Here is a 72,089-nt window from a genome sequence, read left to right as displayed (position 1 = left end):
ATTTCGATACTACAGTACTTATCAGTGCACTCAAGCACTCCCTAAGCAGTTTACAAAGTGTAAGCTAATTGCCCCCATAATCTGGGTACTCTTTTTAGCAACTTCAGAAGGATGCAAGCCTGAGTTGAGCCTGAGCCCCAGCTGGTACTGAACTCGCAACCTTAGGGTTTGTGAGTGACTGGCTGCAGTACAGGCATTTAACCACTGCGCCACCAGTCCCCCTTTTCTTTGGGTAACAACACACATACCTGTAGTGTGACCAGTTTGGAACACTGAAAGTTAAATTAGAACATAGTGATCTGTATGGGAGGAGAAAAGTCCCATGAATATGGAATACAGATAGTGGACTTTTTCAACTTACATGGTTTTAGGCACAATTAACTTCACTTTAGGTCCAAAGCAGAGCTCCCTTTTGGAAAACCCAGAGCTTTGTATGTTGACTGTCACTGGAACATTGGCAAATAGCTATAATTTTTAGCAGAAACAGATGACATTTTCGCAAATAGTAGCATACTCTGTGGGGAATAAGATTTAGCAAAGTATCAGACTAATAGGTTTGGGAGGGAATTGTGCTAGATGTATTTAAATATGGGCTGGATTGTTTTAATGGCATACCTAGAATCTTTTAGTTTAATTGTTTTATATAGTTGGAGAAAATCTGCAGACAGAAACTTAAAGCCTACAGTTTTTATGCTTAGGTACAGGGAGTTCCATGCAAGGGCAATCTTTTAAATTTGGTGGTGGTGGGTTTGGAAGGGATTTATTTCTTCGCCCAGTGGTTTTGTGTTCAATACCCATGAAAACAGCTATTACAAGTTATGAATATTAGACTTTGATACATAAGGCAAGGAATTGTCTGTTGCCAGAGTCTTCACACATTGGAGGAAGATATATTGGAAGGTAGGACAAGGCAGCCTGGATCCCTGTCCAAGCCTCAATTCTAACATTCAAACTGGAATTTCTTTTCCTCCTGTTGACAAGGAAATGGTTTCATCAGTTGTGCTCAGGAGAGCAATCAGTGCTTAACTAGTCTGTTTACCACCACTGCCAAACTGGCTCAGACTGGTACAACCCCCATTGTAAAGTACAGTGTGCTTGCACCATGCATGGGCTTACCATACACAGATTTAAGCTTACTCATACAGCAAGCCACAAAGGACAAAATGGCATGTGTGCCGCAGGCACCCATGTGGCGCCGCACACAGGAATGCACTGCCATAGCATATAAAGGGATTTCACTTTATGCGGTTTTTCCCATATGCGTGTGTGTGTGTGGGGGGGGGAAGTCTGGAACAGATCCCCAGCATATAGGAAGGGGCCACTGTACTGTGCAATTCCCTGAGAGTTTGGGCAAACCTAATCTGGATTTGAAAGAGAGTAAATATCAGGACTTACTTGACTTTGTTTCACTTATGCAACCCCACAGTTTTCAGCTCCCAGACCATCTAAGAGTCATTATTAGTGCCCAGAGGGAACATTCACATCTGCCTTTTTTCTCATGAGATACAGACTTTGCACTCATCAATTTAAGCATGTTTCTATTTAATTTTTTTGAACCCATCATAGAACAACACCGAGGTCATGTTTAGCATCCACTTCACTTCAGGTGACAGCCCACACAAGTTAGCCCAAAAAAACCCACAAAAATCTATGGATGCCGGCCATGAAAGCCTTCGACCTCAAATTCTCTATGATTTTGTTTCCTGACCTCTGGCTTCTTAGACTATTCTCATCAGTGACCCACTGCTTGGCTTTGGACACTTCCTGGATTATTTTTGTGCTCAGACTGTAGTTGGTATTGACCATCTCTGTGTTTAGTTTTGTTCTGGCTTGGTTTTGCCAGTGGTTCCTCTCTCCAATCAGAGGTGTATTCTCCAGGGCACTGCCATCGTGAAACAGGAGTGTGGGAAACAATAATTCCTGCCTGAAATCCTGGAGAGCCACCAATAGTTAGAATGTATAGTTATTAGATTAGATGGACCAATAATTCAATTCAGTATATGGCAAATCCCTATATTCCTGCTGCTGGCTCAGGCATATAGTCAGAAAAAGCAGTAAAAACACAAAAGAATTCAGGAAAATCCCATCACTCCCCAAAGCACTGTAATTGGGAGTAGGGGACAACTCTAGTGACAAAAGGAGAACTCTTCCTTTTCCTCTCCCTGCCTAGCATTTCCCTGAACTTCTGGATTTAGCTGAACTGGATGGTACGCCTAGTAGGCAGCATTTTCTCCATTTCTCCATTTTTAAAAGCATCTTGGAATACAGCCAGACACATTTGTTTCTCTGTGTCAATGAAAAGCACATCACTCTCCAGTGTCATATATAGAGCATTTTCTTTTTTCACTTTGGATCTCTCTGACATAAATTGAAGAATCAGCTTGAATTCCTGTGCCTTCTCCTAATTCACCATGAGAAAGAAGTCTGTAATAACTGCTCATGCTTGTTTTATTTATGATGGTAACTGTTTTCCAGTGACAACGACATTCCTCACTTTCGAAGTTTCTGGCAGCCATGTGTTGAACACATGGGAGCATTACAAATCTTAAATGATAGTAAGTGGCATGGCAGAAACATTGGCAATTACAGCTGACAGAACTTTGAAGATCTTTCACAGTGAGCACTATCTAACGTTTTAGCTTTCAGGTCATGAGAAGAAATAGGAGGGCGAAGGGTGGTTCCAATCTTGAAAGATTGGGGTCACTAAAATCATTTTTCCACCACAAAGAGAATAATTGCTTTCTACAGAAACATGGACATTTTACTGCAGTGTTATTTCCTCATCCTCTTTCTCCATTCCAAGAAAAATAAGGGTGGGAGTCAGTGGCACAGCTTTCCATGTACAACGAAAGCAGGATTTATTGGTTAAAGCTGAAAGCATGAAGAAGGAAAGTATCTTGTTTTTATTCTTACCACAAAGTCAATATGATTATCCTATCCTTCTGTCTTCATTACAGAGACTCTTCCTCCTTTCAAATGAACTAATAAATTGTAAGCAGATGCTACTCTGGAGCTTGACATCTCTCTGTTAAATCTTCTGCCCTTCCACTAATGCTGTAAACAGGTAACTGAACTTGGCTCCTTTAAAGTTGAGTTTAGGAGACTTGGCTAAGATAAATCAACGTCAGTCTACAGACTTTCTGCATAGCTACTTATCTAAGTGCTGCAATTAGGTATGCAATGCCACCTACAGTTTACAATAGTTCTCTAAAAGGTAGCAATACCTTGGCTCCTTGTATGAACTCTGTTGTTACCCACCTCAATCCTCAAAGCGGAAGAGGCGGGATATAAAAATTATTATTATTATTATTATTATTATTATTATTATTATTATTATTACAGCTCTGTCATCTCCAGCAACCTAGTCTCCAAGTGTCTTATTCTACCCATTCTCTTTTACTGTACTGCTAACAAGAACCTCCATCTCAGCACTTTCACAGGACTCTCTCCCAGACATCTGGACACAATGAGCACAGCATTCACTTAGGGACATGTTGTAAGTAAGGGCAATTAACACATGTATATGTTTTTTGGACAGGATGCAGTCCTTTGTGCCTTGTCCAAAATCTCTCCCTCTGGGAAGAGCTATTGCTGATCCATGGGGAAAAGGGGACAATTCAGATGCAACTGTTCTAGGCTTGGAGGGGAAGAAAAAAGAGGGTTCATTCCATCTGTGAGTACTGACTCAGTTTTACACCCCCTTTGGTCTGAGACCAGCTGCTTTTTCATCATCTGAATTGCCTTCCCACTCCTTCCTTCCCCAACCAGTAAGCAGCAGCATTGGGGTGCCCTCCTGGGACTTCACAGCTGCAACCAGGTGGAGCTGTACAGCCATGCGGAGGACACAGAACTACACTGACTAGTGCTATATTCTTCCTTCTCAGTGTAGGACTTCAGTCATTTTATGTGGTAGGATCATTTAAAAGGAAAAGAAAGGGTTTTTTTGTGCACATGGAAATTTGGGCTTTAATTGGCAACAAGGTTTTTTATTGAAACCGATTACTTGACGGCTTCAGTGGGTGAAGATATGTCTAACTGCTTTGGATCCAATTGTGTTGCTGCAGACAGGGTCAACTACATTCAGCATTCCTTTAGTAACATGACTACAAGATTCAGTGGAACTGAAAAAGTGCAGATTTTCATCACCAGATTTTGTAATGACTTTCACCACTGCATAAACTTTGTTGGTTTTCATTTAGTCCACAGTGGCATCACATATCAGGAGCCAAGGCAATATATCTTCAGTCAGTATGTCAGTGAGGCTATATGTCACTTTTCTATGTGCTGAATGGCCATGCAAAATAACATGTGGTGCTGAGAAGAACAAGAAGAAACATATCTGGATTCTTGTGCAGTAGAAAAAGCAGCTCTGTATAAACCTGGCCTTCTCTATCTCTTCCTTCACATGCCACCATTAAACCCAGATATTTTATAAACCTTTTTTATTTGTTGTTGTTATTCGTTGTCAAGCCTGCTTCAGCTTATGATGACACTATAATTAAGAGGCCTCCAAGATCCTGGGTTATCAACTATGCTGCTCAGGTCTTGCAAACTGAGGGTTGTGGCTTCCTTCATTGATTCTATCCTCCTGTGCTGCTGTCTCCGACTTTTCCTCCTGTCTTCCACTTTACGAAGATTAATTTTCCAGTGAGTCATGTTGTCATATATGTCCAAAGTACAACAGCTTCAATTTAATCATCTTGGGCTCTAGTAAATGTTCAGCTTTGATTTGCTCTAGGACACATTTGTGTGCCTTTTTGCCAATCTGTAGACCTCCAGCACTCCATTTCAAGTGAGATGATTTTCTTTCCGTAAGCTTTCTTCACTGTCCAGCTTTCACAATCATACATAAACATCAAAAATAGGATGGAACATGGAACAAGGTGTTTCTACATGCCTCCCTCCTCTTCTTTCCCTCTTCAGTGCCATTGCCCATTTGTTTCCCTTTCATTCTGGGCCCAATATGTGTTACCTTTCTGTAAGAGGGGACACATTCTCCAGATGTTGCTACTCCTTCACCTTACTGCTCTCACCATTCACTCACTTAGAGAAGAGAGATACGTCACTGACTCCTAATACATCAGCCACATTCTCTCACTACGTGTAGGAATGCATGATTCCTTTTGAATTACCCAAACCTGTGACGGTCTATTGTTGTCACCAACTCCTAAAGCGAACAGCCATGTTCCCTCATTACGTGTAGGAATGCATGATTTCTTTTGAATTTTCTAAACCTGTGATGGTCTGTTGTTGTGTCCATCCTTGAAAGAATGGAGATACGTCACCGACTCCTAATACATCCAGCCACATTCCCACACTACGTGTAGGAATGCATGATGCCTTTTGAATTTCCCAAACTTGTGATGGTCTACTGCTGTCACCAACTCCTAATGCATCCAGCCATGTTCCATCACTACGTGTAGGAATGCACAATTTCCTTTGAATCTCCCAAACCTGTTGTTGTGTCCGTCCTTGAAATAATTATTTAAGAAACACTTTTTTATTTTGGGCCAAAGATCTCCTCACCAAAGGTTCTGGGGATTAAAAAAGATTTCTAATATAGTTCTGACTTTTTTTCTGTAGCTACAATAGCTGTGAAATGCCCATTACCCTGGAATGAATGGAGAAGTATGGAATTATACAATGGCTGATAAGTCAGTTCAATGTAACTATACTACAGATTTGTAGTAGTTACAGTGGGCCTGTTGTATCAGTGGGCTTGTGATCTATGATGTTGACCACAGGGCATTGCCACCCTCCCCATATTATTTGATGGTGGCAACATGAATGCACACGCACATAGAATCATAAAGTTGGAAGAGACCACAAGGGCCATCCAATACAACCCCCTGTCATGCAGAAACTCAAAGCACCCCAATAGATGGCCATTCAGCCTCTGTTTAAAAATCTCTGAAGAAGACGACTCCACCACTCTTCAAGAGAGTGTGTTCCACTATCAAACAGGTTTTACTGTCAGGAAGTTCTTATTAATGTTGAGGTGGAATCTCTTTTCCTGTAGTTTGCATCCATTGCCTCGGGCCCTGTTATTTGGAGCAGCAGAAAAGAAGCTTGTTCCATCCTCAGTATGACACCCTTCAAATATTAAAATAGGGCTATCACATCACCTTTTAACCTTCTCTTCTCCAGGTACCCTAAGTCTTTCCCTATAGAGCATGGTTTCCAGAGCCTTCACTGCTTTGGTCATCCTCCTCTGGACATGCTTATTGAAACCTACACATTCAAATCACCAGACCTAAGGGCTTCAGCTGTGCTAAAGGAAGAAGTGAAATGGTTGCTGCTCCTATGCCGGTATTATACTATTTTATTTTTAGTGTAGGACTACAGTGTGAAAGGGATTGGTGTGATAAAAGCCCTGAGTAAAATGGGACACAATCAACTGCATTTTTTCACATTTGCAGGGAGACCTGGCACAGAAACCCCACCAATACTGAGGGCCCACTGTATATTTGATTTTGATCATTAATACTTTGGGAAAGCTGCAAACAAACTGTTCAGTAATATATGAGTATGTGTATAATAAAAAAATAAAAAAATAAAAATTGTATTTATATTGCCCCACCTCTCCCTACGGATCAAGGTGGGGTTACAACCTGATAAAACAAAACAACAAAAGGGTTCTGGCAAAAACTATAAGGGAATAACAGCACCCTGGAGCAAAAAAACAAAAACAAAACAACAATGTAATGTCTAAAAGGATAAAATTTCCCCACTGGAAGATCTAAAAATGCTAAGGGTGAATAGAATATTAAAAATACAAAACCAGAGAAACTAAACCCTGGTGAAAAGCCAATAAAACCACAGAAAGGGTGAAGAAAAGCCCCCTCTATTTTTTTCTCTTGGCAGTTATAAACAATAATAATAATAAAAACCAAAAGGCCAGACGCGTTTTGACCTACGTCTTCTTCAGTGGCCTGTCAATGTTTAAAATATAAAAAGTGTAATAACTCCTTAGCATACAAAGTGACTTTGCTGAATTCAAAAGCTGCAGTGAGCTTGACTGGCTCTCAGAGTGTCTTACATAACCAGCTCTGCTGGTAATGAGCTTAATCCTGCTAAAACTCAAGGAAAAATCATAGGGAAAAGCATAGGGTGTGGAGTAACAATAAGAATCTGAAAATCACCATCACACATGAGGTCAACATGGATTAAAATTAATGGTTGTGTATCGGATATCCCATCTGAAACCTAAACTGTAAAGGAAATACTTCTACTGTACCATCAGCCCTTACAAATCCAATATAGGGAACCATCATGTCACAAGACAAAGAAAATAGGACACAGATATAAAAATATTCAAACTAACCAATTCACATTTTCATTTAAACCCCCCAGGGATTCAGAATTCAAACGATGGATCCATTTGAGTTCTAATACTTGTAATTGTTTTATGTTTTTCATATTAGATATCCCATACAGTGCAATGTATACAGATAGACAGATTGGACTTGTTCTTGATAAATGTTAATTGACAATTAAACTCACTTTCTGATGTGACTGGAAGCAATCTCACACCACATCACATTCAGGAAATTGACGTCAAATGCAGACAACTGTTATGATCTGGAAGAAGTTTGTGCCATTGCAGAGGCTAGTGGGGCAAGCCACCACATTTCTGTGTTGAGTTGGGAGTCAGGACACTTTGTGTCAGCACCAATAGCATTTTGCTGATTTTAAAAGAAGTTACCAGATGTAACTATTTTAGTCACTTCTGAATTATGAAAAAGAGCTACATTTAAAAATGTCTACTATAGCAATAATCAATTACATTTGGGTCTGTAAAGGAATTACTTTTTACAAGTATCTTTCCAAGCTCTTTGTAACCAAGGAGCTACAAAACCCTCCTCCACCTTACTCTATCTTCTTGCCTCCCCCACCTTACACAAAAACCTCCTTCACCTTACACCATCCTCTTGTCTGGAACAGAATATCAAAACTGAGAACATGTCTCGCCAAACAATTTAGAATGAGACAGATTTTCTTTTGTTAATGCCCTTATTCCAAAATGACTTTGAACAAAACATCTTGCCATACTCCGAAACATGAGAGATCTGTTCATTTTAGAGTGTAAGAAAAATTCCATGCTGGATCAGATTAAAAGCATACCAGTCCAACATTCTGGCCACAAGTGGTCAATCAATTGTCTGTGGGAAGCCCACCAGCAAGACATGAGCTCACCTGCACCCTTTGTTTTCATATTCTCAGCAACACCCATAGACTGGAGGTAATAAAGCGTCCTGCATAGTAGCCATTGATAGACCATCTGCCATGAATACATCTACCCCTCCCCCCTTAAAGCCATACAAATCAGTAGCCATAATTACATCTTGTGGAAGTAAATTTCACAGTACAACTGTGTATTGTATGAAGCAGAAATTCCCGTGTGAAGTTGAAGGCTTTCATGGCTAACATCCATAGTTTTTTGTGGGGTTTTTTTGGACTATGTGGTCATGTACTAGAACAGTTTATTCCTGAAGTTTTGGTGGCCTCTGTGGCTGGCATCTTTAGAGAAACTGCCACCTTTCAGTTCCAATCCGGATCTCTCATTTTTCAGCTTTAACAGAGAACCTGTCTTTGAGTGTTATGAGAGGAGGAAAGCTTCTCCCTACCAACTTTCTTCAAGCTGTCCGTAATTTTATATGCTTTTACTTCACCTTTTTTCCAAAGCCAAACAACTTTTCCTTGTAGATAGGTTGTGTCATACCTTTGATAATTTCAGTTGCCCTTTTCTGTACCCAAATTACTGTTGCCAGGTTTTCAAATTAGCAATAATGAGCAATGAAAATTGCTGACATGCAGGTTAAGAAACAACAAGTTTGTGCTCTACCAAAATACCATATGAAAGTATTCAATTCTGTTAACCTAGCCATGTATTTCTCTGTAAGATTAACATATTGTCCACATCAATAAATTACAAGATGCCCATAGTTCAGTCTTTATGATAGACTCACATCCCGAAATACATGATTCCATTTAACTACACCTTGTTCAGAAAAAAGGTTTTTTTCTAATGTTAGGTGGAATTTTTTTTCTTGTACTTTGAATCCCTTGGTTTGTATTCTTGTCCAGGAGCAGCAGAAAACAAGCTTGCTCCATCTTCTACATGCCATCCCTTCAGATTATTTAAAGATAGCTATCATGCCCTCTTTCAGTCTTCTCTTCTCCAAGCTAGGCATACATAGCTCCCTAAGGCCCCATACAGACTGTCAAAATAAAGCTGCTTTGGGTCATTTTGGAGGTATGCTGTTTAAATGATGCATGCGTCCTAAGAGTCCAGAAGCCGCGGCAAAGCCACGATCCAGTCCTAAGGACTGGAGTGCAGCTTCGGCGCAGGTTCTGGCCTCTTAAGATGTGTGTATGTCATTTAAGCAGCATACCTCCAAAGTGACCCGAAGCAGCTTTATTTTGACAGTCTGTATGGGGCCTAAGTTGATCCTCATAAGGCTTGGTTTCCAGACCTTTGATAAACTTGGTCACTCTTTTCTGGACACATCTCAGCTTATTGGCTCTTGTTCAATCTGTGTATGAGAGGAAAAGCTTTGCGGATCTTAAATAGATCACATCCTTTATAATTAGGGAACCTGTCAGCCCAGTAATGGGCATACTTTGAACAACTACAGACTGTCTCTTCTCTTGCTAGTTGTAAAGACTTTCTGGTTATCTATAGCATTTGGAACTGTATTTTAATATTGCTTTATAATTTTATATTTGATTATATGTATTAGCTGTTTTTACACTTTGTATTTTACCTGCATAATTTGCTTAATTTTGTATAATTGTACACCATTGGCAGGTTATATGCTGTTTTGATGATGCCTGTAAAGTACCATGCAAAATAATAATAATAATAATAATAATAATAATAATAATAATAATAATAATATTTTCTGGACTTCCCATAAATGATACCTGGTGACCCTATACACCTTGTAGAACAGAACCATTTGCTGTTTAAGCTCTTCAGTCATGCCTACCATGGGGCTGAGGAAAAGAGGAGAGAAACAGACAGAAAGAAATAGACAGCACTGTGCTGGGGGGAAAATCAGCTATTATTCTTATTAAACTTTCAAATGGCTGGTGAACAAGATGTAAGAAAGGTAAGAATGGGTTCAGCTGAAATGAGAGCCATTTCCAATTACTGGAGAGCCTTTAGGCAGTTTGAGCTTCTCTTCCCTTCTATGTCCCTAGGACAGATTATAGGGAATTGGTTCTCAGGCCAGTTCTAACTGTGCCACACTTCAGATAACTCAGTGGGATCTTGGAGCACACCTACTAGTGGGGCACTCAGGCCAGAGCCTGGAAAAGATATAGTTTTGGTGGCTCTCCCAGATAACTAAAATTAAAAATATAAAGATAAGAGAACAGCAATTAAAGTTAATTAGCAAATGGTCTAAAAACCCACATCAGATAGCAATGATACGTAAAAAACATTCTCCAAATTGGATGTGGTAAAAAAGGAACATATTTCATATGTGGTGGGAGTGCCCCTATGTACAAAATTTTTGGTTAGATGTTATACCAGAGCTAAACAGGATGATGGGGAGAAACTTTCAATTTGATAAGGAGAATTGTTTAACTCTGAATTTGAAAAACACTTCAGATTGAATAAAACAGAAGCGTACATAGTAAAAAACCTGTTAAGGACCACACATGCTGTAATAGCATTGGGATGGGAAAATAAACAATGTTGGGGGGGGAGGGTCACACTATATTGCAGAATATCTTTTATTTGAATATTTAAGGGAAAGAAAAGGAAATACATTGGTCAAATAAATGAAATGGTTTGGTGGAAAAATGAGGTTGTTGGATTGAGAAAGTTAAAGCTGAAAGGGGGTACAACAAAGTTAGAGAAATTATTAATAAGATATCCCACATTATGGATACTGGGTACTAATTTACTTGGTCATAGCCATCAGAGGGGGAGGAGGGAGGGGAGGGGTGTGTGAAAAGTATGTGATCTAATAATGATAATATTTTGTAAGGTTTTATTATATATGTTGTATTATGGACCATGAAAATTATAAATAATTTTTGAGAAAAGATATATAGTTTTGGCCTACAACTCCTGTCATCTTCCAAGCTGGCTGAGAGATCCTGAAAATTGTAGCCCAAAGAGTAACTTTGCTTGAATTCTGACTCAAGAATATTTCTATGTCAGCAGTGCTATTTAGTTTCTTGTGGGAATTTTTTCTGGGGTTTTCAGGCTATGTGGTATCTACTTCTGGAAGAGTTTACGTTTCACCAGCATCTGTGGCTGGCATCTTCTCTGAAGACCCCAGAAAAAAACCCTATGGATTCCAGCCATGAAAGCCTTCGACTTCACAGTGCTATCTAGTCTTTTCAGGACAGCTATCTTACATCAAGCATGAGTGACTTCTTCCTAATGGTGGAACATGATGTTCAACACTAAAATAATTCATCTTAGTGGCTGCTCCCACCATCTTGAATACACTTCCACGGGAATCTAAACTGACAGCCTCCTTGCTTTCCTTTCGTGAGCAAGCAAAAACTGTTTTATTCAGGCAGGGGGTGGATTTTATATGGGAGATGTGTTATATGGGATGTGTGTTGTAGTTATGGGGTTTTTTGTGTGTGTTTTAACATATGTAATTTTATATTGTTTTTATTTTGATGTTTTTGATTGTTTTAAAGCTATTACAAAATTTTAAAAATGCCTTTATTTGTGATTTGCCTTGGATCCCTTTCTGGGTGAAAGGTGGCATAAAAATAAATAAACAAACAAATAAATATCAACATGTTTGCTTAGTTTACAGCCCATGATTTTCAAAAGCTGTTTAAAATTGCAAAGGCTTCGGCATGTGATTTCTCCTGTATTCCCATATTTGGGGTGCTAATTTGTTCATAAAACCTCATTTACCATGCTATGAATTTCTAGTTTTGTGTGTATGTAGGTACACATGATGTTGTTCATATTATTCTGTTGCTATTCCAATCAATTACATCAACTGGTCTTTTTATAAAAGCTAACAAACAATTCAACTATTTGTGGAAAGGAAAATATCATTATCCTTCTTGGCTTTAAGCAGTTCAATTTTACAAAATGGGAAGAACCTTTCCTGATCTGGATGTGGTTAGGGAATAAAATACAAGAACCGGAGAATACTAATTTTATTTAAAGATATTATAATAGAGGAAGAGTTCAAGACCAAAACTTGTTAAAGTAGGACAGAGCAGGAGACGAATGTAGGTTGTTGTTTGGGGGGGGGGGGGGTTTGACAGAAAAGTATATGAAGAAAACCAGAACATTTGGAAATAGAAAGACAAAAGATTTGGCCACAATCTTGTGGTACCACTTCCCAGAAATTAAAATGCTCCTGGCAGTTTCTTGAAGATGAGGGAGAGATTTGTCATAAATACAACTGAAAGGTAGTGATTGTGTTTATTTTTGTAATTCACATTTCTGTATTAACTCTACAAGCACTCACTTACAGTTCAAATCTTTGTTATAAATAGTTACCTTGAAAGTTGAACCTCTGCAAAATTAATATGGTTTTCTGCAAAAGTATATTAAAGGCATGAAATATGTTACTGGGCTTTCTATTACTTGTATCTTCAACTAGACTTGCATAGACTGAGGTATTTTAAAGGATATTGATTCATATATCCCAGTTTATCTTAACAGGTAAGCACAGGTTGAGTCTCCCTTATCCAAAATGCTTGGGACCAGAAGTGTTTTGGGTTTCAGAGGTTTTTTTTTTTTTTTTTTGGATTTTGGAATAACTGTATTTGCCTATTTGTACATAAAGAGATGGGACCTAAAAATAAAATTCATTTATGTTTCGTATAGACCTTATACATATAGCATGAAGATAATTTTATACAATATTTTAAAAACATTTTTGTGCATGAAACAAAGTTTGCATACATTAACCATCATCAGAAAGCAAGGCTTTGACTATTTCAGCCACCCATGAGAAAAGGTTTTATTTTTGGAATATTTTGAATTTCAAAATTCTGAGTCAGGGAAACTCAACTTGTATACAGTATTCTTTATAAAGATACTAAATCCTCAGTGCAGTTAATAGCTAAATTGGGATCCAAATTATATTTGGTAGCTCAATAGCACCAAAGAAAATGTGTACTCACTGGCTGTTTGGCATCCAGTCTTATTCAAGACTTCTGCCTATTCAAACTAGTTTATATTAAAACACATTAAAATTGAGAGATTTCATACTTTAGATTTTCCACATTCCAGAATGTACTACTTTGCCTCTTGTATGTGTGTTTGTGTGTATTTTGCACTAAATGTCAAGATAAATCTATCTTCCTTCATAAAATGAACGCTAGAAAAAGCTGAGGTAATTTAAATCCCAATTTTATATAGAGACAGAAATATTGCTTACTATGTGCATTAGGTCAATGTAATTTTAAATGGATATATAAAATAGGAGAAAGGGCCTTGCCTTTCTCACACCGCTGCCTCGGAAGCCACATCAACGCAAGTCCTTCTCTATGCCATGACAACTATTTCTCTCTATAAGAACAGTGTGGAAGCTGGACAATGAGAACATGCGTCCTTCCTTTGTCACCTGTGACATATGAGCTTCTTTAATTTGGAGAATGTTAATACCTCTTTGAATTGTTAAAGTTTTGAATGGAGGTTTACAAGTCAAATCAGAGATGGACAAGTTTACCTGCATGATGGTCAATTTCACTCCTTTCTGCTGGGTATACCTCTCCTGAAGAATGTTCATATTTTTCTGGGGTTTTTAAAAATAAGAATGGGGGGGAGAGAAGATGGGGTTAAGTTGTCATCACTGTTGAAATAGGGTTCAATAGCTATTATTTCCCTATTTGGTCCACAGAATAGGGGTGGTGCCATCTTGTCCTTTGCCTCAGACAGTGGAATGCTTTAGTCTACCACTGCCCTACATGAAGGATAACAACAAAAAGAGACAAATTCCAGATTAGTCCAGCTTCTCAGTCTTTTGATGGCACACTCAGTCACCTTCTTCAAGGCAAAGTATTTTCTGTCTAGGAAGGATGATTTGTTTTGAATCCTGAGTCAACCAACACAGGCAAGCTCCCTTTCCACTACTGCTTGATCCTGAAATGGAGGTGCTGTTTGGAAACGTCCTCCGAATGTATACACTCGATTATCCCTATATTTAAAAAAGTAATAACCATTATGGACCCTATTTCCTCTATTTTGGAATGGAAAGAAACATTCTCAGATGTACTGCTATCTTTTATGAAGTTGCCTATCTTAGATGTCAGCAAAGGAAGAGGAAACATGATCAACAGAATATATCAAAAATAGGTGGAATAAATGAAATGTGAAGGGGTCAGCAAAAGTGATGATCAATAAAATTGGGAAGGCTTCCTTAGCACTTCTTAGCCAAGATTCTAAATGCCCTGATTTGTGTGGTATTAAATCTCTTCATGCAAAGTTACACATTAATTGCGTTGTGCTGAATGGAAACTTTGTGCAACTGAACTAAGACACCAAAAGTGGAACCAAATGGACAATTGTGCAAAGCATCTTCAACTCCTCTTCTGCAAACTTAAACTGAACAAAAATGTCCAACCACTTTCACTGGAGAACTGCACCCCATATGTTTTATACTACAAAACACCTACCTTTCCCAATCATAAGGATTGCTAAAAGCAGGGTGACAGAGGCAGGGAAGCAAAACATATCAGTATTTTAATATGAGCGCTGACTTCTAACAAATAGAGCTTTTGCATAAAAACAGAAATGGCAAATTTATTGTCATACACACATCTCCAGATTAGCTGAAAACACTGTTAAGTCCCTGAGTCCAACATAGGTTGGGGCTACAAGTGTAGATGCATTTCAACCATTTTTATCTAAGAGTGCAGAGAAAGCTAAAACAGGAGGAATCAAAACCACATGTGAATGTTTGCCACAATATCATTGTCCAACATTGTAAAATCTTCAGTAGAAAAAGGATGCCCAAAGTTTGGACTTCTCTTGATCAGAGGTAGAACAGGCTTCTTGTATTTGGAATCTTTACAAAACAACATTAGAACCCCAAGATCTACCAGCTGGCGCCTGATACAAAAGACACAGAGCTTAGAAATAAAGGTTTTCAGGTCCAGCAATTTGTTTTCATTATTCCACTACTGACAGATCTTAGTCCTTCCAAGCAGGTGTCCCTTCCTTGTTCTTCCTCTTCCCTCCAACCCCAGTATAAATCCTGCAGTTTCCAAGCTTTTACTTTATGTAGATCACTACAGTGAAAGTTTGGGGGGGATCACTACTTCAGTTTTAAACATTTCTAACATAACCAATGCCCAAGAGGAGTCAAAAATGTTTATTAAGGGGTATTTCAGTAGACCCCACCAAATGTGCCTGGTGCCCAGGGTTGTGGCTATGAGGGAGGGGTGCAAAATGAGGGCTGTTGTTGTTGTATACCTTCATGTTGTTTCCAGCTTCCAAAATAAGAATTCTGCCCCATCCCATGAAATTGTTCCTCAGTCGCCAAATCTCTATTATTGCAGAGTGAGACGTTGAAAATTACTCACACCTAGAATTCATGCATTCACTGTTTGCATTCCCTTGGTAACACTGCCTACTCTTTTCCTTTGGGTGCCTAATTTAAAACTGAAGTTTTAAGTACTGCAATATTAGAATCTGGAAGACTGAAGAATTTTTTTATTGGAGGTGCAGAATTCTTATGGGGCCACAATGGTCACATTTTGGCACACTTGATAGCTGCACACCTGTGGATGGCATTTGGCATTTAATACCTGTAATACCTCGCAGAAAAGAAAGTGAAGGGCTCCATCACTATGGATGATCTCATCTTTCTGCAATTGCTCCATCTCTTCCACACATCCCACATATGGCTTCCTTGTACTCTTTCACAGACATCCTGCAGTACCACAAGAAACCACAAATGGCCCACAGATCACCAGGCAGCAACTACTGAAATGTTGACTATTTTATTTTGACTATTGTTAAACAATTGAGAGTCATCTATTCTTTGTCAGTTTGCTACAAATTACCCAGTGGATCTCCTCTCTTTGCAGTGTTGTTCAAGGAACAACGACTTTACTCATTGTTAGAATCAGCTGCAATACTTTTTCCTTTATGCTGCCAACTATATCACTGAAGGTTTTTGGGAACCACAATTTCAGCAAAGTATATTAAAGATTTCTACCATATCCAATGGGTGACAGGAATCATATTAAAGCTGGATGTGTTTGGAATATGTCACAAAAATAGATGATCAATCTGCTTTAACGTCCAAGTTCATATATGAACAAATTTAATGAGTGGCTTGTGCAGACAAATATATGAAAGTATAAAAGGGAAACAAATAAGTCCAAAACACACTGCAGAAATAATCAGTTTGAGACCAATTTAACTGCCTTGGTTCAATGCTAGGGAATTCTGGGAACTGTAGTTTTGTGAGACATTTAGCCTTCTCTGTCAAAGACTTCTGGTGCCACAATAAACTGCAATTCCCAGGATTCCCTAGTACTGAGTCAAGGCAATTAAAGTGGTCTCATACTGGATTATTTCTGCATTGTGTTTTGGACCATAATTGTGGGGCTGAACCAGTATAACAATAAGCAGTAGCAAAGCTTTTGGGAATTTCAAGAGCAGAGCTTCAAAATTTTGCTTCTTCAGGACAAATACCAGAATGCAGATTCCTGGGAGTTATAGTCATTCCTGGGCACCCGAGTGCCTGTCTACATTATAAAAAACAAACTAGATTAATCCTGATTCCCTCTCTTTTGAAGACACCTTGGGAACTGGACTAGAGCTCTTTGGCCAACAATTCTGAGTCCCTCCTCAAACTAATCCCTAGGTTGGACTCATGGCAGTTAAAGGGGCATGGAAAAGACAGGGCTGTGTGGGGCACAATTCCCCCAGAGCCCTCCATTGTTATTCCTGTGAGCTTTGATGAATGAGGCAGAGAATGAGGCAATAAAAATGTCCCCTGACTCCAAAGGAAGCATCTCTGGCATTGCAACTTGAGAGGGATGGGAGCCTGCACACTCCTTTCATGGAGGGCATGCAGCCATAGTCTCGCTCTCTCTTCTTTCTGGCATAGCAATGATCCAGATATATATATATATATATATATATATATATATATATACACACACACACACACACATCTGCGCTTTGCAACAGAGTGTAGCAATGCTCCAGATTTTCTTTTGATAATATTTAATCCCTATATATATATATATATATATATATATATATATATATTTAATATTTATATTTAATCCCTATTTATCAATATTATATTTAAGTTATATTATGTTGTATGTATCTAATAAATATATATGGCATTTAATATTTATATTTAATCCCTATTTATCAATATTATATCATTTACTGTCTATCAGTAAAATCATCCCCCCTTTGGCTGGCTCCTTCTTTGTGGGCAGCCCGGAAGCCTCTCCCCCCCCCCCTTGAGGCTGGGCCTAAGGGCAGTTCCCAGGCCGCTCTGGCTCTGGCTCCACATTTACTTCGTGTGTTGAATGACTCTCTGCGAGGCCATTAAACCAGAGGAATGGAACCAGGGAGAGGCAGTGAGGTGGAGTGGTCTGAGCACTGGGCGACGGGGGAAACCCACTGGCTGGCCTTGGGCAGGTCACACTCTCTCAGCCTCAGGGCAAAAGGAAGCCTCTGAAGGAACCCCTTAGGACAGGTTCACCAAAGGCTGAATGCGCACTGCAGGCATAACCCGCTTTGGCACCGCTTGGACTCTTTGCCTGGGCCCACCACAAACTCCCACTCCCAGAATTCCATAGCCGCGAGTCCAAGCGGTGCCAAACCGGGTTATCCTTGCCGTGCGGCTGGAGGCACAGGGTCCCGCTGAGCCTGGGGTGGGAGGGAGGCAGCGGGGCGGGCGCGGGCTGGAGGCGGGGCGGGCGTCGGAAGGAAGGGGCTGGAGGCCAGGGTTTAAACGGGGCCCCGTCGAGGCTCCCGTCCGTCGGAGGGCAGGAGGGAGCTGGAGAGGGCGCCATGGGCTCCGCTTACTGAGGCGCCCGGAGGGACGGCAGAGGCTCCTTCCCAGGTGAGCTGCCCCGGGAGGCAGGGGGGGGTCCCAGGGCTGGGCTCCGGGGAAAGAGGGAGGCCGCCCGCGGGAGCCACGGCAGCAGCAGCAGCCTCTCCAGTCCCACCTGGAGCGGGAGAGCCCTGGGGCCAAGGAGGGCTGGCCCCGGGGGAAGGAAGGGAGCCGGCGGGCCACGCTGCTGCTGCTGCTGCTGCTGCTGGGTCTTCCTGAGGAGGAGCCTCCTGCTGCTGGCATCTCCCCTTCGGATCCCTGGGTCCGCTGAGGGTCATCTCCTCCTCATCCCTCCATCCGTCTCTGGGCTCCTCCTGGGATCGCGAGATCCTGGTCCGACCTCCTTGTCCGACCTCCTCCTGGGACCACTAGACCCAGATCTCGCCTCCTTCTTCTGGGCTCACTAGATCCCTGTCTGACTCTCCTCTTGGGATCACTAGCCTGGTGTCCAATTTCCTCCTGGGATCACTAGATCCATGTCCGATCTCCTCCTGGGATCACTAGTTCCGTCTCTGGTCTCCTGGGATCACTAGATCCGGGTCCAATTTCCTCTTGGGATCGCTAGATCCTGGTGAGATCTCCGTGTCCGATCTTTTCCTGGGGCCATTAGACTCGTGGCGGACCTCCTCTTCCTGGGATCACTAGATCCTGGTCCGATCTCCGTGTCCGATCTCTCGGGACCACTGGATCCGGATCTGCCCCCGTCCTCCTGGGCTCACTAGATCCGTGTCTGAGAAGCCCTCCGCACCGGAGAGGAAGAATCTAGTTTGACACCACTTTCAGCCGCTCTGGGCCCCACAACAAACTCCAACTCCCAGAATTCCATAGCCTTAAGCCAGACAAAGAGTTAAAGCGCCGCCAAACCGGGTTATTTCTGCAGTGTGGATTCATGGCAGAAAATGGGTTTGGACTGAATGGCCCTTGAGCCGGTCTCTCCCAACTCTGGGATCTTGTGCCTCTCTGGCTGCATTCTTCTTCCTTCTCTTCCAAAGGTCCTGAGCGGGAATTTCCCAGCCAGGATGCAATGCTGACAGAAGGGTTTCTCAGACTGGGGCTCATTTCGGCATTAAAGAGAGATTAAAGCACCCTTAAAGCATCCCGCAAACAAAGCGGAAATGGCGAGGAATTGCACGAATGATTACCACACAAATGAAGGGATATCAGAAGTGCATTGTCACTGAAATCCCAGAAGTACAAAGATGCGCCTTAATGCTTTTTTGTGACCGCTTTAATGGTGGGTTTTGGTGCAACGTCTTCTGAAATCGTTTCACGTAATTAATTACATGAATATCTGGGATATTCACAGGATAAACTCCTGTGATAAAACTCCAGAGTGTTTTGAATTTGAAGGCATGTGTGTGTTTCAAGGTGGTGCAAAGCTACAAATATACATCACTATTCTAGCCATTTTCCCCAACCATCACCATAAAATAAATAAATACAAATCGAGTCTTACTTTTCTGGGATTTCAAAACCGAAAAATATCCCCAAATACAAAACTGTCCAGGCGGGTGGTTGAGGTAATGATACCTTTATTTTCTGAGGGTTCAATGTACACAAACTTTGTGACAGGCACAAAATTATTTAAAAAGGATTGTGTATAAAATGATCTTCAGGCTCTGTGCACAAGGTGTATCCAAACTTAAATTCATTTCATGTTCAGATGTGGGTCTCATCTCCAAGATGTCTTTGGTGTATATGCAAATATTCCCAGATCCAAAACACTTCGGGTCCCTAGCATTTTGGAGAAGGGAGACTCAGCCTGGGCCTGAATTAAAAAGAAAATGCTCTAGAACCTTTTGCAAACCTTAGAGAAAACGATTCAAAGAACTGACTTAGGATTGCAAGTATTTTCAGATATTTTTTATTCTTGGTTCACATTAAGGCATAGAAATGGGTGGAAATCCCGCACTTCGCTGATTAAGTTGGAGGTGTCCTTTTCTTTCTACTGAGTGGCCAAAAGCCATTTTGACATACAACTATTACTTTAAAAATACTTTTAAAATTGGAGTTTAGATCTTTTAACTTCTTCTGCAGCCGGTAGTGAAAGGGAAAGCCCAGATAGCCATGTGGTTGTTGTTCGGTAACCTTCAGATGGTTCCTTGATAAAAGGAAAAGTTGCTGACAGGTATTCCTTTTGGATAGTTCACAAGAAATGCCAAAGCACCTTTCTCCTCTGAGATGTAACTTTCAAAGGGGGAAAATAGATGAGGAGGAGTTTTACACAGCCCTTAAAATTTAATAGATTTATTTGGATGTGGGTTTCCATGGATTATAATCAATTTCCTCACCTGAATTGATGGAATAAATTATTCAGCTCTTAGGTTTATACGGTGGATCCTTGGTATCCACTGGGGTTTTGTTCCTGGAAGGGACAACCCTGCTCCCCATGGATACCAAAATCCATAGATCCTGAAGTCCCATTAAATACAATGGTGTAGTGAAATGGTGTCTCTTATACCAAATGGCAAAATCAAGATTTGCTTTTTTGGAATTTATATACTTTTTGGAATATTTCCAAGCCATGGATACTTGAATCTGTGGATGAAAAAATTCATTGGCCGACAAGTGGGAGTTAGCCTTAGTGGGATCAATGTGATGTGGGATGGAAAAAAATGACAACTGTATTATGAACGTAAGTCATAATTCCTTTGGCACTTTGCTTTGTAATTTGTGACTGCTCCCACTGAGGAGAATACAGCATTAAAACCCTGTTTCCTTCCCCAGTAGAGGGCTCCTAGAAAAATTATAATACAGTACTGGCCTGACTTGTCAGCCCTTTTTTAATTGGAAACACCCTTATTCTGTCTGGCTGTCTCAAAGAAATTTTATTCTAACACTTTGTCTCATCATATCTCAGAACACAACTTGGTTTTCCACATGAAATGGAATAATGGCTGCCTTCAAACTTTTTGGTGCTCCAATTTGTGGTTGCCCAGATGATGCATTGCAACTCTTTTCATCCCTCACCCTTGCTTATGCTGGCTGGGGCTAATGGGATTTGCTGTCTATCTAACAACATTTGGATGGCATTGGCAATGCATTACCCAGCTGCAATAGAATAGAAGTGCACTAGAACATACATTTGCCGGTAGGTGTCCAACATGGGTTTCACCTTAGTACGCCTTGACTACTAACTCAGCTGAATATTGTGACAGCATCCTTAAAATCTATAAAAGCTTATTCCATGATGGATCTGCCTGTGCTCCCTCCACCAAATAGACAGATATAGCTTTTCTTTGGGAGACTCTGTTTTGTAAATGGCCACAGAATCTTGCCATGGGACACTCACACTCACACACTGCATTTTAGATCAATGTCTGATCCAGCCCCTATCTCATCCTTGAATTGCAGCTCAAATGTTTATTTTAAAAATCCTGCTCCTATCCCTAAACAAAAAACAAACAAACAAAAAAAAAAACTTACAAAAATTAAATGTGAGTAATCCCTACCTGAAAAGCATGTCTGTGATAGTTATACTTGGACTACAGTTCTGGTCTCTCCATTTCTAAACATTATCATTCATTTCTAAATTCATAGAATCATAGAATCGTAGAGTTGGAATAGACTGCAAGGGCCATCCAGTCCAACCCCATTCTGTCATGCAGGAAATCTCAATCAAAGCATCCCCGACAGATGGCCATCCAGCCTCTATTTAAAGACCTCCAAAGAAGGAGACTCCACTACACTCCGAGGGAGTGTGTTCCACTGTTGAACAGCCCTTACTGTCAGGAAGTTCCTCCTAATGTTGAGTTGGAATCTCTTTTCCTGGAGCTTGTATCCATTGTTCCGGGTCCTGTTCTTTGCAACAGTAGAAAACAAGCTTGCTCCCTCCTCAATATGACATCCCTTCAAATATTTAAACAGGGCTATTATATCACTCTTAGCCTTCTCTTTTCAAATTATTGTTGTCAAGATTAGGAGATACAGAAAGAACCCATTAAAATTTAGCATCTCTTATTAAAGCTCTTTCTTTTTTGGCATGGGAGACAAGTAAAGGGTAAGCATACAAAGCAGAGGTCAAGAAAATGGCACATAGCTTGAAGAAAGTGCTTTTTCAAAACACTTGCATTTTGGGGTAACCAAGAAGGGTAGTACTTTGCCCCCATTTTCTGCCTCTCCAGCCATTTCTGGAACTCTTCAGTCTGCTCAAATTCCCTCCTATGAGGCATATTCTTTAAACATATTCAGGGGTAGCTGTGTTAGCAATTCAGCAAACTATGACAAAATCTGAAATCCACAAAAGAGCAATAATTTCATTTGCCAGTCAAAATGCACAAAATACTTTGCACAGGCTTTTGAACTTCACTGGATATTTCACCAGGCCAAGATGTTAAAAACATACAGGGCAAGAACATGTATTATGTTAGAACAGGCCTACATTTCATCTTACATGTTTTTCTGTTGTCACTTCTTGGCCTTGTGGGGACTGGGGACAGTAAAAGATAAGTACTGTAATAAAATTTCAACTGAATTAGCAATGGAAACGTAATCCAGGTTGCTCATGTCCTGTAAGCTAACTGCTCTTTTGTTATGCAGAAAATATTGAATTTCTGAAAGGATTAACATTCCCTTAATGATGTCATTTTGAGTTCAGTTTTACTAGGGCTCTACCCTATAAACCAATAGCCCATGTTTCTTGCAGATCCTGGTGGATTGTATTATCTGAACTGGGCTAGTGAGGTAGTTTTGAATTCTTTATGTCCATATGAGGCAAAACTGACCTGTAATTTGTGCTTCTTCATCCCTGGTTTTGTTTGTTCCTAAATGGTACTGTCTTCTAAGGAATTTACAATCTAAACTATTCATCTACAGATTGTGCAAAAATTGTCAAACAGAGCTGAACTTTGTTGAGTTTACATACTGGCCCTATTGAGAAAATGCAGAAGACTAAATTCCTGACAAATGGGAAGATGAGCTCATTGAAGCAATTGCTGGAGAAACATGGGCCAAAAGCGGCATGGTGCTGCCGATACTAGGGTTCGGGAGCGCCTAGCAACCACACGCTCCTGAACCCTAGTACAGACGGATGGATGCCGGCATCATGGTGGCTTCCTATTCATACAGGGACCACCATGATGCTGCCACCATACAGCGACCAGACATCGCTAGCAGGAAATGACATTATGGTGGTGCCCCTTCCTGCTTCCGGCATTGCAAAAAAGCTCTAGGCGACTCATTTTTTGTGGTGCGTCTGTGCTGCAGCATGGGGATGCTGCAGCACAGATCCATCTGTACTGCCCACTGTTTGTTTTGTGTTTGGATTAAGGTCTTTAAAGCAATGGAAAAGGTAGTAAGAAATGGCATGGTCGTGATACGTAAAATAGTAAAACACTCAGTGACATAGACTTCAGTTGATTTATTTGGACTCAAGCTGAACTCAAGTCACTTCAGTGACTTGGCTTCGCAATAAATGACGTGCTGACTCGACTTGTGACTTGGATATTTTTAGCGACCGACTTGCTGGCATCATTCACTTAGAGCAGCCAGGCAAGACCTACCCACAGAGTCTAGGATGTGTTTCTTGGAAAATAACAGCGAATGCATTAGGCAGCTGGCTTGAGGAAGAAGGATCCTTCTAAAGTTTTTCAAAAGTTTTAGAAGGTTCCTTCAATGTTCAGATGAGTTATGCTGCTGAATAGACCGCAACCACTGGCTCAAGCCCATTGCTTAATGCACTTGCTGTTCTCTGAGAAACATGCCATGCCTCCTCTGTTTTTCTGTTAAAATTGGCTCCCAGACTTAAGACTTACTTGAAAGTATCTTGCAAGGACTTGAGATTCGAAGATAGAAACCTGTTACTTGACTTGAGACTTGGAGTAAAATACTTGAATACATCACTGTCTGATACTGGGCAGTGTAATCCATCTTGATTTCACTGACTAATTTCATCATGATATAAATCCTACTGTTCCAACTACACTTGTCCCACAGATTTTTCTGTGTGTTGATTTACCTTTCATTCGATTCAGCAGGTCTACTCAAATTAAGAATATTTAACAGGGCTAAAGCCTATGCCAGTTTAAGTTTTAAAAATAATAACTTTTATAGTCTTTTCAGACAGTATTCAGATCAGGTGTTCTCATTTACAGCAGGAGTAGGCTATCATCCTCCAGATGCTGTTGGACTGCTGCTCCCAGCATCCTTCACTTATGCTGGGTATAGCTGATGTGGACTGCAGTTTAGTAACATTTGGAGGGTGAAGTTACTCATCACTTACCTGCAGTGATTCTGCAATTATGATGTTCAGTGCGTGAGGCTGGAATGTTGAAAACATGTGCTGCAGTTTAATGATGTCATATACATTGAAACTTGTAATAATAATTTATTCCATACCTGCCTCTCCCATTGGATTGAAGTGGGGAACAGTAACTTAAAATACAACTGGACACATAACATAGTTAAGAACATGAATACCAGTTAAAAATACATAACCAGTTAAAAGAACACAACATCAATTTTAAAAACATACATATTAAAAACAATAAAATCATAATTTAAAACATACGCTCAGGGGAAACATAATTATTGACAAGAAGTCCAATTGCTCAGTTTTCACATGTGTAACTTTTTCTGACCATTGTCTGAACTAAATTTGTTTTGTATAATAAACCATTTTTACCGTCACCTTACAAGCTAGTTATGGGACTGCGCCTCTGCAGATTTAAACATCCTGGTGTTCATTGATTTCAGTTCAGGTCCTTTAAGCCAGTCCTCTTCAACAATGGACTCAAGCAGATGAGTTACTGTTCAGAAATTACAGTATTGTAAATCTGAATTAGAGCATTGAAAATTACACTAATTTACTTAGAATTATAGAACCATAGAATCATAGAGTTGGAAGACACCACAAGGGCCATCCAGTCCAATCCCCTGCTATGCAGGAACTCACAATCAAAGCACCCTGACAGATGGCCATTCAGCCTCTGTTTAAAGAACTCCAAAGAAAGAGATGCCACCACTCTCTGAGGGAGTGTTTTCCACTGTCGAACAGCTCTTATTGTCAAAACGTTCCTCCTACTCTTGAGATGGAATCTCTTTTCCTGTAGCTTGCATTCATTGTTCCGGGTCCTATTCCCTGGAATAGCAGAAAACAAGTTTGCTCCATCTTCAATATGACACCCTTCAAATACTTAAACAGGGCTATCATATCACCTCTTAACCTTCTCTTCCCCTGGCTAAATTTACCAAGCTCCCTAAGTCTCTCCTCATAGGGCATGGTTTCCAGACCCTTCATAATTTTAGTCGCACTCCTCTGGACACACTCCGGTTTGTCAACATCGTTTTTGAATTATGGTGCCCAGAACTAGACACAGTACCCCAGGTGAGGCCTGACCAAAACAGAACAGAGTGATACTAGTACTTCACTTGATCTAGATATTATACTTCTACTGATGCAGCCTAGAATTGCATGGGCCATTTTAGCTGCCGCATCACACTGTTGATACATGTTCAACTTTTAGTCTACTTGGACTCCTAGGCCCGGAACAGATGGGCCTTTGTGGCGCCCTTGTCACGTGTGAAGGTTGCCTGGTGGGCAGAGTGCCCACATGCCTGGCAACTCGCGCACGTCATGGCCGCGCAAATGTGGCGCCCCCACCAACGGGGCACATTACGGTGATGTCACAGGTGCACCACTTCCAAACGGGGGGTGGCGCAGCTGTGCCGTCACTGTGCTGGCTCTGGCGCTTTGTGGCATCGCAGCAGCACCACAAAAAGGAGCCACTTCTGGGCGCTCCGTTTTTGCTCTGCAACAGCGCCGCACAATTTGGTTGTTGCAGTGCTCCTGTGGAGCAAAGAGCGGTGCCGCGGAGGTGCCTCTTTTTGGCACTCGGTACCGTGCCCTAGATCCCTTTCACATTTAATCTTGTTAAACCAGGGTCCCCCATTCTGTGCATTTCATTTTTTTTTCTACCAGAGGGGCTGTACACACAGCCTGTAAGGGGCAGCTCTATGCTGACCCTCGAAGCACTGGGTTGGGGACATGGCAACCGCATGCCATGCCACAACCCAGTACCAAAGGGAGTCACAAAATGCGGCTACTATCTGCGCTGCTACAGGGGCAGCATAAGCGTCACAATGTGGCCTTATGACGCCCCTTGTGCACAGTGTTGTTTGGGCGTTGCACATGAGCAACATCATGGTGCATGCTATCAGGTCAGGTGTGCACCAAGATGGTGCCCGGGAGCCAGCATAAATGGGTCCAGGTCGGCACAAAGTGCTGGTCTGTCTACCCTCACAGTGCAGTACCTTACATTTCTCCCTGTTAAAATTCATTTTGTTAGTTTTGCCCCAGCTTTTTAATCTATTGAGTTCATTTTGAATTTTGATCCTCTCCTCTGGGGTGTTAGCTATGCCTCCTATTTTGATATCATCTGCAAATTTGATAAGCATGTCCCCTATTCTTTCATCCAAGGCATTGATAAGATATGCTGAATAGCACTAGGCCCAGGAGAGGACTCTGTGGTTGAATCAATGAGATTTATTTAAGTGTTGGCTCATCTTTCAGCAATTTGATTGCTGAAACTAGCAATTGGATGTAGCCCATAAAGTTTAGCTTGTGACTAAATTCCTATGAAATTAATCCATCGTTGTATTCTACTGATGTTTCATTAGGCAGATCTCAGTCATGTTGTTTCACTGAAATAAAGAAAGTAAAATCTGTTTGAGTAACCTTCATAATGGTTTTGAAATTAATTATTGAAGTAATTACTGTCAAACTAAATTGCATTTTGTTGTTTGTTCTTATATTGATTGCACAATATAAGGACTAAACCACCTCTGCTGGCGAGTCTTCTTTATTCAGTGACTTCCCTCTCTAAAATACTCTAATACTGATGTAAACCTACACTTCAAACAGTGCTTCCCAACTACACTGTATATCTATCCACCCAAGAGACCTTCTCTGGTCAACTTTGATCTCTGTTGATCTTCTGTGAAAATAAGCAGTGCTTTGAAATGGGTCTAAAACAGACAAAACACGGAAATTAAATGTTAAAAGAAACATGTTTAACTAATTTGAAGGTTGTAGGCTAAACTGACCAGCCAAGAAATGAAAAGTTGATGACACTTGAACTAGTTTTCAGTGTTGTTCTTTCATCTGAATTTTTTTTGACACATATTTTGGTTTGAACCTGAAATTTAAAATACAGAGTCTTAATTGTTTTGGAGGTTGTTGTTGTTGTTGTTGTTGTTGTTGTTGTTACAGATGTCCTTGAATGGTTTTCACTAGCTATTGACCTGATGTTAACAATTACTTTATATCAGTTGTGCTCATGTGCAACTCATCTACTCAAGCCAGTAGACTTGAAAGGAATGCAGTACTTGTTTTGTGTGCATATTTTTTTAAGCTGTAAAGTCCAGATATGTAGTTTAGGCTTTCTGGTAGTTAAAGTAATGATCTCTCATTAATCAACCAATGATTTAATGCTATGCTCATCACTGATTTTTGTTAGAGACACATGATATATAGTTTGGCTTCATGTTTCACTGGGCATGGGCCAAGTGATGCTAGGTGTGCACTTTGGTTACATAGCTTCCTTGGGACATAGATGGATATCTTTACCTACATGACTTGGAAGTAGTGAGTTACAGGTAGAGTTATCTGCAACTAGTTAATTTTTATTTAGTGAGGATCTAACAAAGGCGTGTTACACACACGCCTAAAGTGCGTATTAGGGTTAGGAAGGGGCTTGTTAGGGTTACAAAGGGGCGTCACTTCCTGACACCCCTCAACCCTAGTACGGACTGAGTCCGTACAAAATGGCGGCGCCTGTCCACACGGGGGGCGCCATTTTGATGTCGCAGATGCATAGCGTCCGGACGCTGCGTGGCAAAAGTGATGCCGCAAGTGCACGACTAGCGCCTAGCGGCGCCACTTCCAGGGTGCAAAAAGAAGTGCCATTTTGGATCTTCTTTTTTGCTGCGCCCGGCAACCGCGCAGTTTGGCCACTGCGGTTCCTGGACCCAGCAACCGGTGGTGGCGGCAGACCGCCGCTTTTAAGCGGTCTGTAACGCCCCAAAGTTAGATTATAAATGCAGTAGAAGAAGTAAAAGCAAGCTTATTTTATTAATAGAATGAGTAACAATGTATAGTTATTTTTAGAAGTTACTTTAGGGGCATTTTGGCTGTATGTTTTCAAATTTTATGCCATTCTATTATTAGTCCTAAGTTTTCCACCTCCTCAAAAATGTAAATAAAATAGTGGAAAAGTTAATCTGCAGTGAAACATAAGTTAATCCTTTTCATCATTATAATAAGTAATAAAATGAATTATTATATAACTTATAATAATTTAACTTAGAAACATAACTTTCTAAACTTTGCTCACTTTCTAGTTGGAACATCTCCAAAAGACAGTGGCTGAAATGGTGAAGGGTCTGGAAACCATTTTAGGGAGCTGGGTATGTTTAGCCTGGGAAGAGAAGATTAAGAGGTGATATCATAGCCCTGTTTAAATACTTGAAGGGATGTCATACTGAAGATGGAGCAAGCTTGTTTTCTGCTGCTCTGGAGACTAGGACATGGAGGATGCTTTGATTGTGTCTTCCTGCATGGCAGGGGTTAGACTTGATGGCCTTTGAGGCCTCTTCCAACTCTATGATTCTGTGATTCTACTTGAACCCTGTTCAGTTGAGCTATAATTACATCAAGGTAAACCTGTCATATTAACCAAGGGTAAGGCCTATTGGGTCCATTGAGAGACAATAGTACCCCGCAGCAACTATAGTAGTCTGCAATTGGTTGTCTCTACACCTTCCAGAATGCTCTGGGGTGTCACTAGGGTATTCTGGCCCCAAATTCACCCCTTATCTGTTTCGCAGTGACAACACTGGCTTCACTTGTGCAGTCCCGAGCTGTCCTTACTTCTGCGGGAACATCATTCTGAGGTCAGAACAAGGTGACCAATGTCATTACTGGTTGCCTTGTTCTGACCTCAGAAGAACGTAGCCACAGTGATGGTGGTAGCAGGTGGCTTAGGACCATGCAAGTGACCATGCCATCATTGTCACGAAGAGACCAGAAACCCCCCAGCAAAAGGTGAGTTAAGTAAATGTGGGTTAAGGGGTAGAAACAGCAAGTTGGGTCTGGGTGTCATGAAGATAGTCCAGACCTGATTTAGGGTTTTGAGCCTGCATCATGTAAACAGAATGTGGTGAGCCCAGTGAGAGCTTGGGGTATTTAGTCAATGTAGACAAATCCTGACTCCTAATCTATACATGCAGTAGAATCAGGTAGTTGAATGGAAGGTACAATTTAAGGCTGCAATAGGGAAAGTCATTTCATAATGGTCTTCCACATAAAAACACCACTATCTTATCTTTTTGCAAATGGAGGACTAACAGAACAAGCAGCAGCTTTGACTAATACATCTGATGCAATACCTTTTTTATTTTTCTTGTTGAGTTTTCAATTAATGAGGAATATTAAAAATGGAATTTCTCTTGCTTTTCAAGTGCTGAAATCCACGCTACTGTTTTGGTACTTTTCCATCTCATTCTGTTGCATGGTTTCAATAGCAATAGCAAGTACATTTCTATACCACTTATCACTGAACTAGCACTCAGTTTACAAAGTGTAAGCTAATTGCCCCCAACAAGCTGGGTACTCATTTTACCAACCTATGAAAGGATGGAAGGCTGAGTGGACCTTGGAGCCCTCTCTAGGATCACACTTACAAGATTGTGGCTGCAATACCAGCATTTAACCACTGCACCACCAGGGCTCCTTCAATCTAGGTTCTAGGTATTGTGTGAGGCACAATGAAGAAGAAGTTACTGTTTTATGTTTTAGGACTGACCTTTTATCTCATAGCAAGTGAAACTGACAGTATTTCCTTTCCTGCTTCTAGGATGGCTCGCAGTGTTTCTGCTGTTGGTGTTCTTCTTCTGCTTGGGCTTCTACTCCCCACCACAGAGAGTAAGAGGAACCGTGGGTCCCAAGGCTCCATTCCTCCTCCTGACAAAGACCAGCCTAATGATTCTGAACAGACACAGCAGCAGCAGCCACAGCCACAGCCATCACAGCGAGGCTCCAGACCCCGAGGCAAGGAGAAAGTCAAAGCTCCATCAGCTGAAGAGGTGCTAGAGTCAAGCCAAGAAGCCTTGCATGTCACAGAGAGGAAATACCTGAAACGGGACTGGTGTAAAACACAGCCACTCAAGCAAACCATCCACGAGGATGGCTGCGACAGCCATACCATTATCAACAGGTTTTGTTATGGCCAGTGCAATTCCTTCTACATCCCAAGGCATGTCCGTAAGGAAGAAGGTTCCTTCCAGTCCTGTTCCTTCTGCAAGCCAAAGAAAGTCACCACCATGTTAGTTACCCTGAAGTGTCCAGAGCTTCAGCCTCCCAGGAAACAAAAAAGAATCACACGAGTTAAAGAATGCCGCTGTATATCTATAGACTTGGACTAGAAGTTAGTCATATATCCTCTGTGGCATCTGCCATTATTGCCTCCTCAAGTACAGGTGCCTAAATTTGCTTATATATGTCTAGGTGGGACAGATCAAAGAGAATTGCAGCAAACAGTGTACACTTTTTAGGTGGAAGTGTGGACCTCTACTATGAAAACATGCATATGGAATCACACTGCTGCTTGGAGTGCAAGTTGTCACTATAACTGTAATCCTTTTCAGTATGTCACTAGTTCATTCACCTGTGTGCTGGCCTTCCTGCACTGTGATTTCCTTCTTTCATCATAATCTATGCCATGGACTCTCATCACTACTTATTGTACGTGTGTTTTAGACTGAGGGCTCAACCAGACTGCCTTAAAGTATTGTTTCCAGTTCTTTTTGTTTTGATTGCATATTCAGAGGTTTGCATCCAGTACTCTCTCTTGAAATATGCTAGGCTTCTCCCGCCCCCCTCTTTTTCTGATTACATCACCACCGCTCTCATTCAACATTTCAGAAATTAATTTTCATTAATTTACACTAAGCTTTTTTTTTATTCAGGAATTATAGTCAAAGTACAAAAGAGATTTAACAATATTATACTAGTTAAGCATTAGTATCATTTGGTTTTAGTGCTAACATTCCTCTTTCCCTAGAAAGGGCCTTGGAAACAATAATTGTGTTTATCTAGCAGCCATATTTCCTGGGTCAGAAAGAGTAGAAACACATGGCAAGTAAGTATTCTTTGTGGAAATTACTAGGTTAATTTAAACTGACCTGGAAAATGATAATAAAAACTCATTGGCTTAGAGGTCCCAGTAAATATTTTGGGATGAGGAAAATGTTATATGGATCTCCAAAATAAAATTTGTTAGTACAGGAACAAAACCTGCCATTGGGAAGCATCCTGAGAGTTGTGCCCCAAAGGACACTTTAAAAGGGATGCACTAATAGGGTGTAACAGAAACACTATGTGCAGATACTCCTTAATTAAGTGGTCTGCTTGTGCTTGTGAAGAAAGTTAAATGGGCCCACCTTTATTCAGAGGGAAAAGACTGCCAAAACAGATTCAAATAAGGTTAAAGTTAAAGGGAAAAAATATTATGTTTTTTTAAAAGAAAGCACATAGGAGTGGACACATGAGGAAGAAAAAGAAATAAGATAAAAAGAAGGCAAACTACCCACTGATTTTGCAAATGCTTTGAATGTATTTTAAAAACCATTCTTGAAGCTGCAGCAGGCATCCTGGGATGCTATATTGTTTGAATTTACTATAGTTCTTAATTCTACAATGCTTTTGACAGTGGCAGTGCCCTACATCTGTAATATTTCTCTGTAGTTGTGAATCCATACACATGTACAGTGACCCATAATATACAACTAATCCAATTAACAAGCATAAAGTTTGAACAATAATTGGTGAGTCCAAAAAGCGAACAGTGTCCAGCTGGGAGCAAGGGGAAGGTACATCACCTTGCCAACACTCCTTTACTTTCCTTCCTCTCTTATTACCAATTGGCAGTAAATTAGAATAACAGGTTTTTTTTGGGGGGGGCAAGGTAAAGGGGTGTTTAAATAAACCTACTTACATTTTAGTGTCAGGGGATACTTCACACTGGTATTTTCATATCACCCTTATGCTGATGCCCTGGCCATATTCCCTGATATTTAGACATCTTGCATTAATGGACAATAGGGACAGGTAACATGCAGCTCTCCAGATGGTTTCAGATTGCAGCTCCCCTAATCTCTGACCCCTGTTGCCACTGGTGAGAGATGGTGGAAGTTGCAATCCAACAATTTTTAGTCAGTTATAGACTGCTCTCAAAAGAGTCTATTCAAGTAAGATCCATTCAAGAAAGGTGTGTGGAAATTCTTAGGAAAGACAAGTGGCTTCCAGGAGCAATGCTCCCATATCCATCCTGTACAGTAGTGTTGTCCTAGCCTTTTCTCTTACATAGTTTAAAGATCAGAGCACCCATGGGGGAATGAGGAATGTTAGAAGCCATTGTCTGTCAAGATTTGAAAAGGAGCATGATGTAGCACCCTGCTGTAGTCTTAACTCCCATCAGCCTCAGCTCGCATAGCCACTCCTTAGTGATGATGGGAGCTGGTGCACAGCAACATGTGGAAGGCCACATGGGCTCTGTCTGCCTGATTAATATATTTATAAAGGTTGAGTCTCTCTTATCCAAAATGCTTGGGACCAGAAATGTTTCAAACTTTGGATTTTTTTTGGGGGGGGGGGGATATTTTGGAATACCTGTATTTGCATATGCATACATAATGAGGTTTCTTGGAGGTGGGACCCAAGCCTAAACACAAAATAAATATACACCTTATACACATAGCCTGAAGAAAATTTTATACAATATTTTTTAATAATTTTGTGCATGAAACAAAGTCTGTGTACACTGAACCATCAAAAGCAAAGATGTCCCTATCCCAGCCACCCATGAAAAAGTTTTGTTTTTTTGAAGTATTTTGGAGTTTGGAATTTCAGATAAAGGAGACTCAACCTGTATAAAAAGGAAGTATATTTTAATGCCTTAATCCAACAGATTATTTACCAGTAGAAAGAGGAAGATAGCTCTACATATTTCACATGTAGGATTCATACTAACTGATATACTGTCTCATACTTTGACACTGTTGATAGCTTCCTCATGTTTTACAAACATAGCTACACACACCCGCCTCCATGCTTCTTTTTTTCCATCTCTTCTGGAACCAAGATTTGGAACAGGCAACTACTTATGGCCTTGTTGGCTGTAAACCCTGGCATCATGTTGGCTAGACTTTGGAACAACTCTGACAGTTATATAACTTCATAGTAGTTGTGCTCTGTTATATTGTTGAAGTCCACAAACAGTTGCCTGTTCATATATTTATATGTAATGTACCCAAGAGACAGTCTTTCTGTATACCATAGACCATTTCTGGTTCATTTTACAAGATTACAGATTATTTGTACTGAGAATAATGAAACTATTAAAGAACATAAAAAGGAGGAAGCAAGGGGTGGAGGGGAAGGAATGTGGCATCACCTTTTAAGACTAATTGCTTTTTATTTTAGCATGAACTTTCATGGACATAAACATGGTTTATAAAGCTTTCTCTTTCCCAGAATGGAAGTGAGAACCGGCTCCTCTCCTACAAGTAATAAAACATAGCAGAGATGGTAGTCCTTTGGAACTTGGATCATATAGTGTATGCGAAATATGTGTTTTAGCCATCTAAAAGCCAATAGCATTTAGCAATAGCATTTTCATTTCTATACTGCACTCTCTAAGCATTTTACAATCTGTAAACCAATTGTCTCCAAAACGCTGGGTAATCATTTTACTGACCAGGGAAAGATGAAAGACTGAGTCAACCTTGGAGCCCAGGGATCAAACTCACAATGTTGTGGCTGCAAAACTGCATTTAACCACTGCGCCACCAGCCAAGATAACTTAACTGAGACTGTTATACATCTTTGGCCATATCATGAGAAAACAATAATGGAACTAGAAAAGACAATAATGCTTAGCAATGTAGAAAGCAATAGAAAAAGAGGAAGACTGAATTTCAGATGGATAGACTCAATTAGAAGCCATGAGTCTGCAAGACCTGAGCAGGGCAGTTGATGATAGGGTGACTTAGAGGTCTCTGAGGGGCTGTACAGACCCGGAGTCAGGGAGTGGCGTCCACATGATGCACACCCTGACTCCGCCCCCAGGCTGGTGTGATGCTGCACACTGCACCACATGGCAGGTGGCATCACAGCACTCCTCTGGCTCTGCATCTAGAAGATGCAGTGCCAAAGGAGCACCAAAAAGCCATAGTGCAGCGGCTATGGCACCTTTATGCGCTGCAGAAAGGAGCTGCTTTTTGGGGCTCCTTTTTATGCCACAGAAAGGTGAGATTGGGGTGTGATTACCGCAGCCACAATTTGGTGTTAAAAGGGATGGCTGCAAGCCACCCCTTAGGGAACTGTCATTCATGGTGTCACTATAAGTCAAAATTGATCTTATGGTAGTTAGCTTGCCTCTTGCTTTTCATTGAAGAGTAAAGCATATAGTGAGTACTATATTTGGGCCAAGAGAGTATTGAATGAAGCAAAACCATGACTGAACTTTGCTACAACTTCAGAATAATGGAATTTCAGAGCCTGAATGCAAATGCACGCCCAACCTTTCACCAGAGCTTCAACCCCCCACCCAGAACCCCTTAGGACTACAACTACCATCCAACACAATATAGCAATATTAAAAAGAACCTGATACAAAGTGTTGCATAGCACCCCAAGCCTGGGATCTAGGTGGCTCATTTCTTTGCCCTTTCCCCAAGCCAAGAGAAGATGAGAGACTTTAATGATGACAGAAATGCTGCACTGCTGTTTTGATTTTGACCTGTATCACATTATGTAGGTTTTTGAAAATTTAGAGGGAGTATCATGATTTGCACCTTTCTGGATCCTATTAGCTTCCAATCCACTCCTACAACTATGTAAATATGCTTTATACCTGAGCATACCTATATTATTATACTTATATTATTATAGCTCAACACTATATCCAAAGAAATGGGTTTACATCCATGAAAGCTTAAAGTTAGTCTTAAAAGGGCAGTCACATTTCATTTCCTCCTCCTCCCTCTCCTTTTTATGCTAAAGAACATGTAGATCTAAAAGAATAGATTTATTGAGAAGATCTTGTAAAAGTTTCTTTTTGGACTGCAGTTCACATTATTCTTGGCCATGTTGGCTAGGGATTCTGGGAATTGTAGTTCCCTCAAAATAACTTTACTAAGCTCTGTTTAGAACCAACAACTGTCAGATGAGAATATGCTCTGGCAACAGCCCATACATCACAAGTAAGGGATACAACTTTCCAAGTGCATGAAACAATTCAATCTAAACTTGATAAGGGCCTGGACAATCATTATGATGCATATCTGAATATATATCTGCCTCCTCTGTGGTTGCCAAAGGATTTTTCCAAGTGCAAATCAAATGTTGAATTGGAGTGAATGTATTTATTTGCACACTTACTGACTTCATCAGTAGTTGTAACCGAATTCAAATCTGGCAGTTCATATTATCAGGGTTACCCACTGTACCATTTTATCTATATGTCAGATTTCATTTCTTTGTAGGTTATTTTTTTTTAAAGCCTGATTTCTGAGGTACAGGAGATAATTTCCACTGTGTGGAATGTGAATAGTTAAGCAGAAAGATATTTAATGGTTTTGTCATGGTCACAAGATCCCAGTGGTTACCTCAAACTATTTCTGAGCAGGTATTTAGGCTACAAAATTTCTTTTCTTGCTGAACTGTTGGGATCTTAATGCTAGTTCTTGCTTCTCTTTTTATATTTGCTACATAATACAACGCATCTCCCCATCAGTCCCCCCCCCCTTCATAAAGGACATTTTGATGTCAAAACTTGTAAAGTATCTAAGGCAAATTCTTAACAAGGTGGACCTGGTTGTCTATGCAAGAAGAAAAATAACAGATGAACCATCAGACAAAAAGTACAGATTTTATACAAAAGGCTCTTACTAGTGGGTTTCTCTCATGTATAAAGAAAAAGAACAACACAAAATCTGTACAGGTTTCAAACAAACAGTATAGGATTACATCTGAAACCTTTTTTTGAAAAGGAAAAAACCCAGGCTGCATTTTCATGTATAATTTCACAACGCAAAAGCTGGTTTCAAAACAGTACTTTTATTTTGTTACTTCTCAACAATTTGTATGTTTATATATTCATAACAAGTAATTAAACCAAGAAAAATTCCAGTTTATCTGTATTTCTCTTATCCTTGTTTTGATTTTCAGCTATCACCTTAAGAAAAAACAAAAATATTGTTAGAGTCTAATTTAAAATATATAAATACAGAGGTAAAAAATGTCCATAACTCATAGTCCCATCCCACAAGCCAACCAAATGGAATGCTTCTAAAATAGAGATGTGGGATCTTTGTCCTCCAGATGTTTTGGACAACCACTCCCATAATCCTTCACAATTTCCCATACTTCTGAGTATTGAAATCTTAAAAATAATTAAATCTGGAGAGCCCATGGTTCCCCAGCCCTGTTCTGCCAGTTGCTGGGAAAGAATGAGGTGTTTGAAGGGAGGGAAGGCCATGTAAATGCAACAACAGACATTCATCTTTGTGAGCCTGTGAACTGGGACAATATCTTTCAGACAATTCCAACAACTGGCTATAGGAGAATCCTTCAGCTCTGTTCAAGGGATTATTCAGATAGTGAAAATAATCCAGGATGAATCTGGGTGGAGTCTCTGTTATTCATATGCATCCTGAATACACCCAACTGGGGTGGGGGTGGGGGGCGCTGCCAAAAAGCCCACTTAATTCAGGATAATTGATATTTGGTGGGGAAGGTTTCAGTGGGCTCAGAATCTGCAGATTCAACCAGCACAACACAATACTTCACACAACTAGCACACTACATATAATACTGTATTTGCATGGCTGGAGAAGTTGCAGAGAGATGCAAGACAGCAGAGAAATGTGAGGTAGAAGGTGGCAGCTGGCATGCTCCTTTAATTCAGGGGAACTCAAATAATGCATGCCTGGTTCCCTGGGTTTGCTGCCACCTCTGTTGCTGCTCTAAGGCCTATTATTAATAGGGACTCAATCATTTACCTTTTTACTACCCATACGGGGCCCTGAAACCAAACCTATATGGATACCAAGGGCCCACTATATTTACATCACACCTTTTTTCAGTACAGGACCCAAGCTCCCAAGCTATTTGACATAAAGAAGCTTCTCCAAGGTAAGACAGTACAACCTGGGGCCCATTTACATTACACTGTTATAGCATCATGATTCCACTTTAAGGGTCATGGTAACATCTTATGGAATCCTGAGATTAGCAGTTTAGGGAGAAGTATTTAAGATTCTCAGCCAGAGTGTCCCAGTGCCTCACTAAACTGCAAACCCCAGGATTCATGGGGTGGAACCACTGTAGTTAAAGTGGAATCACAGCACTATAATGGTGTACTGTGAATGGGCCCCCCAGAGTTTGGTTATGGGCTCAAACCATTGCTCTGCCAAGCAGTTATACAAATGATGTTAATTTTCATCCTGTTGAATAGTCATCTACATTTCCTCCATGCTTGGGCCAAATCCTTGCATAATTGTGGGGGCTCATCATGTATAGACACAAAAGCATGTAATCTCTGGTTACTGTTGTTTGCAGACTGAGAAGATCTTGGGGGCTCTGATAAGTCTCCATGTGATACTGCATGTGTGCTTATGGCTGGATTCTCAGCTGAGCTTTGACAGTGGTGGGGAAGGTGGGGGGAGGCAATGCCTTTTTAATTGCTGCTTGATTGCACTTTCCTTATTTTCCCGTCTTATTGGAAACAATATTTATACCATGTCTCTTTTAAGTAATTGTAAGAAGATGTGAAAGACAAATATATGCTGACATGAAAGGAGAATGGTTTGATTAAGAGCAAAAGAGAAACATTTCTAAGAGGCAATAAGGCATGTCTCTTTCATCTTTTGTGTGATACAGATGTACATCCTTTGGGGATGAATCAGATGGAGCAGAACATTTGTAGTGGTGCCTAACAAGCACGCTTATATTTCTTTCTTAAATTATAAATTCAAAACCAGATATTTGTCCCCTAGGGACAAAGAGGCAGCCTAGTGCAATGAGTAGGTCTAGCTGAAGCAAAGGTAGTCAACATTACACTACTGAAAGTCCAGTATAAGCCTTGTCTACAGGGACAAGGGGACAAGAGGTCACGTGTTCTCACTAATATAAATATATAAATACATAAATGTGGTAAGTAAAAAAGTATGTAAATAAATAAAACAAATCCTGTTGGTTCATTTCAATGAGACTACCCATTGAATCAATCGCTGTATGGTGAGCCAACATATGCGTAAATCACAATGAGTCAATGGATCTACTCTGGGAGTAACAGTAGGATTCATAACAATATATACCAGGACTCCATTAACCCTTTGACCAAATAAGTGTAAGCGTGTCTACTACACACCTCAGTGCTGGAGTCTAACTTGTTCAGTATTGTGACCATGCCCCCCTCACGTTTTCAAAGTGCAGGAGGCATGCTTGAACCTCCCTGCTGTCACATACAAAAGATGGTTGCTGTTTTTTTGTTTTTTGTTTTAACATACAGCACATATTAATGCAGATGGAACTTTTTTATCCCACAGAGTGCAGAATTGGGTAGAACAAAAGTCATGGTGAGGGTGAGGGAAAGAGGCAGAGCACATGTTTTGCAAGTAGAAGAGTCTGTGTTCAGTTCTGTCATCTCCAATTAAAAGTATCAGGTAGCAAAAGAGACAGGAGATAACTTTAGGCCTTCCATTTCTTTTGGGATCCAGGTCCCAGCAGCTCCCAGCAGCCATGGCTAATAGTTAGGAATTCTGGGTTCTGTATTCCAAACTATCTTGAGGGCCAAATTCCCCACTCACAAGGAAGAAACAAGGCAGGGCTCCTAGTGAAAATCTGAGAGGGTTCCAGAAGTGTGCTTGTTCTCTCATGATTCCTTGAGTCTTTGTGGGCAAAGCACTCAGCACTCTTCTGCTTGGTCACCTGCCCAACTTCACTCTATGGCCCATTCCCAGAGACACCCCCCTCCCATAGCAGTCAATCTCAACCATCCAGGAGATGTTGGGGAACTACTCTTGAAGACAGAAATGTTGACAAAGAAATGGGAGAGCCCTTTGCCTGGGCTGTGGTGCCTGGGCTGTTCCTCCTCAGGGTAGCTAAGGCCATGGTGGGTTCTCCATCTTTGGGTCTCTGTTTCCAGCCACTGGGAAGTCCTGAAGTGCAGAATCTGCCACCCAGGATAAAACTATAACAAGCTTGCCCAATGGTCCACCATTATAGCTTACACCATCATCTTCTGTCTGCCATCTCAGTGGTAGAAAAGAAAGGCAGAAATGCCAGGCGAAGGCATTAGAGGAGCTGCAGTCTATACACTTTGGCACATTTTCTCTTCTAGTGAGCCAGAAGAGTCCATGAGAAAATCTTCTCAAGGATGTTGTGGACATTTTGTTGTTTTGAGAGACCACTGTGGGTGATCTGAAATCTGAAAGGGTTACTTGCTGATGGAGTTGCTGTTGGCATATCTTTTTAAGGGCACATACTTTATATTTATAAGTATAGGAATAAGCAGTTTTCTCATGCTTCTTTCTAACCATGTAAAATTACAGAGAGCTATCAAGTACAACAAAAAACACAGCATCACATTAATATAGACCCCAAAATAAAGGGATTTAAAATAGATTTTGGATGCAATACATTAATAGAATTGCTCAGAATTTGGATGCTAATCTTTATTGTACCCTCCTTGTAAATTTATTCAGACATTAGTCCTACAATGTTCAGTAAGTATGCAAAGGGATCTTGCAGCATCTTTGAGAGTAATTGATGGAAGTTGGTAGCTATCTTTCAGCTAGTCTCAAAGGTGCTGCAATATCTCCTGGCATACTGATTTTCTGGTTAACACTGCTGTCTTTGAATGTTCAATAGGGTTTACATTCAGGGAACTGAGCATAGGCTTTCAGCTTTCAATACAGCTTTCCAATACAGTCTCTTCCCAAGAATTTGATAGCTGAACCTCTGACTTGAGACTGAAAAGATTTGGAAGGGCTCATGGAGGGGGAGAAAAGGTGAAATTTCTCGCTTTAGATTTAACTGTTTTGTTTTCAACCCAGATGTATAAAAAAGACAGACGTTGCAAAATTAAAGTGTCAAAGAGAAGAAAAGATCAAGCTGCACATATCATGGAGAGAACTTGGTGACTGGATCGCAAGATGGCAATGGTAGATGATTGGTTCTAATTTTTTTTTTGCAGTGGAGCAAATGCCAGATGTTTTCCTCACTTTGATCTTAATAACACTTTAGGCTGCAGACAATAAGATTGGTTTAAAATTTATTGTCTCTTTGATTTCTACATTCTAGGGCCTTTAAAGGTTTCTACAAAAGACAGATTTCTAAATATTGGCAACTGAGGTGGTATCAAGAGTGTCAAATCATTAAACCGCCTTGCAAAAAGATCCTGATTAGAACCCCATTCATGTTTCCGTGCATTATAAGTAAATGAGTTCTGGTTTAGGCAATCAATAATTTTCTTCACATAATAAGGAACCCTGTTGTGTCACATATATTTGTAGCATCTGTCACACATCTTCTTATAAACCTTTCATCTTGTATTAAAATTATTCAAAGCTATAACAGTAGAATAAAATAATGCATGGTTGAAATATTGTATTAATTGATTCCCTACTTTTGGAAAGAGCAGCTGCTGTAGATCTTATGTTCCTGGCAAAAATTGTTTTAAATATTTCTTTATTACGTACTTCAAACTAACCCATATCACACAGTTTCCATTGACCCACAGTGAATGAAACAATGAGAACTATGTAGAAAAATACTGTGTATTCTCATTAATAAGACTATTTTGCATATTAGGTTAGAGAACAAACCACATGTTTATGGGTTTTGCACAAAAAAATAATGTACACACAGTATTTTCAATAGAAGACACTTGTGAGATTCATTCCTTATTGGAAATCATATTTTGTCATTTCCCCCTCACTGACAAAACATACACATTATTGAGCTGGAGCACTATATCTGAATAGAAGACACTTTCTAATAAACATGTTTAAAAACATGGAATAATAATTTCAAGAGCTCTTGTTACCTGAGATAGATCAGATCCAAATCCATCAACCCCAGTTCTATGTATAGAAGCTACCCAGACTGGCAGACGAATTTTCTTTCAATGCTACCATCGAGATATCATCCTGCATTATACCCAAAGGCCTATAACTGTGCCACATGACACATAACTGTCCTCCAAAACCTCATCAACTTTCTCTGCTTCCCAGCATCTACCACTCAAGGCGGCCACCTCACTCTCCCTGATAGTAGAGCCATCCCTCAATATTATACTGGAAAGTAATTTATAAATTAATCCCATTGATTTAAGTAAAGAAGAGTGAAGCTCATTGAAAGTACCTCACTTAATTTCAGCTAAATAGACTACAGAAGACATCTTTTATTTGACCCAAATGTTTACTGAAACATGGGTAACATCATAATTAATAGGCAGCTTTGGATCAAAACATGGAAGTAACTAGTCAGTCAATGGCCATAGAATACCAACCCCCAACCCCACCCCAACTAAAAATTGCATGTTTTAGGTACTTTTCAAAAAGTGGAAAGTAAAATAGTAAAAAGTCAATGTTCAAAATAGTGACCATGGCCTGAATCATATTGCTAGTCCCTACTAGAGTAGACCCACTTAATTAAAAGTATTTATGTAAAATTTTAGTATTATTGAGCCTGGTATCCATCTGGACTGACTCCTTTGGAATAGGGGAACTATACTCCTATTTTCCTATTTCAGTGGCGTTGGGACATGGTTATACTGTGGCATACCTCAATGCTCTTCAGTATCTATATAAAAGTGTGGAATAAGGTGATGCTGCAATTTACCCGACAGACAGGAAAAAAGTAATTAGATGGAAGATGGTAGCCATGATCACAATCTCAGTACTAGTAGCAAGCCTTGGAGTGCATAAGTACAAAATTTGCTGAAGCTGTAGTCTGAGTTATGAGTATATGTTTTATTTGAATGGTTTCACACAAATTCCTGCTAGTACCTATGTATCTGGGGCTCCCCATCAAGATGCATCTGACTGTGTCCATGGACAAGGCTGACCTAGGAAGGAAGTGTAACAGAGGTTTAAACAAGGACATGTTTGGGGAAGAACAGCAGTTACTTGAAACCCAGAGTGCCTCTTACCCTTTTGGGTAAGATTTGGATGCTGCCCCCTGAGGGAAAAGGTCAGCATGTCTGTCACGCATAGGCAAGACCGTCTGCTCTTCTCAGTTGGAGAGGGATGTTATTTTCTTAAGAAGCAGGATGTTATTCCTAGAGGTCTATCACTTGGTGAGGTCAACAGTAATATTTTATGCTTAATGTTTATGATTAATTTTGGCTGTGGCCTTTCCTTTCAGCATTTGTATGGTGTCACCCTGAGCTGGTGAGGGTCAGAACTTGACAAGGTTATGGCGTGAACCATGCATACGCTTTTCCTCCCCAAACAAACACTAGAAAAACAATGCACATGGGAACTGGGAAATAATCTGGTAAATTAATACCATAGGATCTACATACGGGGGGGGGGGGGGGGGGGAGACTGAACCTCAATGCAGGATTTTAAAAAATATTTCATCTGTTTTCAACTGAATAGAACCTTATTTAACACAACTCTAGGGTAAATCAACACAAATAAGTTTTTTGTCTTCCTCCTCCCAAAAGGTTTGATACTTACTGTGGAGATTAGAAGTAAGAAAATATATTCAGCTGTCCAAGATGTGATAATGTTCTTGTGTTTGGCTCCAAGATGCAAGACAGTGCAATACATGTCATATTAGCTTGTGTTGTGGACAAAATAAGTTAGAACTTTTAAGATAGAGTTCACTCTCACAATGATCTCTTCAAAGATATTAGAATGTTTAAGTTGTTGTTGTTGTGTGTCTGCAAGTCATTTCCAGCTTATGGTGACCCATTATGTATGTTTTAAGTTTTTATTGTCCTATATTTTTTTTAAAATGTTCAGCTGATTTTATCATAGGCCATCCAGAGATCTTATGATATGGAGTCGTGCAGATATATTGCCTGGCATTCTGTATTGCAGGTACGGATTCATAACCTAGAGTTATGGTTACATAACTGCTCTGGATTTAGTAAGCCTATAGTTGTCGTCCTCCTCCTCCTCTTCTTCTTCTTCCTCTTCTTCTTCTTCTTCTTCAAGTCATTTCCAACTTATGGCAACCCTATCACAGGGTTTTCTTGGCAAGAATTTTTTCAGAGAAGGTTTGTCACTGCCTCTATTTTATTCTATTTTAATACTGTAATAATTTAACTTTATTTTAATATATCACTTTTCTATGGTTTTTAATTGTACTGTTCTTTTAATATTGTGAGCTGTTCTGCGTCTCAGTTCTGGGAAAAGAGTGGGTTACAAATGAATGCAACAACAACAACAACAACAACTCTGGTCTCCAGAATAGTATTCCAACACTCAAACCACTCAACTATGTTATGTAAATACCCTCTCCTAGTTCACATTAAAAACCATTAGCTGCATTGGGTGATGGAGGTCCTTTCAGCTGCTGATCGGGCTGCAAGGAGGATGCCATTTCTGAGAAACTCAGAAGCAGGGCTCTGGTCACAATCCCTCATGGCAGCCTTACTTGCTGGTAGGAAGGAGTTGGAAACGTGATCCTCCTTACAATCCGACTGGAAGCTGAACAGACCTCCTTCATCGATGTGGCTGCTGGCTGTTCAGGTTCTGCTATTTAACATCTTTATCAGTGACTTGGGGGCTATCCCCACTGTGAAAATAACCCGGGACGAATCCGGGTTGAATTTCCATTGTTCATACACGTCCTGAATGCACCCGATTAAGCGGAAGGGGGGGCTACCAACCTCTCCCCCCCTTAATCTGACATAATTGATATCAGATTTGTCCCTGAGTTTTTTTTTTAAAAATTGCATCGTCAGTAGTGTAAATAACCGATCTCCAGATTTCCAGTCAAACAGTCAAACTGCTATGCCACACAGGCTTTTCTGAACCTGGTCACAAACAGATCATACTTAAACATTTGAAAACAATAAAGAAAATGTAACATTGTAAAATTTCAACAGTTTTTTTAATTTTTAATTAACGTATCTTTGATGGAATAGGCATTAAAATTACATGTTTTCAAAAGTACCATGCTGAGCTAGAAGGATTTCAGGTTAAAAAGCTAGAATTGACTAATAATGTATAGGATTGCATAATGTAACAATGCATAGGATTGCAGTGTATGAAAAGGAAAAGTGGCTCAACCATTAATGATGTGAGAAATTACTAAAATACTCTCAAATTTATATTTAGTGAGCTATATATTTTAGTTTTTCCATGGTGTCAAAAATACACATTTTATCATTTTTAATAAATAAAGTTTTCATGGCATCAGGATTAGTAAAACTCGACCCTATACATATAGTTATCTCAATACAGAATTGTATATGACAGAATCTTGGTATTTAGCATATAAAAATACATCGCAATAATATTATTGAAAATAAATGCTATTATTTACAAGCAAAGGTCCCATAGCTCCTCCACTGAAAAACCAAAGCCTTATTACAAATTTAACTCATCTGGAAATTTTCAGTTAAAATTAGAATTTCAAGTACTTAAAGTAAAATGTTTAAAGAAACATAAATAAAAACCTAGCAAAACTCAATTAAATTCCTTTAATAATTGGGCAAAATTGTTCCTGAAGAAAAATCCCACATTAATAATAATAATAATAATAATAATAATAATAATAATAATAAATTTTATTTATATCCCGCCCTTCCATGGATATGATCAGGGCGGCGTACAAAATATAAAAACAATTACAATACAGTACAACGTTAAAATCCAATAATCAGTTAAAAACATTACTACAAAACAGGAACAGGAAAACAATAAAATAAAAAATCACATGGCAGGGGCAGAAAAAAAGTGAAAAATTCAAGATCAATCCAGGGTCAGGAAAGAAAAAAGGGGGAAAAGGGGCAGAAAAAATGAAAGAACAGATTAAGGTGGGAAGGCCAAGCGAAATAAGTATGTTTTTAACTGTTTTTTAAAAACAGCTAATGAGGCGGCGGAGCGAAGCTCTACAGGGAGCTTATTCCAGAGGGGAGGGGCAGCGGTGGTAAAAGCCCTCTGTGAGGTCCGGACATGATTGGACCTAGGGACCTCCAACAGTTTGGTCCCGGAAGTTCTGAGTGTGCGAGGCGGATTATATGGGGAGAGGCGGTCCTCCAAGTACCCTGGGCCCAAGCCATTTAGGGCTTTATAGGTCAAAACCAACACCTTGTATTGAGCTCGGAAGCGAATAGGCAGCCAGTGAAGATCTTTTAGAATAGGTGTTACATGGTCTGACCTGGAACTACCAGCGACCAATCTGGCTGCCATATTCTGCACCAATTGCAGCTTCCGGGTTTGGTACAAGGGTTGCCCCATGTAGAGCGCATTGCAGAAATCCAAACGAGAGGTTACCAAAGCATGTACAACAGTTTCTAGGTCCTTTCGGTCCAGGTAGGGACGCAGCTGGCGTATCAGCCGAAGCTGATAACAGGCACTCCTGACCGTCGCATCCACCTGAGAAGTCAACTGGAGCGACGAGTCAAGGAGCACTCCCAAGCTGCGCACCGAGTCCTTCAGGGGGAGCGTGACCCCGTTCAGGACCGGGCGACAGATCTCACCACCAGGAACCGGGGAACCTATCACCAGTACTTCCGTTTTCCCTGGATTCACGCTGAGTTTGTTTTCCCTCATCCAGCCCATTACCGACTCCAAGCAGGCATCTAGAGGAGAGATGCCATCCTTAGTTACTGCATCAGTCGGAGACATAGAGAAAATTATCTGGGTGTCATCAGCGTACTGATAACACCGCGCCCCATGTCTCCGGATGATCTCTCCCAGCGGCTTCATGTAAATGTTGAATAGCATAGGGGACAGAATCGCTCCCTGAGGGACACCAGATGTCAGGGCCCTCCTATCGGAGCGACAGTCCCCCAGCTCCACCATCTGGGACCTGCCCGAGAGGTAGGAACGGAACCACTGCAAAGCAGTGCCCCCAATTCCCAACTCCCTCAGGCGACCCAGAAGGATACCGTGGTCAATGGTATCGAAGGCCACTGAGATGTCCAAAAGTACTAACAGGGACACGCTCCCCCTGTCAATACCCAGACGGAGATCATCAACTAAGGCGACCATGGCAGTCTCAACTCCATAGCCCGCCCGGAAGCCGGTTTGAAATGGGTCCAGAAAATCGGTGTCGTCCAAGATCGACTGAAGCTGGAAGGCGACTGCTCTCTTGATCACCTTCCCCAAAAAAGGTAGCAGCGAGATGGGTCTATAATTATTATGAAGCAGGGGGTCTAAGGAGGGCTTCTTTAGCAAGGGTTTAACCACTGCTAATTTTAATTTAGATGGAAACTGACCCTCACTTAGAGATGTGTTGATTATGTGGTGCAACATTAGCCGCACCACATCTCCCCCCTGAGCTGTCAACCATGAGGGACAGGGATCAAGAGAGCAAGTCGTCCTCCTAACACTTCGGAGGATCTTGTCCACTTCATCGGTACTAACAAACTCAAAGTGATCCAGTATAACAGGGACCACGGACGCAAGGGATTTAGGGGATTCTGGGAGCTGTACTACAAAAAGTAACCTTTCCAAGCTTATCAGACCTTATTTCCCCTCACCTTCCCACTAGAGCCCTCCGTTCTGGTAGTCAAGGTCTGCTGTCCCAGTCCAGGATTTCCTCTGCCCCATCTCGGATTTGCCCCTTTTCACTTGCTGCCCCTCACTCCTGGAACCTTCTTCCCCCGTGAGCAAGAGCCATCACTTCTTTAACCAGCTTCAAAACGGAGTTGAAAACCATCCTGTTCAGAGAAGCGTTCCCAGGCATTGCATACTTGTCACTTGCTATTTGATGTTCTTTTGTTGTCTGTTTTATTGAATCATTTCCTGTATTGCTATGTATTTTATATGTATTATCCTACTAGAGAGGCCCCTTCCCCACCACCTTTCCCTTCTCCTTTTGAGTCGTGTCTTTTTAGATTGTAAGCCTGAGGGCAGGGAACCGTCCAATTAAAAAGATTGTATGTACAGCGCTGTGTAAATTTACAGAGCTTTATAAATAAAGGTTAATAATAATAATAATAATAATAATAATAATAATAATAATAATTTAAATGATTTTATATGCTTTAATCTATTTTGCACCCTGCCTCCAGCCTTGGGAAGAGGCAGGTAAGATTATATTGTTATTGTTGTTGGTGTTACTCTACCAGCATGAACCTTACCTGCCCTTGCATTGGCATAATTGTGCTGCTAAATAGTTAGCTTCCCGCAGTCCACTTGAATATAAGGATGTAAGGCAGGGTTTCAAAGCTGTTTTGCACACATATATCTTCTTTACTTGATGAGCAAAGCCTCAAGTGATGACTTGAATGTATGAATGATTGATAAAACAAAATACCAGTAATAAATAATGGGAGAATGGCCAAACAGAAGAGGGTTAAAAGCAGCTTCTTCTCTACCATTTCTCTCCTCAGTCCACTGGGACTGTCTTTGGAAGGAAGGAACTGGAAAAAAAGGCATGCAACTTCTTGCTTTGGACATGAGTAAAGTAATCCAAAGAAGATTTTAAGGGTTTAATGTTCCATATGATGTTATTCCATTGTGCATAGTTTCATAGGAACTGGCCTCTTAAGACCTGTTTCTGAGGATTCAGAAACAGGTTGTCTATCATTTTTTAATGGCATAACACAGACTATTGCACTGCAAACAGACAGTTGCATGATAACTGACATTTCTGACTGTATATCAATATCTAAGGCTTGACTATATATATATATATATATATATATATTGGTTTGGTTTGCCAGAGGGCGGTATACAAATAAATATTATATATATATATATATATATATATATATATTCAGTACTTATAAAGGCACAAAAAAGACCAATATATCTGACTATCCAGTTTTCCAAACAGAGCAGGACTTGCAATGCGGTTAAGAGTGCAGTACTTTAGCCAGGAAATTAGTAACTTTAAAAAATGATCTTAACCAAGCACTTAGCAGGAGGCCATTGGTAAACTTTCATGGCCTATCCCCACGCTACAATCTACTCTGCAACAAATAAAACTGACTCCACTTTTTTGTGATTTTTATAATTATTATGAAGGTTGCATTTATCAGGTCCTTTGGGTCTTTAGAAAAAAGCACTATAAAATATTACTGTTCTACAAGATAAAAGGATGTACAATGTTTTGCTATAATAATATCAGTAACTGAGAAGGGAATTTCAACCATAAGGGTGTCCCCATGTTGAATGTGCCACCTCAAATTGTGGTTGAAAGCTTTATCAGAAATGTGTCTGTGTGAAGAGAGGCAAAACCTGTGTTGGTTGATATACCAACATGTGCTATTAATTGCTTGAATCCAGACCACCATACCCCCCAGCATTCACAGATTAAAATTGGGACATGTGTGTCCAAACAATATCAGAGATTGGTCAAGATGGCAAAAGTAATGAATGAGGAAAAACAGATAAGTTAGGAGAGGCTGCAGCAATTTGCTTTTGTTTCAGCCTACAGGGAAGGGCAAGATCCCATTGCTCCTCTCTTCTTTCCCCCTTGCTGCTGAATTGAATGCAGATTGCTTTTGCACTTTGAACTCAGTTTGCATCAAATGAGGTAAACTGAAAACAAAGATGGAAAGTGGGAGGTGGAGAGGAAAACCGGGACATTTAAAAAGAAGCTGAAAACATGGAATGACAAAGGATTAATCAGAACTGGGACAGTTGGAGTGTACAGACCACAAAGGTGAGGGGAAATAAGGTCTGATAAGTAAGGAGGGGCCAGCCCATGGAGGGCTTTAAATGTTGACAGCAGGAGCTTATACTGAATGCGGAAAGGGAGTGGGAGCCAGTGAAGGGATGCCAACACAGGAGAGATGTGGTCAGAGCGGTGGGTGGAAGTGATCATGCGTGCAGCTGAATGCTGGACAGAAATTAAAGGACGGAGGTGAGAGAGAGGAAGCCCAGCCAGGAGGATGTTGCAGTAATCGAGTAATGAGATCACTAGGGCATGGACCAGGATCTTGGCAGTAGAGGCAGTGAGATATGGTCGGATTTTGGCAATATTGTACAAAAAGACTCTACAAGCCTTGGCTGTGGTCTGGATCTGAGGGATACACGACAGAGAAGAGTCAAAGATAAAACCAAGACTGCGGGCTTGCTGGACTGGTTGAATAGAAATGTTGTCCACAGAGACAGAAAAGGAGTGTTGAAGGGTGGACTTAGGAGGAAGGACAAGAAGCTCTGTCGTGGACATGTTGAGCTTCAAATGCGGATGGTGCATCCACTGCGAGACAGCTGTGAGACAAGACGAAACTTGCTGTTCAAGCCTTGGAGAAAGGTCATCGGCGTATAGGTGGTAGGAAAAACCAAAAGAGCTAATGAGTTTTCCTAAGGACAGTGTGTAGAGAGAAAACAGAAGGGGACCCAAGACAGAGCCCTGGGGAACTCCAACAAATAAGGGAACAGAGGATGAAGTCCGACCACCTGTGACCACTGCAAAAGATCTGTCTGACAAATAAGATCTAAACCAGTCGAGAACAGAGTCTGAGAACCCAAGGTCAGAAAGTATATCCACTAGAAGACAGTGATCAACGGTGCCAAAGGCTGCAGACAGATCAAGAAGGATGAGAACAGAGTAAAGGCCATTAGCTTTGGCCTGTAAAAGGTCATTGGAGATCTTAGTGAGAGCTGTCTCTGTGGAATGCCTTGGGCATTCCACACACTAAATTAAAACACTAGCACATTAAAATAATCCAGCATAAAATTAAAATATCCCAATTTAAAATTGATAGTTTAAAACTGACTGGGTAAGCCTACCAGGATGGTCTTCAATAGTGTTTTAATTTCAGACAGCATATTAAGCTGTCAAATCTGTCCTAGCAACTCATTCCACAGTCTAGGGGTGGCTGATGAAAAAGTCCTCTGGGTGACAGTTGCCAACCTAGGCCTGGTCTGTTGAGGTAAATGTAGAAGATCTGAGTGTATGGGGTAGATTATATGGGAGGAGGCAATGCTGTAGCTAACTTGAACATGTTTATTCTTGTGTTGGCACTACGTCAAAATTTAGCTTGGGCATCAGGCTTTGGAGTTATGCCCTGACACCAATGTGTACTGCCATCCCCAGTCCTATGAGCAACTGGATGAGTATTGTGGTTAATTGAATAAGACAAGACAATTAGATGCTATGCTCAGCTTCATGATGGGTTTCCATTCAGTTCCATGCTGTGCTCATTTGTGCTCCAAGAGCAGAGTTAGGAAATAACTAATAGGTTACAAATAATATAGTTACCGTATTTTCTGGCGTATAAGGTGACTGGGCGTATAAAATGACCCCCAACTTTTCTTGTTAAAAAATAGAGTTTGGGATATACTCACCGTATAAGAGTACCCCTCTTCCAAATCGACGGCTGAGGAGCTCCCTCACGGCCTCTGCAGAGGCCTGGGAAGGAGGGAGCAGGCCGGTGGTGATCACGCCGGCAGTGCAGCTCCCTCCTGACCTCTGCGGAGGCCTGGGCCTCCTCAGAGGCCTGGGAAGGAGGGAGCAAACCAGCGACGACCCCCAACTTTGGAGAAGATTTTCATGGGTTAAAAAGTCGTCTTATACACCGGAAAATACGGTACCTGTACCTCATCACAGAGCTTGGAATAACTAAGTTACAAGTCATTCATCTATAATAAAGGTTTTTTTGGTAACATGGGCCTCAAACAGATGGGGCAAAAGGAGTAGCTGAAGGCCACTCCAGCCCCATCGCTGTGGGACCACAGTGACCACATGTGCCCAGCCCCAATCCAGGCTGCTGCCATGGTCCTGAGCCAGACATAAAAAAGGAGTGCTTTCCTCCCACTCCTTTTTGGCCCGGCTCTTCTGGATTGGGGTGGACTTGGCATGCCTTCTGGCTGCAATTTGGGCATGTGTAGTGTAAATGCCATGCCCCCAACACAGCCCAATGGCAGATGTTTTAGCCCGTCTGTTTCAGGTCATGCACATCAAAAACAAATGGGAACATTACAATGTTTTTGTGTGTACTGTAGATCCACTGTGGTGTAGTGGTTCGAGCACTGGACTATGACTATAATTCAAGTTTGAGTTTTGCCGTATAGGCCCACTGGGTGACTTTCGGCAAGTTGCAATCTCAGGCTGAGAGGATGACAATAGCAAACCCCCTCTGAAGAAACTTGCCAAGAAACCCCATGATAGGTTCACCTAACAGTGAGAAATATATTCTAGTTAGTTTTAATCTTACTTTAAAAGGGCACATAAGATAACTTTTCTGAGATCGAATTTTGTAGCAGGGAGCAAGAAAAAACAGTGAACACTGAAACAAGTAATGTAAGAGATTAATAAAATAAAAAATTAACTCTGCCAAAGGGATATACTATATTTTAAATGAAAACTGTTTGCAGACTGCTTATGTTTTCCACAAGGGGGATATCAATATTTTCCTGAACTACTTACAGTTTCTGTGGTTCCTATACCATGCAAATTGGGAAGAACCACTTATGAAGTGTATTTATTCAAGCACACAGGAATGTGTTTATTGCATGCCAAAGAAGACGATGATTTAATACAGCTGAACATTTTCATCTTAACTTGCAGATGTTAAAATTCCAAGGAAGAAAGAGATTCATTTGCATTCACTAATGAACTACTATCAGTTTGCAAAAAAAAGGCTTGAGGTCCTCTTATAACATTCTTAAAATATTTTATCCATGTCATTATTGAGATGATTAACACAAAAACTTCAGTCTTCCAGTAATTACCGAGTTGTGTTACTAATATTGGGCAACAGAATTCTAAGACCATATACAGGTATTCAGGATTCTTTCTAGTTAAATGTTTGAAGATTATCAATATTTCTGATTTTTGAACATAATTTGAGAATGTACATCACAAGCCACTTGGTGACGTAAAAAAACAGGAAGAGCTACAGATCTCATGAGAGAGATGTCAATTCGGGATCACTAAAGTGCTTAAGTAGATCACTTCTCAAAAGAGACCATGAAAAGTTTTACATTTTTATTCGTTACAATTATGTTCCAGAAAGGCACATATTGAAATTCTTGTCAGTCTTGATAGAAATGTGAGAAGAATTCGAAAAACCAAGAAAGGTCAGCATGCCATATGGCATCTTTCCAGTTTCATGAGAACAGAACCCTACATTGAGATGCTTACAGTCTAGGAGACAACACAAAGGAAATAACTGAAAAAGAGAAAAATAAAGTTGCCATGAATCAGAAACGACTTGAAGGCACACAACACACACACAGAGGCAGAGAGAAATGAAAGTAGCATTTAAGTGCTCCTTGACTTAGCTAACAGTGTAATATGATGGCTTCAAAGAAAACATTTTGAGAATGGTTTTGAGAGAACTCAGAAAAGTAGCACCATGAATGCATACAAGGCAGCAAGACAGAAAGAGCAAAGTCATGTATGGAGACCTTTGAGCAGTTGAAGATTGTGGTGATCATGGACAAGGATGCTATAGGATGTAAGAGTGTAGAGAAATGGGGTGTGAATCATCTCTATTTGGCAACAGACCAACTGGATCAATAAGCTTGCACAGATGGCAGTGAAGGAAAAACAGGCATTAGCATTTCAAATGTTTTCTGATTCACCTCTATGAAGGAGCTGGAATGGGGCGTGTAACAGAAAATGGGCTCCTTTCTGTGCTCTCTGTTTCTCTGGATCAGGTCACTGTATTGTGACAAAAGTGATTCGGATATATTGTGACATGAATGCAAAAGCAGAGAGGGTTTTGCTTATAACCTACACATTTCAGATGTTGACATTTATTATTTGCTTAGGAATACTGTAAAAAAACCACTTTGCACTGAAAAGCTATATGAAAGCAATGGAAGAATAACATTTTTGTTCAAGGAATTACCATTTGATGAAGAATCTATACTTTCAAAAAGTAAAGTGGAAACTGCTCTCAAAGCATTTGCAAGAAATAAAACACCAGGAACAAATGTTTTAGGCAATAGAAGAGGAGTCCATTCAAACTCTAAAAATAGTCTGGCAATAAATATGGAAAATAAAAGTGTGGTCCACAGATTGGAAATAGTCAATATACATTCTAATTCCGAAGAAAGGGGATGCCAGCGATTGAAGTAATCATTGAACAATCACATTAATATCTCATGCAAGCAAAGTGATACTCAAGATTTTACAACAAAGTCCACTACCATATTTGGACTGAGAAATGCCAGACATCCAAGCTGGATTCGGAGAAGAAAAAGGGACTAGAGATTATACTGCAAACAAATATTGACTAATGGAGCACACAAGGAATTTCAGAAGAATGTCATTTTAACATATAATTTATAGATTATTCAAAAAGTTTTGATTAGTTAGGGCATGAAAAATTATGGCTTACTGTGAAAGAAACTGGTGTGTCAAAGCATTTGTTCTGATGCATAACATACTCTGGACAAGAGACCACTGTCAGGACAAAACATGGAGAAACAGAATGGTAAGGGTGTCAAACAAGGGTGTATTTTATATCTTTACCTGCTTAATTTATATACAGAGGAAATCATGTAGAAACCAGGAGTAGGCTCAGAAGAAGAAGAAGAACTCAAGACTACTCAGTGGCCCATTGTGAAAAACATGCCTGTCACTTTGAAGATAAAATTACATGGGTTCTGACTTGAAAGCTGTAGTTGAGACAGTTCCAGTACATGTAACTCTGCCTCCTGCTTGTCAAGTGAAAATGGATACTTTTCCATTTGTGTAACCTGAGACATGGATAGGATCTTTGGAGAAATGACACCAGTACTTCTTAAGGTATCTGATGTGGGGGACTGGCAGGGTCCCCCCCCAATGAGCAAGGAAACAACAATATATTTATGCCCATTGTCTCCCAATGGCTATAACCATATTTTTCCCCCTGGTAACTTACTATGGACCAGCAACCAATAGCTAGCAGACCATCCATGTAGCACCCCTTTGAGTATCACTGTTCTAGACCCTTACTACTCCTGGCTCATTTAACAGAGCAGAGGCAGTTGGCTGATTGTTAAATGGAGTGACCAATGTCTCTTTACAGTAACAAAAGGTCCCAATATACTTGTAGGATACTATTCTGTTAAAAACAACCTTCCCTGAATCCCACCATGTTGGACAAATATTGGTCAGTTTCCAATATTCCCTTTTGGGACAGGGTGCAGAACATTTGGTGGCTTTTCAACTCCAGAATTTCCTTGAGTTAGATGGATTATCTAGATTCATTTCAGTCTGGCTTCAGGCTTGGCTATGGGACAGAGACAGCTAGGGTCATAGAATCATAGAGTTGGAAGGGATACAAAGGGCCATCCAGTCCAACTCCCTGCCATGCAGGGATTCTCAATCAAAGCATCCCCCAACAGATGGCTATCCAGCATCTGCTTAAAGACCTCCAAAGAAGGAGACTCCACCACTCTTCGAAGAAGCATGTTCCATTTTCAGACAGCTCTTACTGTCAAGAAGTTCCTCCTAATGTTAAGTTGGAATCTCTTTTCTTATAGCTTGCTCCATCCTCAATGTGATAGCCCTTCAAATACTTAAATATGGCTATCATATTACCTCTTAACCTCTTTTCCAAGCTAAACATCCCCAGCTCCCTAAATCTTTCCTCATAAGGCATGGTTTCCAGGCTCTTCACCATTTTGGTGGCCCTCGCTTGGACACGCTCCAATTTTTCAACATCCTTTTTGAATTGTGGTGCCATTAAATATAGTATTTAACATTGAATATAGTATCCCTCTGGCCCACTTCTCTGGGATGGAATTTGGGGGCACTACAGTGGCTCCAGTCTTTCCTGGAGGGGTGCACTCAAAATGTGGTGCTGGGGAATGTCTGTTCTGCACCCTGGCCATTGGCCTGTGGCATCCCTTAGAGGTTAATTTTGTTCCCCATGCTGTTTAATGTATATTTGAAACCAGTGGGAGAAGTTCAGTTTTTAGGTTCAGTGACAGCAGTATGCTGATGACAGTCTCCTTTCCACTTAACTTGTGGGAAACAGATTCTGTACTAAACCAGTGTACATTACCATTAATGGATTGGATGAGGGTCAACAAACTTAACCTTAATCCAGACAAGTCAAAGGTGCTCTGGGTCAGCCAAAAGGCAGATCAGGGAATATGGAGTCAGCCTGTACTGGATGAGGTTATGCTCTCTTTGAAGATGCAGGCTTACTGTTTGGGTGTACTCAGGGATTCAGCCCTGTACTCCTGATTTTGGCGATGGCCAGGAGTGCATTTGTACAGTTAATGCTGGTATATCAGTTATGCCCATTCCTGGAAATATCTGATCTGCCCTTAATTATATCTTTTTTGTATTACTGTAATATGCTCTGGGTGGGGCTACCTTTGAAAGAAGCTCAGGAACTTCAGTTGGCCCAAAATTGGAAGTTGTAGGCCAGAACATCAAAAGGGCACCATGTTGCTTATCCTGGTCTAGACTATAAGTAGAAGATAAAATAGCCTCTTCACTCGATAAGAATTCACATTTTCTTCTATATGGGAAAATTATCGAGGCAGCAGTCTTAAAACAGATTTAAACCCCATTGAATTTAGTGGGATTTAATTTTGAGTAAACATGCAAGGATTGTGCTACCAGCCATATTTTGCAACAGTATCTACACTGCCTTGGATCATGGGAAAATCTTTTAAAATCTTCCAAGCCAACAAGGCTGTTTACTCAAGTCAACTATGCACATATAACGCACAAATGGATACTCTGAATTAGGCTTGAGATACCATGTTCTGTATTTTTTATGGTTTCTATGATGGCAAAGGCATGAAAGGAATTTAATCTGAAATCTCACTGAACAAAATGTCATTTAATTACATATGATCTCATACGTGGAAGTAACAAAAGAGGGGAAAGGTAATGTTATTCTACATTGTGAAAGCCTGCTGCATACTTGACTCTTCCTTCTGGATGATTTAGCATTGTGGTTAGGAGTTCTTTGCTATTTGTTTTTAAAAAAACACACCAAAATAGCTGTGAGTTAGAGCAACCATTCATATAGTAACCCAGGTTGATTTACTTCAAATGAAAAGTGGCAAAGGAAGAAAAAAGAAACCTACAAAGCCCTTTAATGCAACTTCAGGATGTTGTATGATGAATATGTTGGGGATCAAGAGTTGCTGGTGTTAGAGAATGGTCATATATGAAAGATGTACTTAAAAGCACACATATGTTGTAAACGAAAAAACCAAGATTTCATCCTAATGGTACCAAACCTATTTCTTAGGTCCAACATAAGTAATAAATATTATTAAAATATTATTATTAAATATTATTAATCAGAATGGAAGAATAGTTTTTTTCTTAATGACATTGACAGTACAAACATTTAGAATATTCTGCTACACCTGTTTAACGCTTACACAGTGCTGTCAGAATGCTAAGCATCAATAGGCTTGTCAAAAAATATATACACAACTGACACATTCAGAGGTCACTACAGATAATTTGTACCAGGGATAGGTAGGTTGTGTCCCTTCAGAAGGGATTGGACTACAGCTCCTATAATATCTTCCCTACTGGATAGGGTAGATGAGAATTGTTATAACATATGGCAGACTATAAGTTGCCCAGCTCTGCTATTTACCATAGCCAATATTACCTAGGCCATTAATTTGTCCATTAATTCTGAACGATCATATCTGGTTTCCATAATATCTTGAGAGCTTGTATGGCAATTCAGTAGGAAAAAGAGATGTAATCAAAAGCACAATCTTGCTTGTTCTCTAAGAGAATAACGTCAATCTGTATGAGGAGGAAGAGGCAATATTGGCTCGAATCCTGTTGGTGACATATTCTAGTATAACCTGAGCTGCCTCCAGCATTATGTAAGAATGCAGATGGTACTGAATCATTCCCAGCTCTGATGTACATCCCTACCATAATTTTGTGGGCAAGGGAGGGTGGGGATGGCTCTAGGGAGCATCTGACTGCAGTTCAACAACTGTTAGAACAGGCATTGCTCTATAGATCATCAACATACACCAGTGCTCTCTCTATAGATCTGGGAGAGTGATTTCTTTTCTTTTATCCTAGCCATGAAATTGCACTTGCACACTTCCTGGGTGCCCCCCACTATCCCCCCCCAAATGTTTATGAGGGCACATTCTGTGTCTGTGAAACTGCTTTACACAGGGACAGACGGTTAACACACTAGAACTGTACTGATTAGGTTTTATCCTGCACCACCGCGATGACAGATTGTTGTTGTTATTCTGGCAAGTATCTGATCATACAATGAGCCATTTAAAAGAAATTACCAAATAAAGAAAATTTCCATTACTTAAGTGACATGAGGATATGATGGTTTATCCATGTAGAGGATGTTGTATGTTAAAATGCCTGTATGGTAATCTCGCCATACACTCAGCTTTCAGTTCATCTAACACAGTACAGTACAACCATAGCTGCTAAGATGGGCTGAAGCTATTATGTGGCTGTGAGGGGAAACAATCTGATAATTGTTTTCACCATGTGCCAAAATCTACATGGAGTCACTTAACCACATATTCAGTACACTAATTTGTTGTGTCAGTGGTGCTCTATCTCAAGGTTGGTATTTTAAACTTTCATCTAATCAAATTTACACCAGAAATTAGAATGTAAGGAATTTTCCTGGTCTTAGCAAGAGATGTAAAGAATCAGAATACTGTACAAAAAGACAAACCTAGTGATGGAACTACTAGTTAAGTTTCATTCAGATCTATTTCCAGTGCTACTCTCAGTAAATGTTATTAAATAAACAAAACAATCCAGAAATGGGCTCTGAATAACTGTGAAATATTAATGGGTTCTGGAGAAAAGATTCTTCTCAGACTAAACAGAACTATTAAAACCAGCCAGGCAAGAGCGTTGTTTGGTATAACACTACTGTAAAAGGGACTCTGCTAAAAGCAACACAAAGGACTACACATTCCATACAACTGGCCCAGAGATTTGTAATTTCTTACTGATAGCTCTGAAATTCATTTTTGAATTGGATATCCCAACAAGGTTATATAGGCCACAATCCTGTACATATTTACCTTAGAGGTACACCTATTTCATGTAATGGTACTTATGTCTAAATAAACATGCAGAGGAGTACATTTTTAGACTTCTTCAGTTCAATAAAGCTGGGAGTTTTCACTCACAATCCATTACAGTAGCTAGATCAATGTTTTTCAGATCCAGATGCACCGGATCATTAACACATCTCTGAGGGATGGGCAATTTCCATCAAGCTTAAAATTGGCCATAGTAAAACCTCTGCTTAAAAAGCCCTCCCTGGACCCCCTGATGCATAATAATTATCGGCCAGTCTCGCTACTGCCATTTTTGGGGAAGGTGATCGAGAGGGCGGTTGCAATCCAGCTTCAATCGATCTTGGATGAAACGGATTATCTAGACCCATTTCAAACCAGCTTTCGGGTGGGCTACGGGGTTGAGACTGCTATGGTCGCCTTGGTCGATGACCTCCATCTGGGCATCGACAGGGGGAGCGTGTCCCTGTTGGTGCTCTTGGACATCTCAGTATCCTTCTGGAGTGCCTGGCAGAGGTGGGAATCGGGGGCACTGCACTCCAGTGGTTCCGATCCTACCTCTCTGGGAGGTTCCAGATGGTGCAGCTGGGAGACGTGTGCTCCGATAAGAGGGCCCTCACAACTGGGGCCCCTCAAGGAGCCATTCTGTCTCCCATGCTATTTAACATTTACATGAAATCGCTGGGAGAGATCATCCGGAGCCATGGGGTGCGGGGTTATCAGTACGCTGATGACACCCAAATAGTCTTCTCTATGTCTCCGACTGATGCAGTGACTGGGGATGGCATCTCTCCTCTCGTGGCCTGTCTGGAGTCAGTAATGGGCTGGATGAGGGAAAACCGACTCAGTCTGAATCCAGAGAAAACGGAGGTGCTCGTGATAGGTTCTCCTGGCCCGGGGATGGTGGTGGTTCCACCAGTCCTGAACGGGATCACGCTTCCTGTGAAGGACTCAGTACGCAGTCTGGGGGTGCTCCTTGACTTGTCGCTCCACCTCACATCTCAGGTGGATGCAACGGTCAGGAGCACTTGTTATCAGCTTCGGCTGATACGCCAGCTGCGTCCCTACCTGGGCCAGAGGGACCTTGAAACTGTAGTACATGCTCTGGTAACCTCTCGTTTGGATTTCTGCAATGCGCTCTACATGGGGCAACCCTTGTACCATACCCGGAAGCTACAATTAGTGCAGAATATGGCAGCCCGACTGGTTACTGGTATACCCAGAGCCAGTCATATAACACCGGTGCTTAAAGATTTGCACTGGCTGCCTATTCGCTTCCGGGCACAATACAAAGTGTTGGTTATCACCTATAAAGCCCTAAATGGCTTGGGCCCAGGATACCTTGAGGACCGCCTCTCCCCATACAATCCGCCCTGCACTCTCAGAACATCTGGGCAGCAGTTGTTGAGGGTTCCAGGGGCTAGATTAGTCTCTACTTCTAAGAGGACCTTCACCATCTCGGCCCCTAACCTCTGGAACTCTCTGCCCTTTGAGCTCCGCTCGGCCACCTCCCTGGCCCAGTTCAAAAAGGGGCTGAAGACCTTTTTATTCAAACAGGCATTCCCTGATGTGAGCCCCGAATAATCTCTCCCTCTTCTCTACGTCAGCAGTGGCAAGCTGGCTGAAGTGTTTTATTGGATTTTAATTTTGAGTGTATAATTTTTTATGTATTGTATTTTATGGAATGTTGTGCACCGCCCTGGTTTTGTAGAAGGGTGGTATATAAATAAAATTATTATTATTATTATTATTATTATTATTATTATTATTAAGAGGTATGGGATTTTAATCAGAGATCACTATTTTGCATGGAGTTCTTAGAAAGCAAAACAAAGCTAAAGACATCTCCAAAATAACACATGGGTAGTTGTAATTTCAATGAAATTGCAACTTCAGTAGTATAATGTAATTTTATTGATGCAGCCTTAGCTGCATGTAATTTTGTTTAATGCACATTAAGAAGGATTTTAGGAGAAACACTAAGAAGATCCAAGCATAATTGAGAATAGTGCTGATGAAAGTTCTGGGGCAAAATCCAATTGTTAGTCCCAAATACAGCAGCCATATTGAATGAATGAAACGTGATGAATCAAGACTTAATTGTGTGTTTGTATGTGCCTTCAAGTCTCCTGTTGATTTAAGGTGACTCCATGAATTTAATGGGGTTTTCTTAGGCAAAGAATACTCAGTGGTGGTTTTGCCAGGTCCTTCCTCTGAAATATGGCCTACAGCATGGGGTATTCATTGGCAGTCTCCAAATCAACTGCTGACTTTGCTTAGCTTCCAAGAGCATGTGGGATCTGGTGCCTTTAGGATATTTAGTATCATTAATTCAGTGGGTTTACTCTTTTAGGACTAACATTTAGTTTTAGCTGATGAAAGTAAACATATTGGACATAGGACAAATGCTAAGGGGTTACTCCAAACAAGTATTGGTCATTCCCACATTTATTTGTTACACTTATAAGTCACCTTTTCTCTAGTAAGCGAAAGATTCACTGACTCTCCTATCTCACATACTTTTTGTTCTCACAATAATGTGATGAAGTAGACTTGGCTAGAAGACAATGACTAGGCCAAAGTCACCTAAGGAGTTTCAGGACTTGAACCTTCCAATCCCCCATTTAAAACTCAAACCACTGCACTATCCTGAAACAGTACAGAATGGGTGCTTTTGCAGCCTTTGTATAACACAGCTATGCTGTGCAAATGGGTTTAGATAGCTTTGCTGGGGACACAAAGCGGCAGAGCCTCTTCTTTCCTCTGCATTATTCACAATGTATGGCCAGGAAGGGGATTTTCCTCCCAAGAGAGCACAGTCAGCCTAGGAAGCTCTGAGTTTAGAGGACAGGGCTGTAACTGACAGCTGGTATCAGTGCTATTCATCCTGTACTGATCTACAGCATCTGGTTGGTTGGGGAAAATATGATTTATGTCAGAAACCAATGTTTTAAATTAGAACACATTAAGAAGATACTATAAATATCTAAAAGGCTGCTAGGAAGAGGGGGGGGGATGTTCATTATCTTTGGAGAAGGAGGGAGGAATTCCTTTTCAAAGATGGCACATATCAAATAAATTTATGTTTAGTAAATTGCCAGAGGTGTTTAGGGTGTAAACATTTTAAAATTTAGGGGCATTACATCAGTGGAAGATTACTATATTACATGGGCTTCAGTACTGTTTCTGGCACCCGAAACTGCACTCAGCTTCAAAGCATACATTGTTGACTTCCACTTGGAATGGCTTTTCTTCATTTGTGAGATGAACAATAAGAATCCATTTTTTAATGCTTGCTGTTTGACCCTCTCCACTGAAATGAACAGAGAAGCCCACACATACGGAAGAGTAGTACTGGAACAATCATGGACTCTGGAAACAGGACAAGTCTACATTGTTGTTAACTGCCTTCAAGTCGACTTTGACCTATGCTGAGCCTATGATTGAGAGATCTCCTAATTACCCCATCCTCAACTGCTCTGCTCAGGTCTTGCAGAATCATGGCTGTAGTTTCCCTAATCACATCTGTCTATTTGATCTTCTTCTTTTCTTATTGCCCTCCAGAACTATTATAGGTATTTAATTACTGCACTATTTTCACTATATAAGAACACATGTAAGTCCAATTTACACCTACATTTGTCTTTTTTAAGGCACTGCAGAGATTGGTATTCTCTTCCTCCCTCTGCAACAATCAAAACTCCCCCCTAACTCACCATTTTGTTGCAGTAGTGCCTCCCTCCAGACATTTAGTACCTGGCAGAAGGGAGGGGAATAAGAGAAGCATCTGACAGACTTTAAGCCTGTTACAAGTATAGAATGATTACATTAACTATGCTGGCTCTCAAGTGGTTGATGTCATTGGTTTGCAATTGAATATGGGAACACAGCCAGACTCTTTTCCAGTCTTCTCCACTCACCACCAACTACTGAATGACCACGGAGAGGAGGCTATTGCAGAAAAACAGTGAGTCCTGGAGAGTGGAGGGGAGCTACAGTATAGTTCCACCTGTGGAATCTTTATACTATGTTTGATGATACAGGATCTCAGATCCTGGCTGTCTTTGAAGAAATATTGTCCAGTGTTAGTTAAAGAACCTGTGTGCCCAATAATGAGGAAAAATAATGTTTGCCAATTCTACCTTTTTCCTGCTTCCTTTGAAGATATGCTTTAGAGAGTTGGAGGACCTTCTGGAACAGTTGGGGAACTGGCAAAAATGAACTTCCTTTCCAGAAGTGGCAGTCTCTATGGGGCAGTCTGCCCTTCTGTAACAGGAGGCTCCAAACCTGGATCCAACAGCTTTTGTTGTTTGTTGTTGTGTGCCTTCAAGTTATTTCTGACTTATGGAGACCCTATGGTGAATCTAAAATAGGTTTTCTGAGGCTGAGAATGTTTGACCCACCTAAGGTCATCCAGTGGGTTTGCATGGCTGAGTGGGATTTGAACCCTGGTCTCCAGAGTCATAGTCCAGTGCTCAGACTATGCTGTCGCCTAATGCTTTTTATGAAAATAATAAATATGTAACCTGCAAAATCTTTTTTTGATCATCCACAACATTCATGCTGAATATTTAAAATACACATGACAACAAATTGTAAAAATATTTTGCACATATTTTACTCTGCATTGCTTACAAAGGATGAATCAGTTACATTTTTAAAATATTGTTTTTTTTAATTTTCATATTCACCAATGTACAGCTTTGCACCTCCCTCCCACTCCCTCATTTCCAGATTGTATAAATATACTCTGATATCGCAACTCTCCAAAGTACAGCAAAAACAAAACAAAACAAAACAAAAAACAGGTCAATCATGACAAAACAATTGTAATATTTCACATGTTCATTAGTAGAATAACAAAATACAATGTCTGGGATCCCAATATTTTGCTATATGTGCAAAACACACTTGATCACATTGGGGTGGATCGTATACCAGTCAATGAGCAAGGCCAGACATTCCTCTAATGTAAGTTTTCAGAAGGTATGGAAGCCTCCTAATGGGTATGAGCAGGGAATATTTTCTCCCCAGGCTTGAACAGCTGTGTTTCCCTTGCATAGTAGATTCTCCAGATTCAAGTGCATTATAATTTAGATTATTAAACTCTCTCTCAGCAATACAAAATAAACTGTTTCATTCTAAAAAGCATTAAAGAGGACCAGCCAGCAATATAATGCTTCCATTCTGAGTTCCAAAATATTAACACACACTTTGGTGCTTGCATTTCTGTAGTACTACCTTTTTCAATTATAATTTTGGACTGAACAAGGCTAATTGTTACATATAACAACGGCAGAAAATAACTTGAGCTGAATGATGTGGTGTTTTATTGTCTTCTCTTAGCATATGTGTCTTTTCTGAGCATAAATTGTAGCAGCAGCAGCAGCAGCAACAAATTAAGATGTTGTGTATTATGCCACATAAAGGACTAAGGAGAACACAGCTTCTTCTATTTGTTGTAATGTCAACAGCCTTCTCCACCTTGCCACTTCTAGGTGCTTTGGAATACAACTCCTATCACACTTGGTGTAGCTGCAGGCCATGAGATTACTGAAGTCCAGCATAAACTGTGCAGCTGATAGTTCAGCCTCAACTCATTACCAACTGATCTGATATTAAATAGGGTGAGACAGACAATTTTCTGTGTCATAGTAAATGACACAGTGTACACCTGATTTATATGTACTGTCCTCCCTGGTGGGGGATTCATCTCCTGTATCTTTGGATAAGGTATAATATTGTAGTAAGATATTTCACACCTCCTGGCATAACAATATGGATTGACATACCAAGCAGTCATAGGCACTTTGTAGACCAGTGGTCCCCAAACTGTGCACTTTAACAGATTTTGGATGCCAGCTCCCAGAAGCCTCAGCCATGTTGGCCAATAGTCTGGGATTCTGGGAGCTGAAGTCCAAAATCCCTTAAAGAGCACAGTTTGGGAACTACTGCTGTAGACAGTTCTGGGCATTCACTCAGTCTTCTGATTTCAGCCATATTCACTGTACATTTTTCTACATATATACATGAGGGACTATAACTAATCTCAGATGACACTTTAAATTTTATGTCCCATTGTTCTCAGTGCATAACCTATGTTGTAAATTAGTGATCATAGTGTTGTCATAAGTCAAAGCTGACTTGATAGCAAACAACAATACAAATTGTGAATTACAAAATGCTTATTACTTCCCTCACTGACAGAGTACAACAGCCACAAAATCTAGATTGTGAATCTGGTGCTGAAATCTCTAAATTGGGTTCTTCCCCTCATCTTCCATATAATTTTTTACGTAACATAGCCTTCTGATAGAAGTCAGGCTCTTTAAACATTCTGTGTCAAACTACCATATGCCTGTGTGTGCGCCTTCACTGCACTTGCTGATTTATGGCGACCCCATGAATTTTATATGATTTTCTTGAGCAAAGAATACTCAGAGGTGATTTTGTCAGTTCCTTCCTCTAAAATATATGCTACAGTATATCCTATATATTCTACACAGTATTCACTGGTGGTCTTCCATCTAAATACTAACCAAAGCTGATCCTACTTAGCTTCTAAAATCAGAAGGAATCTGGTACCTTTAGAGTATCCCAGAAAACAAAATCTAATTCCAATTCCAACTACAAGAGACCAGTTGAAATGAACTGGGCTTGTGTGTCACCATGCACATGTATTGATTTCTATGTGTCTTCCTTCGTTGAGACTAAAATTGGAATAATGTTTTGGATCAGATTCAGTTGCTAAATGTCACCCATTAAGCTCTCATGAATCTAGTCTATTTTAGTAATACCTTTTTACTGCCAGCGAACAACTATATGATCATCAGTGTTAGTGGCCTCAAATCAAGTCACCTGATGATTTAGTGTTACTTTCCTTGTTACAGAATAGATGGATTGACCCAGAATATTTTCAGCAGATCTAAAAATACTACTGTGATTGTTAATAGGTTTTAAATGTTTGCTATGCATATGTGTATCTTAAAGATATAGATACAGAATGTGTGTCTGCCCATCTATTTCTGTTACATAATTCAGTGATATTTTTCTTCATGTTTTCTCTTTTTACAATGCATGTTATTAAATTGCCAGAGGAGCTCCTTGTATTATCATTATCATGACTAGTTTAATTTATACTCTTTGGTGTTTCTAAAACATATTACTAATTTGGTCTGCATTTCTGATGATATTGCATCTTTCCCAATCCTGTACTTCACCCAAACAGACTGAATTTTTAATACATGCTTCCCTTTAACATGGAAGCTTCTACAGCTATATTTCCACTCTGGCAGCTTTCAAGAAAGCACTCAAGACGGATCTCTTCCGGCAGGCCTTTCCAACTTAGTTACCCTCCCCAGATACAGAGATATTTGTCCCCTCATCTGTCTATTTCCCCCCGCCAATGTTTCTGCCTATTTTTTGTTTGTTCAATGTTTTTAATGCTTTTAATGTTTTAAATGTTTTAATATTATTACTGTTTAATTCTGTTTTAGTACTGGGAATGGGAGGTGGTGGTAGGTCTAGGGTTTGATTTTTTAACTCTATTGTAATTTGTTGTGTTTTATTGTTGTAACCTGCCCGGATTCTTCGTGATTGGGCGGGCTAGAAATAAATCTATTATTATTATTATTATTATTATTATTATTATTAGAAATACCTCAAATTTTTCATCAGAATTTCCTGCACTGTAATATTTACAATTGCTTCATATTCAGAATAGCTTAACTGAATATTGACAACTACAACCCATCAATTCCAAGTATAAGATATGGTACCGTAGGATTTCTCCCTTTAATTTTTCTGGGATAAGATAAATAGGAAGTGACATATTAAGTCTTTCACATAGTTTGCTCTTACAACTACATTACTTTTTTAAAAGCAAGACATTTGAAGTCTTGCTAACACCAAGTTTGTATCTATCTTGTCTTGGAGCCTTATCGTGTGACAAAAGAAAGCCAACATGGAGCAGCAGAAAAGTGGCTTTCTCCTTGCCTCTCTGACTGCTGTTGTAGCATTTCCATTCTCTTTCTGAGGGAGATGGTAAAAAAAAAGCATGTCTTTTGTCATGCTGGAAAAATCCATTTGGCAAAATGCATGTTTTTATGACTATTTCCCTTGGGAAGGAGAGGGAAGTACTATGACAGCAAGAGGTGGGGCAAGGAGAAAACCACTTTTCTGCTGCCCCCGTCTTGGCTTTCATTTGTCATGAGATAGGGCTTTTGGTTTTTTACTGCATCTGACTAGTCCTATTTATTATTTTCTTCTATGTTCCTTACTCAATTTAATATATCCTAACTTCAGAACTAATGACTGTAGTGTAATTTGTGTTATATCTGGACATTGGGTACTTTCTAAAACAATAAAAAGAAAAAGAAAACAAAACCCTGTCTATTCTGTGGACACTTCTTTCAGTTTTTAATTCTGTACAACAAATCTAAATGAAGAGAATAGACATCTGCATTAGGGCATTCATGACGACCCAGACACACAAGAGGTATCTTTCAGTAGACGTAGGAACCGAAGAAGAAAACAGACTGCTGTTAGATATCATTTTCTCTCCAAGAAAATGTTGGTACCTTCTCTAGGACATAGAAACATGGCCTTTCCTTCCTGGTAAACACTTGTTCTAGTTCTTGAGTCAACCATTTGGCTTACATTTAATTACCTTTGATAATTCAGTATTTTGAGAATTTTCACTATTTTGTTTTGCTCAATGTTTCATTGCAGACACTGCACTAAGGGTCTTATGCTGTGACCCCTTAAACTTCTCCCAGCAACAACTTATCGAGGAGATACCTTGACACACCTGATTTTCTACATGACATTGGACATGAGTTGTAATAGTAACAAGTGAGAGATTAATCCTGTATTTCTTCCTATTCAGGATCTAAGGGCCAGGATCCAACGAAGTACATGCTTCTGTAAGCAGCAATTCTCAAGTCAGATCAGAAAGGGAGTTATCTCTCTTCTCCACTGCAGGCTCTCCCTGTCACTGCACCAGCAGGCTTGGAAATGGTCCAGAAATTGTGTGTGTGTGTGTGTGTGTGTGTGTGTGTGTGTGTGCAATGCCAAAGTACTGCATGGGCAAGGCAAGGAGGAGAAGAAGGTTCAATAGCATCGGTTCTGCCACCACACCATGGATTGAGACCTAACTATATGAGCAACATATGTACAAGTGTTTGTGTGTCTGTATTTTCTCTAACACACATACATACACACACCAAGATGATGTAAACATTTTCTAAAGATCAGTTATACAAAAGTGCTGACTATCAAAGAATATAGGCTTTGGCATAGATTAAGGATAAATAATGGATTTAAAATATCAGCAGCTAGATGATTATAAATAAAGCATTCTTGAACATTGCTAGCTTGACCTCCTCTTGGTATGGAAAGTGTTCATTTTCAGTGAAGATGGTAATAGGAACAAAACCTCAAACATTAATGGATGTACAACTTATATTATGTTTAAATTATTTAAAAGCAGGATAAAATATTTTGAGGTGATTTCTCTCTTCACATGTGCAAAAATATTATTTCTACTTTTATGGCATAGACTAGTTTCCTATAAAAATACTTGTAATAAAATACAGAAGCCACCTGATACACTTAACCTCCACCATTTTTGAGATGGTAAAGTTAATCCTTTGGATGCCATCAAATGTGTTTTAAGCAGCTATTGACTCAATAAAACCCTGTAGTCTACCAACATTGAGTTCAAAAGGCTTATGCAAGCCAATATAAATTTCTACTGGAGCTGGAAAGCAGCTATTCACTTAACTGCATAAAAACAAGGTTTTCTCTCTTCTACATCAGTGCATTTTGCATAGAGTACTTCAAAGAACATTTAGGAAAAGAGTTGTGTTTAAGCCACATAAGGAAGGGCTATTACAAAACCCTTCATAATACCCATGTAAACAAACTTCTTAGTATTCCCTCTTCTGTACAAACCAAGGGATTGAGAAGTCTTTTGTGGATTGTCTGAGGAAGAGAAGAGCAAAGCAGAACTTCATAACATCTAAAATAAGGTGCTCCCTAGGGAATGGGCAGAATGAAGCATCATGCAAGGTATTAAATCACACTGTCATTATTTTCATGTGTCTTCTTTCAGTTGGTGGTCACACTGGCTTCTTTCTGACGTAGTCTTTCTTTCTGTTGTTTAAGAAAAAAGGAACTTTATTATCATTCTTTTCTTTAATTTTCCATCTGTTCTCAAATTGCAGAGAGCATGTGGTCTAGCAGCCTTGAAGAATGGAGCGGTACAAAACCATAGTAGACATAACCTTTTTCCCCTTTATATAAAATTAATTCCTGAAGTGCCATACCAAGATGAGAATCGCAAATTTTAATACAAGCATGTTTCAAATATTTATCCAAAAGATATTTCCATTGGATTCTGGAAGATCTCAATTCATCTAAAATTAAGATAAGCTAATAATCTATTACTGTAAAGATCAGCAATGTGAATGCAAATAAGAAATTTGGAGAAGGAAAAACATATGTACATTAGGCCCTTGGTGTCCACTGGAGTTTGATTCCAGGAACCCCCCTCCCCCATGGATACCAAAATCTGCAGATGCTCAAGTCCCATTGTATACAATGGCAAAGTGAAATGGTGTCCTGTATATAAAATGGCAAAATCAAGATTTTTCTTTTGGGAATTAAAAAAAAAATCTTCAAGCTGTGGATGGTTGAATCTGTGGCTGCAAAATCTGTGGATATGGAAAGCTGACTGTATGTGTAGTTGTAGAAGCAAATAAAAAAAAAAATAGAGATATGATGTGCAGAACCCCCTTTCCTACAAAGAGAGACAATATGATGGACATGCTGAGAACTCCCTTGATGATACAAAAGAATGGGAAAGTATGTCCTGGTATGGAGAACTACCTCTGTATAGGTGCTTGTGAAGTGAAACCACTATGGTCCAGAAATCCATACATTAATTGTTGAGGCTGATAAATGACATTCTCTCTTCCAGAATCAGTCAAATGCTTGGTCTGTTACTCCAGGATGTCTCAATAATAAATGTCAGTACCTCTAAGTTTACATTTATTGCTGCTAAATTGGAGCCACTTTTATTTGGCTGGCCACTATTGGTTGCATCCAAATATGGCAAAAGAATGTTCCATTTGTCTATGTACACACACAAAAAAAGACAGCAGCCTCCACTGGATACAACCCAGTAAGCCAGGCTTGTTAACAGATAAACAGAGTGACAAATGTAGGAAAATGATAATAATGCCCTGTTGCTGCTTATCTAGCCTACGTCTCCCTTTTTCACAAATTCAAAATCATTAACCCTGGAAAACCAGTGCCTGGGATTATTTAGGGTACATAGTATAGAATGAAAGAAAGACACCAACCAATGAGAATGAGAAGAGAGAGAGAGAGGTGACAGAACCCAGACACCTTAAGGAGTAATTTTCTTCCAGGATGTTCTCCTGGGTCTCTGTAGAGACACCCTGAATTTAGCACCTCAAAGATTTTGTGAATTGGACCCTACAAAAAAGGCTTTGAAAATATATACTCTGTATATGAAAAGAATGTAAAAGCAATCAGCTTCTGAATGAATTAAAATGCTACAATTAGCTATATTTAACAAGAAACTAGAGTCTTTGTGGGTACACAACATACCAGACTGGCAGTAGGGTTGATTCTCTTGGTTTCCACTTTCTTTTCAGCAGTTAACTTGCTCACTGATTCTTGTGCCATTTTGAGTCTGAAAGAAAAAACACACAACAGATCTTTTTAGTGAAATAGAAATGGCATTTGTTTGGTATGTGAAAGCTGCTTTTCAATAGTGACTGGTAAGTCAACATGCCTAAATTCCAAGCAAGTAGATAAGCCAACTTCAAAAGGATTAAAAAGACTACTATTTTCTAATAAGAATGGTGACGGTATTAATAACTGAAACCACAACTCTTGGAGCCAATGATATAATGAAAGAAGCTCTGATTGGCACCAATGGCAGCTTTCCTCCTGGAGCAAATAGCAGCCATGGGAGAGGTATAATATAGATTGGGAACATAGTGGATACAAAGAATTAAAACCCTCTTACATGTTATGGTCTCAATTCAAGTTACTCCCCACAGTTGCCCTTTAGTAAAAAAACAAAAACAAAAAACACAGGAACCAATCACATAAGTGACATTTCCCTGCCTTAATAATATTGATACACCTCACAAAGTTGTAGGTAGATATTATAAGAACATTGTAATATCTAGATCCAAGATGTAGAGCCATGATCTGGAAGACTGTAACCAAGCCTCACATTCAAGCATTAATTATTTTATGTTTTAACCAAATCATAGTTTATATTTACATCCTAATTTATACATTTTGCTTTCTAATATTCTTACAACACAATACCACAATTCAGGATCATTCTGTAATTTCTGACTTTCAATCCTGTTTTTTTTGGAATGACAGTTCAAATAATAGTTTATAATAACTTGTTCATGGCCAGTTTATCATACAGTATCTCTTTTCTGGTTCCCAGTCTGCACGCAACCACATTCCAAAACTCCTTTCATCATTCATATGATCATCCACCTACCCTGGCCTTAGGCAACATCTTTCCTCCTGCCTTTGTCCCTCAATGACCATAGTTAAAACTGTAGTTGTCACCTCATCATCATACCCACAAGCTGTACATTTCTATGGGTATTTATACAAAGGTTCTTCCTGGGCAGCAGTTCACTCCATGCATCTGAGGAAGTAGATTAGTTCAAAGGAGGTTTGCCATTGTCTCCTCCTGAGGCTGAGAGAATGTGACTTGCCCAAGGCTACTTACTGGGTTTCACAGCTGAGCTGGGAACTGAATCCTGGTCTCTAGAATCACCATCCAACACTCAAACCACCATGCCATGCTGGCTCCCTAATCCAGTATCATTACAGCTCCATTTAGCTGTGAATTTAGGCAAGAATTCTTGCCTAAATTGGACAAAATGTTTTCCCTCCCATATTGATCCGAAGTTTAAAGCTCATTAAGAATCATAATTCAACAGGAAACTTGGTTAGCCTTAACACATCCCTTAACCATTGTGATGGCAGGAAGGGGGAATTTGTTAGAGGAGGGAAGGGACTGCAAGGAGAGCGCTTGCAACTGATGTTGAAATTTCTGTTATAGTCTTTTACTGCATGCAGGGTTCTCTGCACTGGAATTCAGGAATGTGGATTTAGTATTACAGCAATTGACCTGGCTCACCATCCATAAATGGCCCCATTTCTTTCCACATAGCAGATAAGTAAGCCTGTTCTCAAGATTACTAGCTTGGATTTTCCTCTTATTTTTATTTTATTTACTAACTACATACTTGTCATGCTTGCAGATGAGGATAAAAAAAAGAAATGCACCATAATAATTGTGGGACCAATGTTGGCAAGGACAAACTATGCAGGCTTTGTATAGTAGGTAGGCTTTGGCTTTCATTCCAAAAGTGTTTTTGGCTTTGACTATGGGTAAATGTAGGGCAACTATGCATTCATAAGGGAAGGGGTAAAGAGGACACCACTGAGGTAAGTACATTTAAAACAACTAAGCAAACAGCTAAGAAGTATGCTTGATTCTGTTTCTATAGACCCATCCTGTTTTCTGTACCTTGGGCAGAATCTAATATGACTTAATATTGGAAATTTGTGTGTGATTTATAAAGCCAGAGTACTTTCCTGCCATTTTTATTCGTTAATAAGATGGTAATTACTTCTTATTAGCTGCATGGCTAGAGATTTTCAAGAAAGTAAAATGCTTATACAAACTGTATTTGTACAGAACTGTTCTTCAACAGCTGTTTAATGTCTGTAACTTCATTACTCTTGCTTAAGGAAAGAGTCACATTACTTTCAAGAGGTCTCATTTCAAACCACTCTTAAGCAATGTGCTGATAAGAGATATAGAAA

The 72,089-nt window shown here is 40.2% G+C and overlaps 2 protein-coding genes across 2 annotated transcripts in view; one reads left to right on the top strand and one right to left on the bottom strand.

Moving 5' to 3' along the window:
- Positions 1-17,941: 17,941 nt before the first annotated feature.
- On the top strand, positions 17,942-31,863 carry GREM1 (gremlin 1, DAN family BMP antagonist). The gene is made up of 2 exons (XM_042438929.1): positions 17,942-18,044; positions 29,888-31,863. Exon 2 carries the CDS (start codon positions 29,889-29,891, stop codon positions 30,453-30,455), a length of 567 nt encoding a protein of 188 aa, XP_042294863.1. The 5' UTR covers positions 17,942-18,044; position 29,888; the 3' UTR covers positions 30,456-31,863.
- Positions 31,864-65,820: 33,957 nt separating this feature from the next.
- FMN1 (formin 1) overlaps positions 65,821-72,089 on the bottom strand; it is a 170,117-nt gene continuing 163,848 nt past the window's right edge. The window contains 2 exon segments of the mRNA XM_042446233.1: positions 65,821-68,342; positions 69,825-69,909. Coding sequence (XP_042302167.1) covers positions 68,298-68,342; positions 69,825-69,909 — 130 coding nt within the window. The 3' untranslated portion in view covers positions 65,821-68,297.

This window comes from Sceloporus undulatus, chromosome 1 (assembly GCF_019175285.1).
Source record: "Sceloporus undulatus isolate JIND9_A2432 ecotype Alabama chromosome 1, SceUnd_v1.1, whole genome shotgun sequence".
Lineage (NCBI taxonomy): Eukaryota > Metazoa > Chordata > Lepidosauria > Squamata > Phrynosomatidae > Sceloporus > Sceloporus undulatus.
This window is presented reverse-complemented; position numbering and strand designations above follow the sequence as displayed.

What these genes read in the sequence shown, in the direction of transcription:
- GREM1 (XM_042438929.1), top strand. Translation starts at nt 29,889, where the DNA reads ATGGCTCGCAGTGTTTCTGCTGTTGGTGTTCTTCTTCTGCTTGGGCTT.